This window comes from Amblyomma americanum, chromosome 1 (assembly GCF_052857255.1).
Source record: "Amblyomma americanum isolate KBUSLIRL-KWMA chromosome 1, ASM5285725v1, whole genome shotgun sequence".
Lineage (NCBI taxonomy): Eukaryota > Metazoa > Arthropoda > Arachnida > Ixodida > Ixodidae > Amblyomma > Amblyomma americanum.
The window spans coordinates 104,351,317-104,423,131 of record NC_135497.1 but is presented as its reverse complement, the minus strand read 5'-3'; the positions used below and the strand labels follow the sequence as shown (position 1 = coordinate 104,423,131).

General features: G+C 50.5%; 1 protein-coding gene across 1 annotated transcript; it reads right to left on the bottom strand.

Annotated features, from left to right (window-relative positions):
- Positions 1–34,971: 34,971 nt before the first annotated feature.
- On the bottom strand, positions 34,972–45,400 carry LOC144113008 (uncharacterized). The gene is made up of 6 exons (XM_077645872.1): positions 45,281–45,400; positions 44,972–45,142; positions 44,757–44,914; positions 43,332–44,702; positions 35,349–35,571; positions 34,972–35,091 (listed from the first exon to the last, which is right to left on the bottom strand). Exons 1-6 carry the CDS (start codon positions 45,398–45,400, stop codon positions 34,972–34,974), a joined length of 2,163 nt encoding a protein of 720 aa, XP_077501998.1.
- Between the last annotated feature and the right edge of the window lie 26,415 nt (positions 45,401–71,815).

Genomic DNA, 71,815 nt, shown 5'->3' with positions numbered 1-71,815 from the left:
CTTCGGTGCTTTTGCATAGTATTTCTTCTACACTGGGCTCTTTCCTATCCCAACAAACCAGGCAGAGCCCTATTGTCACGTGTGTGAATTTAATCGCAATGACCACATGCCAGTGCCGGACACTTTCTTTTTGCATCAAACAAGGTGCAGTATTCGTCCTGCCGTATGTGTGTCTATTCAATCCCCGTTTTGTCGTGCTACTAAGTTTTTTTCAAGATGGAGCAATACCAACTGGCCCAAACTTCGGTGCTTTTGCATAGTATTTCTTTTACACTGGGCTCTTTCCTATCCCAACTAACCAGGTAGAGCCCTATTGTCACGTGTGTGAATTTAATCGCAATGACCACATGCCAGTGCCGGACACTTTCTTTTTGCATCAAACAAGGTGCAGCATTCGTCCTGCCGTATGTGTGTCTATTCAATCCCCGTTTTGTGGTGCTACTACGTTTGTTTCAAGATGGAGCAATACCAACTGGCCCAAGCTTCGGTGCTTTTGCATAGTATTTCTTCTACACTGGGCTCTTTCCTTTCCCAACAAACCAGGCAGAGCCCTATTGTCACGTGTGTGAATTTAATCGCAATGACCACATGCCAGTGCCGGACACTTTCTTTTTGCATCAAACAAGGTGCAGCATTCGTCCTGCCGTATGTGTGTCTATTCAATCCCCGTTTTGTCATGCTGCTACGTTTTTTCAAGATGGAGCAATACCAACTGGTCCAAACTTCGGTGCTTTTGCATAGTATTTCATCTGCACTGGGCTCTTTCCTATCACAACACACCAGGCCGAGTCCTATTGTCGCGTGTGTGAATTTAATCGCAATGACCACATGCCAGTGCCGGACACTTTCTTTTTGCATCAAACAAGGTGCAGCATTCGTCCTGCCGTATGTGTGTCTATTCAATCCCCGCTTTGTCGTGCTACTAAGTTTTTTCAAGATGGAGCAATACCAACTCGCCCAAACTTCGGTGCTTTTGCATAGCATTTCTTCTACACTGGGCTCTTTCCTATCCCAACAAACCAGGCAGAGCCCTACTGTCACGTGTGTGAATTTAATCGCAATGACCACATGCCAGTGCCGGACACTTTCTTTTTGCATCAAACAAGGTGCAGCATTCGTCCTGCCGTACGTGTGTCTATTCAATCCCCGTTTTGTCGTGCTACTACGTTTTTTTCAAGATGGAGCAATACCAACTGGCCCAAACTTCGGTGCTTTTGCATAGTATTTCTTCTACACTGGGCTCTTTCCTATCCCAATAAACCAGGCAGAGCCCTATTGTCACGTGTGTGAATTTAATCGCAATGACCACATGCCAGTGCCGGACACTTTCTTTTTGCATCAAACAAGGTGCAGCATTCGTCCTGCCGTATGTGTGTCTATTCAATCCCCGTTTTGTCGTGCTACTGCGTTTTTTTCAAGATGGAGCAATACCAACTGGCCTAAACTTCGGTGCTTTTGCATAGTTTTTCTTCTACACTGGGCTCCTTCCTATCCCAACACACCAGGCAGAGCCCTATTGTCACGTGTGTGACTTTAATCACAGGGACCACATGCCAGTGTCGGACACTTCTTTTTGCTTCAAACAAGGTGCAGCATTCGTCCTGTCGTATGTGTGTCTATTTAATCCCCTTTTTGTCGTGCTGCTACGTTTTTTCAAGATGGAGCAATACCAACAGGCCCAAACTTATGTGCTTTTGCATAGTATTTCTTCTACACTGGGCTCTTTCCTATCCCAACACACCAGGCCGAGTCCTATTGTCACGTGTGAATTTAATCGCAATGACCACATGCCAGTGCCGGACACTTTCTTTTTGCATCAAACAAGGTGCAGCATTCGTCCTGCCGTATGTGTGTCTATTCAATCCCCGTTTTGTCGTGCTACTATGAGAAATACCAACTGGCCCAGTCTTCGGTGCTTTTGCATAGTATTTCTTCTACACTGGGCTCTTTCCTATCCCAACACACCAGGCCGAGTCCTATTGACACGTGTGTGAACTTAATCACAGGGACCACATCTTAGTGCCGGACGCTTTCTTTTTGCATCAAACAAGGTGCAGCATTCGTCCTGCCGTATGTGTGTCTATTCAATCCCCGTTTTGTCGTGCTACTGCGTTTTTTTCAAGATGGAGCAATACCAACTGGCCCAAACTTCGGTGCTTTTGCATAGTTTTTCTTCTACACTGGGCTCTTTCCTATCCCAACAAACCAGGCAGAGCCCTATTGTCACGTGTGTGAGTTTAATCGCAATGACCACATGCCAGTGCCGGACACTTTCTTTTTGCATCAAACAAGGTGCAGCATTCATCCTGCCATATGTGTGTCTATTCAATCCCCGTTTTGTCGTGCTACTACGTTTGTTTCAAGATGGAGCAATACCAACTGGCCCAAGCTTCGGTGCTTTTGCATAGTATTTCTTCTACACTGGGCTCTTTCCTTTCCCAACAAACCAGGCAGAGCCCTATTGTCACGTCTGTGAATTTAATCGCAATGACCACATGCCAGTGCCGGACACTTTCTTTTTGCATCAAACAAGGTGCAGCATTCGTCCTGCCGTATGTGTGTCTATTCAATCCCCGTTTTGTCATGCTGCTACGTTTTTTCAAGATGGAGCAATACCAACTGGCCCAAACTTCGGTGCTTTTGCATAGTATTTCATCTGCACTGGGCTCTTTCCTATCCCAACACACCAGGCCGAGTCCTATTGTCGCGTGTGTGAATTTAATCGCAATGACCACATGCCAGTGCCGGACACTTTCTTTTTGCATCAAACATGGTGCAGCATTCGTCCTGCCGTATGTGTGTCTATTCAATCCCCGTTTTGTCGTGCTACTAAGTTTTTTCAAGATGGAGCAATACCAACTCGCCCAAACTTCGGTGCTTTTGCATAGCATTTCTTCTACACTGGGCTCTTTCCTATCCCAACAAACCAGGCAGAGCCCTACTGTCACGTGTGTGAATTTAATCGCAATGACCACATGCCAGTGCCGGACACTTTCTTTTTGCATCAAACAAGGTGCAGCATTCGTCCTGCCGTATGTGTGTCTATTCAATCCCCGTTTTGTCATGCTGCTACGTTTTTTCAAGATGGAGCAATACCAACTGGCCCAAACTTCGGTGCTTTTGCATAGTATTTCATCTGCACTGGGCTCTTTCCTATCCCAACACACCAGGCCGAGTCCTATTGTCACGTGTGAATTTAATCGCAATGACCACATGCCAGTGCCGGACACTTTCTTTTTGCATCAAACAAGGTGCAGCATTCGTCCTGCCGTATGTGTGTCTATTCAATCCCCGTTTTGTCGTGCTACTATGAGAAATACCAACTGGCCCAGTCTTCGGTGCTTTTGCATAGTATTTCTTCTACACTGGGCTCTTTCCTATCCCAACACACCAGGCCGAGTCCTATTGACACGTGTGTGAACTTAATCACAGGGACCACATCTTAGTGCCGGACGCTTTCTTTTTGCATCAAACAAGGTGCAGCATTCGTCCTGCCGTATGTGTGTCTATTCAATCCCCGTTTTGTCGTGCTACTGCGTTTTTTTCAAGATGGAGCAATACCAACTGGCCCAAACTTCGGTGCTTTTGCATAGTTTTTCTTCTACACTGGGCTCTTTCCTATCCCAACAAACCAGGCAGAGCCCTATTGTCACGTGTGTGAGTTTAATCGCAATGACCACATGCCAGTGCCGGACACTTTCTTTTTGCATCAAACAAGGTGCAGCATTCATCCTGCCATATGTGTGTCTATTCAATCCCCGTTTTGTCGTGCTACTACGTTTGTTTCAAGATGGAGCAATACCAACTGGCCCAAGCTTCGGTGCTTTTGCATAGTATTTCTTCTACACTGGGCTCTTTCCTTTCCCAACAAACCAGGCAGAGCCCTATTGTCACGTGTGTGAATTTAATCGCAATGACCACATGCCAGTGCCGGACACTTTCTTTTTGCATCAAACAAGGTGCAGCATTCGTCCTGCCGTATGTGTGTCTATTCAATCCCCGTTTTGTCATGCTGCTACGTTTTTTCAAGATGGAGCAATACCAACTGGCCCAAACTTCGGTGCTTTTGCATAGTATTTCATCTGCACTGGGCTCTTTCCTATCCCAACACACCAGGCCGAGTCCTATTGTCGCGTGTGTGAATTTAATCGCAATGACCACATGCCAGTGCCGGACACTTTCTTTTTGCATCAAACATGGTGCAGCATTCGTCCTGCCGTATGTGTGTCTATTCAATCCCCGTTTTGTCGTGCTACTAAGTTTTTTCAAGATGGAGCAATACCAACTCGCCCAAACTTCGGTGCTTTTGCATAGCATTTCTTCTACACTGGGCTCTTTCCTATCCCAACAAACCAGGCAGAGCCCTACTGTCACGTGTGTGAATTTAATCGCAATGACCACATGCCAGTGCCGGACACTTTCTTTTTGCATCAAACAAGGTGCAGCATTCGTCCTGCCGTATGTGTGTCTATTCAATCCCCGTTTTGTCGTGCTACTACGTTTTTTTCAAGATGGAGCAATACCAACTGGCCCAAACTTCGGTGCTTTTGCATAGTATTTCTTCTACACTGGGCTCTTTCCTATCCCAACACACCAGGCCGAGTCCTATTGACACGTGTGTGAACTTAATCACAGGGACCACATCTTAGTGCCGGACGCTTTCTTTTTGCATCAAACAAGGTGCAGCATTCGTCCTGCCGTATGTGTGTCTATTCAATCCCCGTTTTGTCATGCTGCTACGTTTTTTCAAGATGGAGCAATACCAACTGGCCCAAACTTCGGTGCTTTTGCATAGTATTTCATCTGCACTGGGCTCTTTCCTATCCCAACACACCAGGCCGAGTCCTATTGTCGCGTGTGTGAATTTAATCGCAATGACCACATGCCAGTGCCGGACACTTTCTTTTTGCATCAAACATGGTGCAGCATTCGTCCTGCCGTATGTGTGTCTATTCAATCCCCGTTTTGTCGTGCTACTAAGTTTTTTCAAGATGGAGCAATACCAACTCGCCCAAACTTCGGTGCTTTTGCATAGCATTTCTTCTACACTGGGCTCTTTCCTATCCCAACAAACCAGGCAGAGCCCTACTGTCACGTGTGTGAATTTAATCGCAATGACCACATGCCAGTGCCGGACACTTTCTTTTTGCATCAAACAAGGTGCAGCATTCGTCCTGCCGTATGTGTGTCTATTCAATCCCCGTTTTGTCGTGCTACTACGTTTTTTTCAAGATGAAGCAATACCAACTGGCCCAAACTTCGGTGCTTTTGCATAGTATTTCTTCTACACTGGGCTCTTTCCTATCCCAACAAACCAGGCAGAGCCCTATTGTCACGTGTGTGAATTTAATCGCAATGACCACATGCCAGTGCCGGACACTTTCTTTTTGCATCAAACAAGGTGCAGCATTCGTCCTGTCGTATGTGTGTCTATTTAATCCCCTTTTTGTCGTGCTGCTACGTTTTTTCAAGATGGAGCAATACCAACAGGCCCAAACTTATGTGCTTTTGCATAGTATTTCTTCTACACTGGGCTCTTTCCTATCCCAACAAACCAGGCAGAGCCCTATTGTCACGTGTGTGAGTTTAATCGCAATGACCACATGCCAGTGCCGGACACTTTCTTTTTGCATCAAACAAGGTGCTGTATTCGTCCTGCCGTATGTGTGTCTATTCAATCCCCGTTTTGTCGTGCTACTAAGTTTTTTTCAAGATGGAGCAATACCAACTGGCCCAAACTTCGGTGCTTTTGCATAGTATTTCTTCTACACTGGGCTCTTTCCTATCCCAACAAACCAGGCAGAGCCCTATTGTCACGTGTGTGAATTTAATCGCAATGACCACATGCCAGTGCCGGACACTTTCTTTTTGCATCAAACAAGGTGCAGTATTCGTCCTGCCGTATGTGTGTCTATTCAATCCCCGTTTTGTCGTGCTACTAAGTTTTTTTCAAGATGGAGCAATACCAACTGGCCCAAACTTCGGTGCTTTTGCATAGTATTTCTTTTACACTGGGCTCTTTCCTATCCCAACTAACCAGGTAGAGCCCTATTGTCACGTGTGTGAATTTAATCGCAATGACCACATGCCAGTGCCGGACACTTTCTTTTTGCATCAAACAAGGTGCAGCATTCGTCCTGCCGTATGTGTGTCTATTCAATCCCCGTTTTGTCGTGCTACTACGTTTGTTTCAAGATGGAGCAATACCAACTGGCCCAAGCTTCGGTGCTTTTGCATAGTATTTCTTCTACACTGGGCTCTTTCCTTTCCCAACAAACCAGGCAGAGCCCTATTGTCACGTGTGTGAATTTAATCGCAATGACCACATGCCAGTGCCGGACACTTTCTTTTTGCATCAAACAAGGTGCAGCATTCGTCCTGCCGTATGTGTGTCTATTCAATCCCCGTTTTGTCATGCTGCTACGTTTTTTCAAGATAGAGCAATACCAACTGGCCCAAACTTCGGTGCTTTTGCATAGTATTTCATCTGCACTGGGCTCTTTCCTATCACAACACACCAGGCCGAGTCCTATTGTCGCGTGTGTGAATTTAATCGCAATGACCACATGCCAGTGCCGGACACTTTCTTTTTGCATCAAACAAGGTGCAGCATTCGTCCTGCCGTATGTGTGTCTATTCAATCCCCGTTTTGTCGTGCTACTAAGTTTTTTCAAGATGGAGCAATACCAACTCGCCCAAACTTCGGTGCTTTTGCATAGCATTTCTTCTACACTGGGCTCTTTCCTATCCCAACAAACCAGGCAGAGCCCTACTGTCACGTGTGTGAATTTAATCGCAATGACCACATGCCAGTGCCGGACACTTTCTTTTTGCATCAAACAAGGTGCAGCATTCGTCCTGCCGTACGTGTGTCTATTCAATCCCCGTTTTGTCGTGCTACTACGTTTTTTTCAAGATGGAGCAATACCAACTGGCCCAAACTTCGGTGCTTTTGCATAGTATTTCTTCTACACTGGGCTCTTTCCTATCCCAATAAACCAGGCAGAGCCCTATTGTCACGTGTGTGAATTTAATCGCAATGACCACATGCCAGTGCCGGACACTTTCTTTTTGCATCAAACAAGGTGCAGCATTCGTCCTGCCGTATGTGTGTCTATTCAATCCCCGTTTTGTCGTGCTACTGCGTTTTTTTCAAGATGGAGCAATACCAACTGGCCCAACCTTCGGTGCTTTTGCATAGTTTTTCTTCTACACTGGGCTCCTTCCTATCCCAACACACCAGGCAGAGCCCTATTGTCACGTGTGTGAATTTAATCACAGGGACCACATGCCAGTGTCGGACTCTTCTTTTTGCTTCAAACAAGGTGCAGCATTCGTCCTGTCGTATGTGTGTCTATTTAATCCCCTTTTTGTCGTGCTGCTACGTTTTTTCAAGATGGAGCAATACCAACAGGCCCAAACTTATGTGCTTTTGCATAGTATTTCTTCTACACTGGGCTCTTTCCTATCCCAACACACCCGGCCGAGTCCTATTGTCACGTGTGAATTTAATCGCAATGACCACATGCCAGTGCCGGACACTTTCTTTTTGCATCAAACAAGGTGCAGCATTCGTCCTGCCGTATGTGTGTCTATTCAATCCCCGTTTTGTCGTGCTACTATGAGAAATACCAACTGGCCCAGTCTTCGGTGCTTTTGCATAGTATTTCTTCTACACTGGGCTCTTTCCTATCCCAACACACCAGGCCGAGTCCTATTGACACGTGTGTGAACTTAATCACAGGGACCACATCTTAGTGCCGGACGCTTTCTTTTTGCATCAAACAAGGTGCAGCATTCGTCCTGCCGTATATGTGTCTATTCAATCCCCGTTTTGTCGTGCTACTGCGTTTTTTTCAAGATGGAGCAATACCAACTGGCCCAAACTTCGGTGCTTTTGCATAGTTTTTCTTCTACACTGGGCTCTTTCCTATCCCAACAAACCAGGCAGAGCCCTATTGTCACGTGTGTGAATTTAATCGCAATGACCACATGCCAGTGCCGGACACTTTCTTTTTGCATCAAACAAGGTGCAGCATTCGTCCTGCCGTATGTGTGTCTATTCAATCCCCGTTTTGTCGTGCTACTACGTTTGTTTCAAGATGGAGCAATACCAACTGGCCCAAGCTTCGGTGCTTTTGCATAGTATTTCTTCTACACTGGGCTCTTTCCTTTCCCAACAAACCAGGCAGAGCCCTATTGTCACGTGTGTGAATTTAATCGCAATGACCACATGCCAGTGCCGGACACTTTCTTTTTGCATCAAACAAGGTGCAGCATTCGTCCTGCCGTATGTGTGTCTATTCAATCCCCGTTTTGTCATGCTGCTACGTTTTTTCAAGATGGAGCAATACCAACTGGCCCAAACTTCGGTGCTTTTGCATAGTATTTCATCTGCACTGGGCTCTTTCCTATCCCAACACACCAGGCCGAGTCCTATTGTCGCGTGTGTGAATTTAATCGCAATGACCACATGCCAGTGCCGGACACTTTCTTTTTGCATCAAACAAGGTGCAGCATTCGTCCTGCCGTATGTGTGTCTATTCAATCCCCGTTTTGTCGTGCTACTAAGTTTTTTCAAGATGGAGCAATACCAACTCGCCCAAACTTCGGTGCTTTTGCATAGCATTTCTTCTACACTGGGCTCTTTCCTATCCCAACAAACCAGGCAGAGCCCTACTGTCACGTGTGTGAATTTAATCGCAATGACCACATGCCAGTGCCGGACACTTTCTTTTTGCATCAAACAAGGTGCAGCATTCGTCCTGCCGTATGTGTGTCTATTCAATCCCCGTTTTGTCGTGCTACTACGTTTTTTTCAAGATGGAGCAATACCAACTGGCCCAAACTTCGGTGCTTTTGCATAGTATTTCTTCTACACTGGGCTCTTTCCTATCCCAACAAACCAGGCAGAGCCCTATTGTCACGTGTGTGAATTTAATCGCAATGACCACATGCCAGTGCCGGACACTTTCTTTTTGCATCAAACAAGGTGCAGCATTCGTCCTGCCGTATGTGTGTCTATTCAATCCCCGTTTTGTCGTGCTACTGCGTTTTTTTCAAGATGGAGCAATACCAACTGGCCCAAACTTCGGTGCTTTTGCATAGTTTTTCTTCTACACTGGGCTCTTTCCTATCCCAACAAACCAGGCAGAGCCCTATTGTCACGTGTGTGAGTTTAATCGCAATGACCACATGCCAGTGCCGGACACTTTCTTTTTGCATCAAACAAGGTGCTGTATTCGTCCTGCCGTATGTGTGTCTATTCAATCCCCGTTTTGTCGTGCTACTAAGTTTTTTTCAAGATGGAGCAATACCAACTGGCCCAAACTTCGGTGCTTTTGCATAGTATTTCTTCTACACTGGGCTCTTTCCTATCCCAACAAACCAGGCAGAGCCCTATTGTCACGTGTGTGAATTTAATCGCAATGACCACATGCCAGTGCCGAACACTTTCTTTTTGCATCAAACAAGGTGCAGCATTCGTCCTGCCGTATGTGTGTCTATTCAATCTCCGTTTTGTCGTGCTACTACGTTTTTTCAAGATGGAGCAATTCCAACTGGCCCAAACTGCGGTGCTTTTGCATAGTATTTCTTCTACACTGGGCTCTTTCCTATCCCAACAAACCAGGCAGAGCCCTATTGTCACGTGTGTGAATTTAATCGCAATGACCACATGCCAGTGCCGGACACTTTCTTTTTGCATCAAACAAGGTGCAGCATTCGTCGTGTTGTATGTGTGTCTATTCAATCCCCGTTTTGTCGTGCTACTACGTTTTTTTCAAGATGGAGAAATACCAACTGGCCCAGTCTTCGGTGCTTTTGCATAGTATTTCTTCTACACTGGGCTCTTTCCTATCCCAACAAACCAGGCAGAGCCCTACTGTCACGTGTGTGAATTTAATCGCAATGACCACATGCCAGTGCCGGACACTTTCTTTTTGCATCAAACAAGGTGCAGCATTCGTCCTGCCGTATGTGTGTCTATTCAATCCCCGTTTTGTCGTGCTACTACGTTTTTTTCAAGATGGAGCAATACCAACTGGCCCAAACTTCGGTGCTTTTGCATAGTATTTCTTCTACACTGGGCTCTTTCCTATCCCAACAAACCAGGCAGAGCCCTATTGTCACGTGTGTGAATTTAATCGCAATGACCACATGCCAGTGCCGGACACTTTCTTTTTGCATCAAACAAGGTGCAGCATTCGTCCTGCCGTATGTGTGTCTATTCAATCCCCGTTTTGTCGTGCTACTGCGTTTTTTTCAAGATGGAGCAATACCAACTGGCCCAAACTTCGGTGCTTTTGCATAGTTTTTCTTCTACACTGGGCTCTTTCCTATCCCAACAAACCAGGCAGAGCCCTATTGTCACGTGTGTGAGTTTAATCGCAATGACCACATGCCAGTGCCGGACACTTTCTTTTTGCATCAAACAAGGTGCTGTATTCGTCCTGCCGTATGTGTGTCTATTCAATCCCCGTTTTGTCGTGCTACTAAGTTTTTTTCAAGATGGAGCAATACCAACTGGCCCAAACTTCGGTGCTTTTGCATAGTATTTCTTCTACACTGGGCTCTTTCCTATCCCAACAAACCAGGCAGAGCCCTATTGTCACGTGTGTGAATTTAATCGCAATGACCACATGCCAGTGCCGAACACTTTCTTTTTGCATCAAACAAGGTGCAGCATTCGTCCTGCCGTATGTGTGTCTATTCAATCTCCGTTTTGTCGTGCTACTACGTTTTTTCAAGATGGAGCAATTCCAACTGGCCCAAACTGCGGTGCTTTTGCATAGTATTTCTTCTACACTGGGCTCTTTCCTATCCCAACAAACCAGGCAGAGCCCTATTGTCACGTGTGTGAATTTAATCGCAATGACCACATGCCAGTGCCGGACACTTTCTTTTTGCATCAAACAAGGTGCAGCATTCGTCGTGTTGTATGTGTGTCTATTCAATCCCCGTTTTGTCGTGCTACTACGTTTTTTTCAAGATGGAGAAATACCAACTGGCCCAGTCTTCGGTGCTTTTGCATAGTATTTCTTCTACACTGGGCTCTTTCCTATCCCGACAAACCAGGCAGAGCCCTATTGTCACGTGTGTGAATTTAATCGCAATGACCACATGCCAGTGCCGGACACTTTCTTTTTGCATCAAACAAGGTGCAGCATTCGTCCTGCCGTATGTGTGTCTATTCAATCCCCGTTTTGTCGTGCTACTAAGTTTTTTTCAAGATGGAGCAATACCAACTCGCCCAAACTTCGGTGCTTTTGCATAGCATTTCTTCTACACTGGGCTCTTTCCTATCCCAACAAACCAGGCAGAGCCCTATTGTCACGTGTGTGAATTTAATCGCAATGACCACATGCCAGTGCCGGACACTTTCTTTTTGCATCAAACATGGTGCAGCATTCGTCCTGCCGTATGTGTGTCTATTCAATCCCCGTTTTGTCGTGCTACTACGTTTTTTTCAAGATGGAGCAATACCAACTGGCCCAAACTTCGGTGCTTTTGCATAGTATTTCTTCTACACTGGGCTCTTTCCTATCCCAACAAACCAGGCAGAGCCCTATTGTCACGTGTGTGAATTTAATCGCAATGACCACATGCCAGTGCCGGACACTTTCTTTTTGCATCAAACAAGGTGCAGCATTCGTCCTGCCGTATGTGTGTCTATTCAATCCCCGTTTTGTCGTGCTACTACGTTTTTTTTCAAGATGGAGCAATACCAACTGGCCCAAACTTCGGTGCTTTTGCATAGTATTTCTTCTACACTGGGCTCTTTCCTATCCCAACACACCAGGCCGAGTCCTATTGACACGTGTGTGAACTTAATCACAGGGACCACATCTTAGTGCCGGACGCTTTCTTTTTGCATCAAACAAGGTGCAGCATTCGTCCTGCCGTATGTGTGTCTATTCAATCCCCGTTTTGTCGTGCTGCTACGTTTTTTCAAGATGGAGCAATACCAACTGTTCCAAACTTCGGTGCTTTTGCATAGTATTTCATCTGCACTGGGCTCTTTCCTATCCCAACACACCAGGCCGAGTCCTATTGTCGCGTGTGTGAATTTAATCGCAATGACCACATGCCAGTGTCGGACTCTTCTTTTTGCTTCAAACAAGGTGCAGCATTCGTCCTGTCGTATGTGTGTCTATTTAATCCCCGTTTTGTCGTGCTGCTACGTTTTTTCAAGATGGAGCAATACCAACTGGCCCAAACTTCGGTGCTTTTGCATAGCATTTCTTCAACACTGGGCTCTTTCCTATCCCAACACACCAGGCCGAGTCCTATTGTCACGTGCGTGAATTTAATCGCAATGACCACATGCCAGTGCCGGACTCTTCTTTTTGCTTCAAACAAGGTGCAGCATTCGTCCTGTCGTATGTGTGTCTATTTAATCCGCGTTTTGTCGTGCTGCTACGTTTTTTCAAGATGGAGCAATACCAACTGGCCCAAACTTCGGTGCTTTTGCATAGTATTTCATCTGCACTGGGCTCTTTCCTATCCCAACACACCAGGCCGAGTCCTATTGTCGCGTGTGTGAATTTAATCGCAATGACCACATGCCAGTGTCGGACTCTTCTTTTTGCTTCAAACAAGGTGCAGCATTCGTCCTGTCGTATGTGTGTCTATTTAATCCCCGTTTTGTCGTGCTGCTACGTTTTTTCAAGATGGAGCAATACCAACTGGCCCAAACTTCGGTGCTTTTGCATAGTATTTCTTCTACACTGGGCTCTTTCCTATCCCAACACACCAGGCCGAGTCCTATTGTCACGTGTGTGAATTTAATCGCAATGACCACATGCCAGTGCCGGACTCTTCTTTTTGCTGCAAACAAGGTGCAGCATTCGTCCTGTCGTATGTGTGTCTATTTAATCCCCGTTTTGTCGTGCTGCTACGTTTTTTCAAGATGGAGCAATACCAACTGGCCCAAACTTCGGTGCTTTTGCATAGTATTTCTTCTACACTGGGCTCTTTCCTATCCCAACACACCAGGCCGAGTCCTTTTGTCACGTGTGTGAATTTAATCGCAATGACCACATGCCAGTGCCGGACTCTTCTTTTTGCTTCAAACAAGGTGCAGCATTCGTCCTGTCGTATGTGTGTCTATTTCGTCCCCTTTTTGTCGTGCTGCTACGTTTTTTCAAGATGGAGCAATACCAACTGGCCCAAACTTCGTTGCTTTTGCATAGTAATAATTTAACAGAGAATACTTCCAAGCAAAGAATGCCAAAATATCTCCCTGAGCATACTCAACACACGTTTTATCTTCATCCAGCTAGGGAAGAAATATTCTTCTCATATCACTCTTCGAAACACAAATTGTTGCGACAATGACAACCGGAAGGTACCGCCATTCAATTGTCCACTAGATTTAATAACACCTGCAATACCGCACATATGCAATCTTTGTTATTATTCAGGACAGTACCCCAAAAATCATCTGACAGCCAAAGTAAGCACAATACATAAAAGTGGAGACAAGAATGATTTCCAGACTACAGGCTAATGTCAATATTGCCAATTTTTTCCAAGGCATCTAAAAGTTAATGTTTTCCAGGATAACAGCTTTTTGTGAGAAATATGCAATTATATTTATATTTATTGCGCAATACAGGTTTTGATCTGGAAGGTCCAGTACTCATGCGCTCCTTGGATTAATAGAGATAATCTTCAATAACTCTGAATACGTGTTTCTTACTTTAGGTATCTTCGTTGATTTATATGTGGCATTTTGAGACTAAACCGCGCACTTTGCTTGCAAAATTCAAACAATACATTTACGTGAACTAACCTATAATGAATTAGAAGCTACTTAAGACCGCGCAGCCATTGTGTAATGATTGATAAAAGACTCGAATTTTCTGCCAGTACTGGAGTTCGTTATTATAGGATTTTCGGCTAATTTCTTTTGAATTAGTAGAAAAATAATAATACTAGCGTCGCCCAAGCCGTAAATTTCCTAATTTATGCCGACGATACCAGACTCCTTTTTAGTGCCCCTACTATACGATACCTCGTCCATATAGTGACAACGCCACTCTTCAAAATCTCTCTGGAGTTAAGGCAATTCTTCAGTTATCAGTACAACAAAAGAAAACAAAGGCAGTGGTGTTTCGAACGAGAAATACTGTTGTAGGCGGAATTCCACAGTTGAACACTAACTGTACTAGCATATCATGCGCCCGTGGCACAAAAACGCTATGTATCATCATTAACCAATACATGTCACGGAACGAGCACATGGGCCAAATAAAGCAAAAACTTTCAAAAGGTTGCGGTGTATTATGCAAACCGGCGCTTGCTGCCTGATAAAAGCACGCTCTTAATTTACAACTCCCTTTCTTCTTGTCATTTAAATTATGCTCATCTTGCAGGGAGAGAAACAACACTAAATCAGATTAATCAATAACAGGTCCTGCAGAAAATAGTGCGCATTATAACGAACAGCCCCTATGACTCACCCACAGTGGGCTTATTCTACCGACTGATTACCATGCCAGCTGTACATGTGTATCTTATCGTTCATCAAGGAAGACAACTGCACAAAAAGTTCTGGACGAAACTGCAGAACGACCGCCAAACATAAAAAGAAAGCAGAACCGCTACACGCCATACCGGAAGATCCCGTTTAGCAGATCCAACAGTGGTCATAAGAGATTACGTCACGAGTTACCAGAGTTACTTAATAATCTAAAAACAGCAGACATCCACATTGACATAACAAGTTCTCGTTCTTGGAAATTGCAGTGCGCCAGATATGCTTCCACCAATGCGCCACAGTGAGCTCTTCCAGTCCTGTTTAAAATTTATTCAACTTTTCTAATTCTGTACACTACTGTACGCTGCTTTATACATTAACGGATGTATGATGCTGCTGTGTAATGCATTTTGTACACCTGCACGTGCAGAATCAGCATGCGCAACCTATTTTCCTGCGAACATTTTATACTGTCCTTATGTACCCATATAATTTACGTCTCTAAATATCTCCGTGTAGTACGCTTCCTTTCTTTTTTTTTGCCCCGAAGAGAAAATAATGTAAATGCTTATGAAAATATATGGGTTTGCTCCCACTGCCGGTTGTTTTGCTTCTGCTGCTGCCGGCAGAAATGTAACCGGAAGCGTGGTTGGCGTGGTCCCTCTCAAGCCAACAGCTTCGTCGGTTTTTAGATCGCTCTCTCAGCATCACCTTGATTGATGCAAATAAAAATGATTGATTCATTCTATTCCAGTAGGGTCCCCATTTCGCCCGCCATGGTTTCTGTAAAGGTGGTTTCGTGGCATTTAACGCCCCAAAGCAATTCAGGCTATGAAGGACACCGTAGTGGAGGTCCCCAGATAATTTCGACCACAGGGGGTTCTTTAACTTTTCACTGACATCTCACAGTACTCGGGCCTCAGCATTTGGCCTCCAATGAGATGGAACCGCCGCGGTCGGTATTGAAGTAGCTACATTCCAGTCAGCAGCAGATCACCATAACCACTAAGCGGCGGCTTGGTCTCTGCAATGAGTCACAGTCGACGTTACCAAGTGGATGAGGATAGAGGGAGACGCAAACGGCCTCTTTGAAAACGCTGTCCTCGTAGAAAAAGGTACGCGGGGAAACCCACGTGCAATGCCACTGATTGTGTGTAGGCTGTATACGCAATGAGCTCTGCACTCTCGAAGCGAACGCATGATACATTGAAGGGACTAATTACTGCCCCTTGACCGTTTAGTGTACACGGGCTCACAATGAAGATTTCCGTATTGCCATTTTGTTACTTTTTCCCCCATTCATAGCCGACCACACCAGCGTAACACAGCGCTTCGATATGCGCTGCTTATGTGCCCTTCGTGTTTTGTTTTGCGCTTTATGGAAGGAAAAGTGCTGCGATGCACTGCCGCCCATAGCACAGGCGCTTGCGAGTTGACGATAGAACTGAACCGATGCAATGTATTGTTGGAGCATATGCTTCAAAGAAGGGGCTTAAGACGCTATCCTTAGAAAGCCGCGAGTTCTGCGCGCGAGCATTATTCATAGCGAATATGGAGCAAAAAGAAAACTTCACTCGAAAAGTTCACCACTTCCCATCACAGTTTTTTTTTTAAGTCACCAAAAAACACGCGTTGGTGGGCCCGAAGATGAGACCGTTTCTAGAGCAGCGTATTGTAGACAACATTATATCGCATAACACGAAGTTCAAACCCGGAATTAAACTATACTTCTTAAGAGCTGCCAAATAATAGATCGAGTGTGCTGACGTTGCGAAGGCGGTTGGATGCCGGATGCGCGAAGGTGAAGCGTGTTTTAATTGCTACCGCCTATCTTGCTAACATCAAGATATGAAGTGTGTCAAGGATTATGCCACCTGAGTGGGCAGCAACAGATATGTCGATAAAAGAGAGCGCCCATGGTGATGCCTACATCGTTACAAGTCCACGACCATATTCGAATTCAGTACGCCAGGTGTTTTACTCGCGCCTAAGAGAAACCGAATCGCGTCACGCAAGTCTTCTGTGAGTTAAGAAAAAATAACAGAAACCTACAACTTTAGTTTGCGTGTTGTGCGCCGATTTAAAAAAAAAATACAGGCACCAGGCAGCAGTGACAGGAAGGCTTTAGTTTGAAGGTAAAAGATCATCGGAGTCTCCTGCAAGAGAACGACGGCGCAGCTACGACAGCACAAAAGACGCATGCGCCTACTGCCAACTGAAGTACAATTCTGGAGTACTCTTTTTTTTTTTTTTGTACAAAGCATGGGCCTTTTATGTGCTCGCATCCTTTGTATACTCAAACAGTTGATGGTATGCGCATGTGTCGTTCACTTCCTTGTGCTATCATAGTTGCGCCGCCGTTCTCTTGCATCGTGCACCAGGTCACCCAAGAATCTCTTATTCAGAGCATGATGCTACCACACTGGTTAGAACGACGCTTGCGTTCGAAGGCAATCGAAAATCACCGGCCAACGTTTCGATTTGCTCTGCTGTGATTGGTTTGGCGTTTGGCCTTCCGACTGCGGAGCACGCTGCTATTTCCTACGCCGGTCAAGCCCTCACTAAATTAATGTTCATAGAGCCTCATAAACAAAGAAGAGACCGTTAAAAATATAAACCATCTCCATCCCTACGTATTAGCATGTGGTGCCGCCTAGCGCAGAAAAATACAAACAATTTTTGGCGGTTTTTTTGTTAACTACTAGATGGCGCCACAAAACTTACAGGGCTAGGGTGCCTGGGTGAGCACTCGCTAGTAAACAGGGACTACGTCGGTAGGTTTTACCACGGCCAGTTGATCAAGCGGCCGTGGTTTTACGGCGGTAAGTTTTTTTTTTCTAGATCTTCTCGAGTGAAGTGGTAACGAGCCATCGAACCCACGATTTCTCGAAGTTGGCGCGGGACGAAGAAAAAAGAAACACCAGACATCTACGTTCATGTGACTCACCCATACCCAACAATTCTGGACAAAATCATTTTGGAGAGGGAAACCTTTTATGAACGCAATTTTTTCATGTAATCTAAGACTTCACTATAAAAATCAATACATCCACAGTTCCCCCGACGGCAGTCTTGCGTTTTTCTTCTAACGCTTTTGCTATCGTCAAAAGCGTTCCCCATTGGTTCTCTACGGCAGTCTTAACTGCTCGATACGATCCATGGAAACACTTTCTAAAAGAAAGATTTTGTTAAATATCAGAGAAATGGACCTTTACCTTTAATATTTGCACAACAGAATCTTACAATTTTCCAATTTTCAAAATTTTTGTCCGAGAATGATCGATATGGCTGCGCGTCCATCTAAAGGGCACACGCCTCTTGCTTACAGTTGGCAGCAATATCAATGAATCAGGGAAGGCATACTCCGGCGCAATATCTTCTGAGCTGCTTCTGTAGTTACTGTTTCAGTACTGGCATGAGGGCTGCAAAGCACCGCTTGATTCGATTTTGCATCTGTCTGCGCCTTCATTCCAAGAACTGTGGATTCGTTCTTTATGGCACTTGCGCAATGAGGCGAGCCAAACGACAGCATTTGCACGTACGCTTTCGACCACGATATGATCAAATGACATATATGAATGTATCAATCTCTTGCTTTATCGAGCTTTTCACTATGTTCCACTTCCAAGGCTGAGCATGCCATACTTATGTTTTAAGCGTTTAGCATAAATAAAGTTAACGCTAGTCTCAATCGCATTCAATATTAATGCTACACATGTGGACGAGGAAGAGCAGAAACAGAAGTGCGCTGTCGGATGTGGTGTGCAGGGTTAAATGTCCCGAAGCTTAATTTCGACCACCCAAAGTTCTTTTACAGTTCATGGGCATTTTTGCATCTCACCTCCATCTAAATGAAGCCGCCGCAGCTGGGCTTCGATCCTATGCCTTTGGGCTCAGCAGCCGAAAGGCAAAGCCACTGGCACACAGCGCCCGAGAAGAAATGTGTGTGTGTGTGTGTGTGTGTGTGTGTGTGTGTGTGTGTGTGTGTGTGTGTGTGTGTGTGTGTGTGTGTGTGTGTGTGTGTGTGTGTGTGTGTGTGTGTGTGTGTGTGTGTGTGTGTGTGTGTGTGTGTGTGTGTGTGTGTGCGCGCGCGTGTGTGCGCGTGTGTGCGCGTGTGTGTGTGTGTGTGTGCGTGTGCGTGTGCGTGTGCGTGCGTGCGTGTGTGTGTGTGTGTGTGTGTGTGTGTGTGTGTGTGTGTGTGTGTGTGTGTGTGTGTGTGTGTGTGTGTGTGTGTGTGTGTGTGTGTGTGTTCCGGTGTTGGCGGTGTTACGGATGGAGAACGCCAACATGCCAAGAATGTTCAAGCGACTGGGAGTCATTAATCGACAGTTGCTTCAAGGAGCCGTCGGCGTGGCTGCAGCGCCACGAATGCAGGTGGCGGCGTCAACGAGGGACCCCCCTCCTTGTTTACGGGGTGAAATGGTCATCCGCTGCCTGGGAACGTTTCTCGGGAGCATTGTTCCCATTAGTTCACGACGCCGGACTCACCCAGCACACAACGACGGCGTTTTCCCCTAAGGGTCGGCGGGGGCGGCGGGCGGCGCGGGGATGCAAGTGAGCCGCGGCAGACGCGGCCAACGACGCCAACGACGCCGGAATGCTGGTGCTTCGGAAACGACTTCGTCTTACCCTAAGAGTCTTCCCTTACGTGGAACCGTCTGCACAAGTGCAGCGGCGGCCTTTCGTTCCCACGGAGCGCTGTGCAGTGCTGGTGACGGATGCCAATTGGGCCCCCATTCGGGCTTTCCATCACTGCTGCAGGCACAGCACGGACCATAACTTGGCAGAAGTGGCGAGAGTGTGTTGTTGGGGACGTCCTGGTAGGCGGATCCTAAAGACTGGACACGTGATCGACATCGCAATGATTGGACGCATTTTTAATGAACTAAGTTCCCCAACTAGGGACCTGGGGACAGGGATCCCTATTTAAGCAGCAATCTGGCATGTGATCGACCAGCTCCTGATTCAGTCATGAACTCTGTTAAAATGTAAATAAACCCATTTCAGTCTCTCCACCACCTCGAAACACATCTCGTCTCTTCGTCACCCCGTAGCAGCAGACTCCCGATCCGGAACCCGTGGACCTCTCGGCCTGGCGAGAGACGGCCCAGGCGAACAAGTGGCCCGCATCTAATAACTGGTGGCAGCGGTGGGATCGAAGCGCAATCTCCCAACACTGGTGTCCTGCTATGGGGTTGGAGTCCCACGTTCTAAACATCGGCGAGCATCACCATCACTCGGAACGAAAACATCTTCGACGGAAGTCCGTCTGGTTATGTTCTTGAGATAGTTAAAAGAAAACAGACGCCAACCAATATTTTTAACTTTACCCAACGTTTCTGGACCAACTCGGTCCCTTCTTCAGGGGTGACTATAAAGTGTGCCAGCAGCAGCGGGTGGGTGCATTCGTTCTCCCTTTGTTATAGCACTTGGCGCAGTCCACCAACCAGGGCCGGATTAAGAAAAATGGGGGCCCTGGGCTAATGCGCATGCAGGCCACCTTTCCCTATGCTGACCCCCCCCCCCCCCCGTCGTCTGCTACGCTATGGAAATATGCCATATTTCATTTTAATTCCACCAAATTAAAAGGAACGAAGTGCGATCAACGGGATTATTATTATTGTTATTATTTTAAGGAAAACAACAAAACTTGCTTGAAACGCGTGCTGTTGTAAACACCAACACATATGTTCACTTTGTGATTAATCTGCATTCTGTTTTCAGCAAAAGCTAGGCTTTAAGGAAAAGTTTAGTGCACTCAAGACGAACAAGAACGTAGAAAAAACAACACAGCTCAGATGTCAATCCTTCTGAAGCTAGGCTTTGTTTGCATCACTAAGTTTAATCCCGTGAGGAGACGCATGGTTGTATTTAAAACATTCTTTATTAAAATTCAAACATCAGACTGCAGAAATCGTTATACGTGTTACTTTATAAATATGCAATAGATATATACAATACTTGAGGCAATACAAACAGCATAAAAATGCACTAGAATACAAATGAATGTTACCAACTGTAGTTACAAAACATTTTTTGGACATATTTTCGTTGCAGTTACGACAAGCAAGGACGACATCAAATAAACGTGGCGCTATCAAAAACAACAAAAATACAGTTCTTTATAAGCACACTAAATATCACAAGAAGAACAAACGCGAGACGAACAACGAAGATTTGCATATCTTAAATTACACTGCTCAGCGTTTCATTGGCAACGTGGAGGCTGGGAGGCGACACAACGAACTTATTGGGCCTATTCATGCATGTACAGCGCAAACAATCCTCTTTTAAAATGGTATCTTTCGCGCCTTCGCTTTGGCGAAATCAGATATAGTCTGTTCGAAGGATAGATCGCGGAGGAGGTCACTTTCAATGGACATGATAGCAAGCGAGTTCACATTGTCGTCAAGGGGGCTCGAACGAAGGCGATTTTTTATCAGCGACAACTTGGAAAACGATCGTTCGGTCTCACAGTTTGCCACGGGTATGCTTAAGTACATACGCAAAGCAATATAAAGGCTCGGAAGCGCATCAAAAAGCTTTCTTTCGTGCGGCAACTTCATTATTCCCAGGGGAATCGTGTCCTGGCCCACAAAGTTGGGCAGAAAACTGAACAATTTCAGCGGAAAATGCTGGCTCCAAATCATTTTTGTAGGTTTTCACCAATTCCTCAGCCTGCTTTGCCAGAGAGGCCTCGCTCCGAACTTCTGTCAGCAATTTTAACAATCCGAACCCTTCGCAGAGTACAGTGTAGGCAGCCTTTCGCACTCGCAAAGTAGAGCCTAGACTGTCAAGTACAATATTGTAGGTCTGTCTCTACGATAAACTTTTTTGTACCTTGTAGCGCACTATCGCTTTTTCCGTTCGGGTGCTTGCTCAAAACGATGCGTTTGCCCTCATCCTGATAACATTATTTGGTACTTAGCGTGCGTGCTCTCTCTTCGAAGGTATCAATGAGGGGTCGCAAAGAATTAACAAAGCCTTCTAGAGAGCTCAGCAGGTCTACAGCAGTTGAAATGTCTAAGCCTGGTTTCTGAAGTGCTACGCTCGTTTTGTCAAAGCGCTCCAAGATTTCACTCCAGAAAATCGCCATGAATGTAGTCTCCAGTTTTGTCATTTTCTTGCAGGGAGTGCGCTTCGTTCCTAGTGTCACCGTTTTCTTCCTCGTTCTTTGATATAGCTTCAGGGCAACACAAGACTGCATTGAAAATTTTCAGAATGGCCTTACATGATTCAGCGTGTCTTGACCACCTGGTCTCAGAGAGACTTTTCAAAACAAGCTGCTGGCCAGTTCCGCCCATGCTGTCCAAAAGATATCTCCATCGCTTAGGTGAGACAGCAAAGAACACATACAGTCTCCGAATTACAGTGAAAAATTTGACTGCCTCAAGGCAACTGTCAACGCTACACGCGCCAACTAAGTTCAGTGAATGACCAGCACACGGGACGTAGACTGCCAATTCGCTCAGGTGTTTGATTTAAGCGTACAGTCCTTTGTATTTTCCTGACATATTACTCGCATTACCATAAGCTTGACCCCTACAATCATCATTTGAGATGCCATTGGTCGTCTCCCCAAATGATCAGGCTAAAGGCATGCTGTTACATTGGGCGGGGGGCCCCGTCTGCTCATAATGGTTTTCTCGCTTCATACATGTCGCTTGAAGTTCCGTTGCCCATGGTTCTATATACTAAGCAGGTTAGAATAAATGGGCCCTCTTCTCCTACTGTCCGAGGTGAGGCCCTGGGCTGGAGCCCCCCCCCCTCCTAAATCCAGCGCTGCCACTAATGTACGCGGAGGGCAGCGTTCCTGGAGTCCTATTCATCGCCGCCTTTGTGAACCGGATGTGACATGACTCCACATATCGCCTCTTGAACAGGTTTTCTCCACGGCCAAGACGCTCACCTCCTCGAAGGCTGGCTATCCGGTGGTCAGCGCGCTCGCAGTGTTCGACGAGGGGGCTGGATTCTGAATTCATAAGCCGGATGTCATTTTTGTGTTGCCTTATTCTTTGGTGGAGTTTTTTGCTTCGCCAATGTATGAAGCCGGACACTTTGAGCATGGGATTTTGCAAACAACACCTGGTTGTTTACGAAAGACCTCGTCCCCAGAGAAAAACAACCAGATGTCGTTTACAAAACCGCGTGCTCAGAGTGTCCGGCTTCATACATCGGCGAAGCAAAAAACCTCCACCAAAGAATAAGGCAACACAAAAATGACATCCGGCTTATGAATTCAGAATCCAACCCCCTCGCCGAACACTGCGAGCGCGCCGACCACCGGATAGCCTTCGAGGAGGTGAGCGTCTTGGCCGTGGAGCCAAATCTGTTCAAGAGGCGTCTGCGGAGTCATGGCACATTCTGCTCACAAAGGCGGCGATGAATAGGACTCCAGGAACGCTCCCCTCCGCCTAAGTTAGTGGACTGCGCCACGTGCTAACAAAGGGAGAGCGAAGGCAGCAACCCGCTGCTGCTGGCACACTTTAGACACCTTTGAAGAAGGGACCGAGTTGGTCCGGAAACGTTGGGTAAAGTTAAAAATATTGGTTGGTGTCAGTTTTCTCTCAACTCTCACCGTCACTCGCACCAGGTCGCATATATATGCAAGCGGCAAGCGACGCGACGTACGCCAGAAGACGTGTATTCGCTCGGTGCCTTCGTCCGGCTTAGCAAACAGTCCTGTAATGTGTCAACTTGTTCTGCTCGCAGTTAAAGCAAGTTAGCACCAGAATTTGTGCCGGTAGCAATTCTGCACCCACCTGTGAAGCCCAGCGGTAGTTTGTAAGGATCGGGCGACCAAACTCGGCACAAAACGCATCTCAACCTGCACAGCACTCGTCACTAATACGCAATAAATGTCATTCTAACTGTTTAACCGACAAATAGAAAGTTCATCTTTAAAATTTTCAGATTCTACCTTACAGCCATGACAAACGCAAGAGTATGCCGAATTTATTTGAGGATTACGGTTATTAACGGCGATGAGTAGGGCGACGCTCCTGCCGAGGTGAGGGTGTACTCCGCCACAGTACAGTGGGACACTGGGGATGAGCAACCTCAAAGCCGCAAGCGTGTACGAGCCGCTTTACGGCAAACATCGACATTTTTTAGGGGAAGGCAAGGGAAGTGCCCTGCTCGCAGCTTGGTCTTTCGCATGGAAGTTCGCGAACATGGAGTTCATACATCCGCTGGTTCGAGCTTAGCGCGAGTTTAACGCCCCCTCCCCATGCAAGTCATCACCACACACCGCATGTATTTCGAGCCCCGATGAGTCACGCACTCAACTTCGACTGGAGCACAACGGCTCGCAAGGAAGCAAGCCTCTAAGTTGACAAAACGGACTTCAGCGCACGGCAGAAAAGCACATGAGCCTCATATATGTTGGCCTGGAAATAGCCAGGCGTAACCTGCAGTTCGAAGACAGCAATCAAACGATGCACGACAAACGGTGCAACCGGAAGACATGTTGTTTCTCATGCGCGTAGCAGAACAAGCAGATCACTGCATGGAGCTCTCGAGGTATACGCGATCCGAACGACTTGGAAAAACATTGGCCAGATCCGCCCGATGTTCTTGGGGAAAAAATGCTTCGGGTCCGCTAACTAGATTTTCCTGGTCTAGAAACGGTGGTGAGTGCAGGCCCTGCCAGGAGAAAAGGCAGAAACAAGTTATTGGTTGAATAGGATGCCTTTCGCGCGTCAAAAAGCCAGACGTAAGTAACTGATATAAGGGATATTGATGACTGGGCGAAGAAACTTGGTCAGGACGTCATGAGTGCTACGAAGGAGATAACAGAGGACTCTACACTAGAGGCAGCGGATAGCTGCCTGCTCTATATTTGGGAAGCCAAGCTGAGCATGGAAAAACGGCCCCGGAGGCAAAGATGGTACCATAATCTCATGAGAAGGATCGCTAGGCTCAATAAAGAGATAGGACATCACGTGCTCAAACTAAGCAGGGAGAACTGGGAGTCCACCTGCGATAGGATGGAAGGAAAATATAGGCCTATCTAGGATGTGGAATCTAGTCCGCTACCTGCTGGATCTAGAGGGCTGCAAAACAGCGCAGCGACAGAACCTTCAGAAAATTCAACACTTGTACAAAGTACGAAGGAGGATCTAATGAAAGAAATACAGGGGAGATACATAAGAGACACTAGCAAAGTACCCCTCTCTAACTATAAAGGCGCACGCAATTCCAAGCTAGACGAGCCCGTTAACGAAGCAAAGTACAGGTGGAGGTCGCCAAGGTTAAAACCAAATCAGCCGCATGGCCTGGATGGCATTAGCAATAAAATGTTTCGCAATCTTGACGCTAACTTCATAACTGCATTAACCACCTTTATGCAGAGGTGGATTCTCGAGCTAAAACACCAAATCCTAGATGAGGAAACGGAGGATGGACAGGCAATCTTAGGGCTCGACCTAGCGAAGGCCATTGATAACGTCACACATAAAGCCGTCTTGGAGAACCTTCAGGACTTGGGAGTAGGCGAACCTACAACTATATACGTTAGGTACTTTTTGTCCGGTCGAGAAGAACGTATCCAAATTAAAGAATTCAAATCAAAATACATTAAATTAGGCAGCAACGGGACACCGCAGGGCTCTGTGCTCTCACCCTTCCTTTTTAACGTGGCTAGAAATTGAAGGCTATTGAAGGACTAAACCACAGCATGTACGCTGGTGACAGCACTGTGTGGACAGCTAGGGGCAGCGATGCCCAAATAGAGGATATCCTTCAAGGGCCATTCAGGAAGTTGAAGGTTATGTTGGACCAAGGGGACTTAAATGTTCACCGCAGAATCTGAATTGCTTCTATACCAGCCCAAAGGCAGGGCCAGTAAGGAGGATCCGCAAACCTTCCTCAAAGCCGGGGGGGGGGGGGGGGGATCCCCAATCCAAAAAGTGGACTAAATCAGAGTTCCAGGACTCTTTATTTGGGCCAACAGTTTCAACGGCGAAACAGTAAGCAAACTGGACGGCTGCGCGCAGCACACCATGTCGCTGATCCGCAGAATTGCCAACAGGAGGTTCGGGATGAGAGAAGCGAATCTAGTTAGGCTCGTTCTGGCCTTTGTAGTAAGCAGAATAGCTAATGTTGCTCCCTTGCTCAGTCTTAAGGCCTCCGAGAAAAAGAATATTGAGAGAATCATACGTAAAAAGCATAGAGCGGGCGCTGGGGCTTCCCATTCGCACTTCCATTGAGAAGCTCTTAGATTTAGGACTCTTGAGGAGATTATTGAAGCAGTCAGGATCTCGCGGTATAAAAGACTCGCGGGAAGTCCTACAGGCAGGAAAATCCTAGCTAGGTTAGGCATTAACTGTGAAGGACCGCAAGGAATCAAAGTCGACCTGCCGAGAAGCGTGTGGGATTGACTCATAATCTCACCACTATCTAAAAACAAGCACCCCATCCATGACAATGAACGCAGAGAAAACTGAGCCGAGGCTCTTGAAAGATGCGGAAGGTTTGCAGACGCGTTTTCAACTGCTTTATCAATGATCACAACTTAGTTTAGCCAGAAATCCACTAAATTGAAAGTTTTCGTGAAGAAGAGCCTTCAAACCTCGTGCAACCCCCCCCCCCCCCCCCCTTTCCGAATCTCTACGGCCGACAAACGAGATGGAGAAACCGCGGTGCGATCGCTGAGATAACGGGGCTTGTTTTCTTTCGTCGTCGTCGCAGACGATGTGAATATTGGCCCGGTATTGCACTGCCTCCGGGATCGGCCCACTAAAAAAACAAAAAACAAAATTTCGCCCATGAAAGAAAAAAAATTACCGCAGCAGAAATCCACTAGGAGCCAAAGGGGCCACGCATCAGGTGGTCCGTGTGATCACTGAACCACCGCGGAAGCAAGGAAATGGCATTTCTTCGCGACGCTTGTTCATGGTATCGCGTTGACGGTGGTTTGTAACGGTTACAGAAGTTGCCAGCGCCCTTACAAGCAGCGGAAAAGCCCCCGTAACAGTTTAACTGCTCTAATCAGGTGATGACAGTATGTGAGCTCACGGCTCAACGCTAGTAAACGAAGCTGCACGAGGACGAGAAGCCTCCCGGTCTGCACGCTGTGTTTAAGATCGTGGAGCAAAACCTCATAGCGCACAACAGCACTACTATGTCCAACTATGCTGTCTCACCGCTTTCACGGCTCCTGCACTTTGTCAATTTCGTATTGAGACTGGCTAAAACACGTACTCAATAGCCAGATAGCTTTGGCATACACCTCGAAGACAGTGCCCATTTTCGATTGTAACCGAATTTCAAGACCCGAATTCGCTGGGAAAAGCAACAAGCCTCGTGAAAGGCGAGGGTTTCGGCACAAAATTCGCTGGAAGCCGTGGACAGGCGAAACCTACCCGCCGTAATGTACGGGATGAGGAAAAAGTTACAAAGGCAGCAGAGTGGGAGGTGTAAGGACCATCCGTGAAGATGTAAAGACCGGGAAAGGATGACTGGATAGGGAAAGCGGATAGAAGGAGACGGTGGCAGGAGAACGCATAAACCATAAATGGGTGATCTGTCCATGGGTCGAAACGGGGCAAAATGCCAGAAGGAAGGTAGGTTTGAGCAACGAAGGTAACGGGGTCGATTTGTGCTAAAAGGTGGTACTCGGCACACAGCCAGTCTAGCTCTAAAGGGAGAAGAAGGGCCCCAGGAAGAACATTCAGCGCAGAGGTCAGTGTGGTGCGAAATGCACCGGTCAACGCAAGAGGAGGGCCATAATAGGACCACCATGCGGGAGCGGTGAAAGTAAGAGAAGGTTGAATAACTTGGAAATAGAGGATGCGTAGAGAAGAGCGGGGCAGAGAACGGTGATAGGAACGAAAGGGGAAAAGGCGGGTCGTAAGAGTTTCGGCCCTATCACGAAGAAAGAAGACATGGGCAATGAAGGAAAGGTGGAGGTCAAAAACACCTAAAATACGAAGTTGGGGTTTAAAGAGAAGGGGCAACCGGAGAACTGCAAGGTGGGATTGCGCATCTCGATGCCGTCTACGTCCATTGGAGAACAACATGTAGAACGTTTTGTGCCAGGAGATTTTGACATGGGATATGGTAACCCCTGCGCCGCCTGCGCGAGGAGGTTAGTGCACGGTGTTTCAAGTTCACGACTTCTGAGGGCCGGAGCAAGGACGATTTTGTCATCTCGCACAACGACGCCGTGTGGCATTTGGCAGTCCAGCTGTCCAGTAATAATTATATTCTCAAGAGAGGTGAAATTGGGGATCCCTGTGAGCCACCGAATGTTGGGTTGGCTGACACGGTCTCGCCTGTGCGTGTGCGGTAGATAAAAGAGCGCTGGAAAAGAAAGGTGCGTAGCAGGTGGCAAAGGTTGGAAGGGAGTGAACGGCGTCGGAAGTAGTGAAGGACAAGTAGATGCCAAATGCTGTCGAATGCGTCCTGAAAATCTATCGATATGAGGACAACCGGCATGCAGGTCGCTCGAAAAGTTTCCAAAGCCTTGCGCAAGAAGACGAGCGCCAGCTCAGCACTGCGGACGTGTGTAAATCCGAATTGGTTGGGATGTAGGTGGCCCCTGGAGTGCAGGAAATGATACAGACGACAGAGAAGGATGGGCTCCAATAATTTGCCGCGGACAGAGTTCGTCCCGGTAGGACGAAAGGAAGTAGGAAGAGAGGAATGACGTCCGGGCTTTGGAAAGACAACCATCCGCCCCCGTCGTCAAAAAAGGTAGAAAGTGACTGAGACGTAGTGGGGCGTTGAAAATGAAAAGGAAGAGTTGATGCTGGGCACGCCAGAGGCCAGTAACTATAGGGAGGTGTCATGTCGTCCACACCGGGAGCGATGCGCGGACCCATCGCGGCGACAATTAAGCGACTGTGTCTTGTTACGCGTGGACGGAAAGTCGGAAGAGGTGGTATATGTGTAAGGGTTGGTTACTGAGGTGCGAATAGATGCGTGGAGTGGAAAGTTGATCGTGGAATCATCGACAGCACCCTGCGTGCACAGCAGGGGCTCCGCAGGCTCGCGCATGGAAGCAGTTTGTAAGCCAGCACCCGCATCAAGAGGTGGGGAAAATACAGGTGCTCGGAGCTTGCCGAAAGCGCGCTGGAACGTAGCCCCCAAAAGATTTTTGCGGGCGGCGTCACAACAGATCTCATGTAACACGCATGCCTTATCCTCCCTGACCTTTCTGCGGTAAGCGGCGACAGATGCTTGGTACGCGTTGAGGTAGATAGGGCGCATGACAGGGCCGTGGCAACATTGAAAACTACGTCGAGAAGCACGGACGCGGTGTCGCTCGACCGCGAGCTCAGGTGACCGCCACGGGTTTGGGTTCGGGGCGGCCACAAGAGGGCGCTTGTGGCGCTCAATTAACGCTGAACGCGGTAGTGGAGACGAGTAACAACAATTTAGAATGCGTCAGGAGAACGCAGATCAGCGCCAGCAACCGTTGGGAATGTTATGCAGGATGTGTTCAAGCAAACGACCCCGGGAGGCCACGGGAGGCGACGCTGGGCCGGTACGGGAGAGCCAATGGAAACCCTGATGAACGAGCGTTCGAACATGGATTTGGCTTCCGATACGGTGCAGGAGCACCCATAGCCAAGGGGGGGTGGGGGGGGGGGGCGTTGAGGTGAATATGATGTCAATCCAGGACTCAGATTATCGGGCTCCGTAAGTGGGAGGCGAAACTGGATAATTCAAGATGGCAAGATGGTGGTCCATGCGTACTGGGCAAGCGCGGATCTGGTAGAGTCTGGGGGTTGGGGGCCCCACTCCCTGCCCTATCTCTTCCTCTCCCGAGTAGAGGAGAACAAAGTCAACTGCCTCATCCGTCAGGCGTACAAGACGGCCCTCAACCTCCCTCAGCACACGTCGAATGAACGCCTTCTTAAGATGGGCGTACACAACACCCTCGCCGAGCTCACCGAGGCCCATCGATCTGCCCAACTTGATCGGCTCTCCTCCACCCTAGCCGGCCGTCACATTCTTGACGCCATTGGCCTACACCTCCCTGGCTATTATACCCACACCTTCTCCCTCCCACACCGCACACGGGACCTCATCACCATTCACCCCCTCCCCAAGAACATGCATCCCGAGCATCACGCGGCTCGTCGCGCTGCTCGGGGTGCAGCCCTACGCAAACACTATGGCGCGCAGCCGGAGAGCGTCTACGTCGACGCAGCCTCTTACACCTCCTCTTCCGCCTTTGCCCTGGCGGTAGTGTCCAATTCGTACACCCCTATTACGGCAGGCACTGTCATTGCCTCCACTCCTGTGGAAGCGGAGGAGGCAGCCGTAGCCTTAGCCATCGCTACTACATCGGCGACCTACATTTTCAGCGACTCAAAGACCGCGGTCCGTAACCTTGCGAAAGGCCGCACCTCCGAACCCGCTTTCCGGCTTCTAAGCCGGTCTCGCGCCCCTACCCGACCTATTCAGCTTCTCTGGGTCCCGGCCTACGCCGGCCACCCAGGTAACGAGGCGGCTCATTCTTTAGCTCGAGGTTTCGTCAGCCGAGCAGGAGCCGCCGACGCCTGGGGAGACTCTCGAGATCGAATGATCGCGTATCTCGAGATCACTCTACACTACCGTGAGCAACGGCTAACGTATCCCCCTCCGCACAAGTCTCTCACTAAATTGCAGCAGGTGACGTGGCGACAGCTACAATCCCGCACCTTCCTCTCCCCTGCCCACTTAGCCCTGGTTCACCCGGGACTGTTCACGCCAGTATGCACCCTCTGCGGCGCTCCGAAAGCGGATTTTGCACACATTCTTTATTCTTGCTCTGAGCTCCTTCCACCAGCCGATTGGCAACTCACAGACCTCGACCGATGGGAGGCTACGGTGACCAGTTCTGTCCCGGCTGCCCAACGGCAGCTAGTGGACTGGGCTTTGGAAGTCGCTGAGAAGCACCACCTTCCGGCCACGACACGCATCCAAGAGCAATCCCATCACTAGGATGTAACAATTAAGGCTTGCTCTACTTTATAAAGTTTTTCACCACCACCACAGCTCGTGCTTGGCGTTAAAGTCGCCGGCCAGGAAGGAGGACTGGTCGGGCGGCTGCCAACAGAAACACCTAATCGAGCTCGTCCAAAGACAGCTCGAACAAGACATGTGGGGGTGCATAAACTAATACGAGAACAAACGAAGCGGTTTGGAAGGTGTAGAGCACAGCGACCACAGAGGAAGAGAGGGAAGATTTCAAAAAGGGGGGGGGGGGCTCTCGCCAAATCCAGAGCGCGCGTGTGAGAAGGCGCGGCGCGACCTCACTAGGAAGACCGGAGACGACACTGCGAACCAGGTACCACCGCCAGAGAAAAGGAGGAAAAAGAAATGACTGGAACAGGCAGCCGTCGCACGCCGAGTGGTCAAGGTTAAGCTGGAGGAAGTTCAAATTAGGCATAGCTAAAGAAAAGGAGGTGGAAGGGGTAAAGGAAGCATGAAAAGGACCACACAAAGGCGACATTTGCGGGGCAGGGGAAAGTTAGAGAACTGAGATAAGGATCTTCAGGCGCAAGGAACCCCAACCGGTAAGAGACGTAAACCGGCCAATATCTAACGTGATTGATAGCGCCGATGTATTTGCGAAGAAGGTTTGGGGGGGGGGGGGGGGAAAGACGTTACAGAGCAGAAAAAGACAACCGGAGTGGCAAAAAAACGGCACCGATGAAAGAGTAGTGAAGCAGAGGCGGGAAGGCAGGCTGTTGGCTATGGAGTCCCCAAACAGCGAAAAAAACGAAAATTGAGCTTTAATTGGCTTTTAATATATGATATGAAGTGTCAGAAAAATCGGAAACTGTAGGCCCAATTCACAGCGCGAACGTGAGTTCACCGCCCTCGACGGCTAGCCAGATGTCCCCGCTACCAATGATCAACTGCGTCGCTGATTTCGCTGTATTTGTAAGCCTGCCAATTTTGAGTGGTTGGGCATCAAAAAAAAATATGGCTGGCAGTTTAGCATTGCGAAGCACAAAATATTATCCGAAAGCAGTTTCTTGCAGAACATATTACTTCTCCCCCTATCCTCTATTCCTGTCCCCTCACCTCTTTCATTTCATTTCTCCATTCTGCCTGCTGTCCTTTATTTCCGCTGCCCCAGCTCAGGTGCTTCAGTATCGATGGCAGATGCCGGGGCTAGCAAAAATCTTTTCCTTCCTTTTTATTATTATTTTTAATAAAACCACTACCACCACCAGGTGAATAATAATTGGTTTTTTTGGGGAAAGGAAATGGCGCAGTATCTGTCTCATATATCGTTGGACACCTGAACCACGCCGTAAGGGAAGGGATAAAGGATGGAGTGAAAGAAGAAAGGAAGAAGAGGTGCCGTAGTGGAGGGCTCCGGAATAATTTCGAAAAACTTTTCCTTCCTCTTTACTATTATTTTTAAACCACTACCGCCACCAGGTGAATAATAATTGGTTTTTGGGGAAAGGAAATGCCGCAGTATCTGTCTCATATATATCGTTGGACACCTGAACCACGCCGTAAGGGAAGGGATAAAGGAGGGAGTGAAAGAAGAAAGGAAGAAGAGGTGCCGTAGTGGAGGGCTCCGGAATAATTTCGACCACCTGGAGATCTTTAACGTGCATTGATATCGCACAGCACACGGGCGCCTTTTGCGTTTCGCCTCCATTGAAAAGCAGCCGCCGCGGTCGGGTTCGAACCCGGGAACTCCGGATCAGTAGCCGAGCGCTCTAACCTCTGAGCCACCGCGGCGGGTACTGAGTTTTTCAGATACACGGTTTTGTACATGCATTATAAACAATAAAATTCATGTACAAAGGACTACCTAAACATTAGAGAGGGCGGGATTGAACCCTGACCCTCCGACAGCCGAAGGATCCGGTTCAATGCCGGCTGCAGCGGCTGCGTTTCGATGGAAGCGAAACGCAAAAGGCGCCGTGTGTTCCGTCCATGGTATGTCAACGCACATTAAAGGACCAGGTGGTCCAAATCAACCCATAGCCCTCCCTTACGGCGCTTTTCCTCCTTTCAGAGCTGCCTTCCTCTCCACGACAGCCGCAACACTTTCCTGGCTTGCCTCGCTCTGCGTTGGTTTCCTCTCGGACACCAATACGACGTACGGGATGGCCTATGCACCTCTTCTGCCTCACTTTTGGGGTGCCTCGATAAGCAAACGAGACTAAGACTTTGATAGGGGAGACGGAATATGAAGTGACTTTGAAGACGGGCTGCTGGTCTGTTCGACGTAGGGGCAAAATTCAAGCCCGAACTTTACGCAAAACCGCCACATCTACGCGCGTTTAAAATGATGGCATGACAGTAGCAGTGTTTGATACAGTCGACCTCCCAATTAGCGCTCAGCGCGTGCTTTATTCTAGGTTCCGTTCCGTTTTCGTCGGGCTACACAATTATATGATATGAAGTGTCAGAAAAATCGGAAACTGTAGGCTCAGTTCACTGCGCGAACGTCAATTCACCGCCCTCGACGGCTAGCCAGATGTCCCCGCTACCAATGTTCAACTGCGTCGCTGATTTCGCTGTATTTGTAAGCCTGCCAATTTTGAGTGGTTGGGCATCAAAAAAAAAATATATGGCTGGCAGTTTAGCATTGCTAAGCACAAAATATGGCGCGAAAGCAGTTTCTTGCAGGTGGAACACTACCGCTACGTATACCTGAAAGCGCGATTGAGGTGGCCACTGACCTAGGGAGTCGGTTATGCGCCCTCAAAAGCATTCCTGTGCTGCGCAAAGGAAAGGCTCATAACTGCCTCAATTTGTAAGTGAACGCCACCGCCTACTTACTCACCGAGCGACTGAGGTGTCACTGACCCAGTGAGCCCGTTACACTTGCTACTCAGAGGCTTCGCAACACCACTGAAACCCGGGCAGTGCGGCTACACTGAACGCTTAATAATAATAATAATAATAATTGGTTTTTTGAGGAAAGGAAATGGCGCAGTATCTGCCTCATATATCATTGGACACCTGAACCACGCCGTAAGGGAAGGAATACAGGAGGGAGTGAAAGAAGAAAGGAAGAAGTGCCGTAGTAGAGGGCTCCGGAATTATTTCGGCCACCTGGGGATCTGTAACGTGCACTGACATCGCACAGCACACGGGCGCCTTTTGCGTTTCGCCTCCATCGAAACGCGGCCGCCGCGGTCGGTTTCGAGCCCGGGTACTCCGGATCAGTAGCCGAGCGCCCTATAATCACTGACTCCCCGCGGCGGGTTTGATAGTGAAGAGGTAGCGCACCCGGCCGTAGTTGCAGCATCAATTTTCCCCTGACTACTGTGTTCTATAAGGCCGTGCCCTGAGTTCAAACGCCATATAACGGCAATTTTTTCTAGCTCTCTTTTGAAAATGTCTGCAGCATCACGTATTCTATATATATAAAATTGAGCAATTAGGAAGTGGAAATAAAGTCAATAAAGAAACGGCCAGAAGAAAAGCGCAGATACGCAAAGAAATGCAATCAAACGGTGGATAGGGGAGGAGGGTGTAAAGTGGCATGGGGTCGAAATAAAAGAGATAAAAGAGCACTAAAATGGTCATCATACAGCAAAGGGAAGAAATGGAAGAGAAAAAAAACAATAGAAAGGCAGCTGCAACGCGTTGGTGGAAGCGGAAAGGGCAGGAGGGCGAACGGCCCCCAACCGAGATAAAGGGGAGCGAGAGACAAAAAGCGAAAGAAGGCAGGAAGTTTAAAATTTAAGATTAAGTAAACGACGGTGTCTCAAGGGCGTGGTCCGCGGGATTCGATCCTGCAAGATCGTGCAGGAGAAGTGCCAGCGGGGTGATTAGGTGGGCGGCCGGCCGTCTTGTATGGGGCGCATTTGGTGTTGGGGTCAGGTATCGGACGGGCGCACTGCACGAAAGGGTGCGATCCCGTGCACCGAGTACAGCAAGTCTTGAAGGAGTCCGTCGCGTAAGATCGTGGCCGTATTGAGCACAAAATGAGCACAGGGGAGTATGCAGGTCCTCGTGGGCCTAGACTGACGTCCAGCCCGCGGTGACGCGACAGACTTCGTCAAGTCGGGAGAAGGCTGCGTAAAAGAATCAAAGTTATGGCGTCAAGCAAGAGTGAGGGAATTAATCCGCTTGAGTGCAGCCACCAGGTCCTCGGGACGGACGCCTGAGTCGACCCTGGAAAGCGGGACGTGTGGGTTGCTCTTTTGAGGTTTCCTGACGTTGAGGGAAGTCTGGTTGGCCTCGTTGTGGCAGATGGCAGCCCGCAGCCGGTCGTGGTCTACAGTGTCCCTGGAGGCGACCACCAGGGCGCGACGAATGGGTCGGAGGGTGAGGGCTCCGATGCCCTCGGACACGATGTTCGACTTTATCAACGCCGCAACTTCGTAGCCCATGTTGCCGGTTGCCCTAAATAAAAACATCTGATGGGGCAGTTCGGCCGGAGGGGAGACCTCAGGTACGGGACGCTCTGAAAGGCCTGGGGTAGAGACTGGGCAGCCGGGACCAGCGAAAATAGGTAGTAGAAAGCCGAGAGCTCCCCGAAAGGCGGCCGCGAAGCTTCGGGAAGCATTTTACGTGGCCCACAGGAGGTGAAGTTCCGCGTCGGCCTCGGTGCTCTGGGAGGACAATTCTGCAACACTGACGGCCAGGAGGTTCAGCTCGCTGTCTTGGTCTGATAATAACCGGACATGCTACCAGTCCACGAGTGCAAAAAATGTGGGCAGCGTCCACAGTTATAGAAAAGAGCGTGGCCCGGAGCCCGGACAAGATCTTGTGTTTGGGGTCCATGACGGTCTCGTGCACCAGGTCCCTGGCCTGTCTGGCCGTCGCGTTCGTCCCGTGGTCGAGATCTCAGGGTACAATGAGGGACGGGGATCAACAGGCCTTGAAGAGAGGCCCGGAATATCCGTAAGGATGGACAGGTCGTGCCCCCATGGGGAGCGAGTACCGAAGTTAGGGGCGGCACGGGCTCCAGGCACTCATCCGGGAAGATGGTATCGCCCGAGCCGTTGTCCGTGAGGTCGCTCTCGAAGTCGGATGAGACCACATGGTCCGCGCGCAACGCTGACAGCCGGCTAGTCGGTTGCGGTTCATCTGCGACAAAGCGCTCTGCCATGGCCAAGCCGGCAGCTGCCAGGCCTAAACAGGCGGCTGCCTGGGAACAAAACCAGCTGAAATTTGAAAAGCGGTGGTGGACATCCGAAAGGGAGGTCTAGCGGAGAGTTTCTGACAGTTTACAGGGGCCCTCGGAGCAAAAAACGTTTGCCAGCAGGGTCTGGCGACGCGCACACGAAGAAAGAGACAGGAGCAAAACGCGGTGCGACCTGCCACAGCGAACAGCAAGCTGTCCTTTTACAGAATTCACCCCTGAAAAGCCGAACACCAGGCCGGGGGAAAGCTTATACCGGCTGCAAAATCGGTGGGCAGCCGGCTGCACTGGCGAGCCACCCCAGCTAGCACCTCTCGCATGTGAGGAGGAGGCTCAAACCACTAGGCCGCTGGTGCTGTCCAAGTTGAGAAAGTGGTGGGATATGATGGCGGAGAGACAGGGGTAATTAACGCTCTGTGATGGCACAGAGCGAGGCAGCAGGAGGGTAGAAGTGACTATGAGAGACGCCCCAGTGCTGGGCTGCAGATCAGTTAGACTCCCTGAGATTATTTAACGCGCGCCACATCGCACAGCGCAGGCCGTTTTTGCATTTCGACACCATCGGAATGCGGCCGCCGAAGCCATGGTTCGATCTCACGAGCTTGGAATCTCCAGCCGAACGTCAAAGTCAATCAGGAACCGCGGCGTTTCCGCTGGGACAGGAGTGTACCGTTCGGATGCCGTATATGTATTCTGAATGTGACTGTGGGGCGTGAAGGGGGGGGGGGTAACTGAGTCATGGCGTGCCGAAGCTGTAGGCAATGCTTAGTGATAATGCATGTGCAGAGACGTGCCTCGACGCTCGTAGGTGGTCCAAACCAGGTTATTGCCAGAACCTGGTTGTGACATTCGTGGACAAGCTGATGAGGCAGTTCATTAAAGGTAATCACTGCTTGACTGCATATCGACACCTGAACGACTCAGGCAGGGCGTAGAACAGATTTAGAAAACATTTTTTTATGCGTGTAACCTGCCATATACAGACAGTTTGTGTAAAAAAGCAAAAATATAGAATTTCATGCGTACAGAAACAGCATCGCTTCGAAAAAAGCGCAAAGCTCACAATTACCGAACTGATTATAGAAAAACCTGACGTGCACCAGATTTTAGCACAAAAACATCGCCGAATGTTTACCCGCCTGAATTCAAGAAAAAACAAACCTGAAAATGTATAAGGTCTACAGGCTATTACGCTTTACTTTTTGCAGTAGGATGGAGAGAACGGGAGGCAACGGCTTCCGCAAATATGCACTCTCATGATCTAGTTAGCAAACCACACACGCCAGGAAGCCATCGCTTTGTGCTGGTAGCTTGTAAGAATATGTAATGCGGAAAGAAAAGACGCAGTAACTTCCTCACTCTCGCTGGCCACCTCAACCGCGCCGTGAGAGAAAGAATAAAGGAGGGAGCAAAGAAGGAAGACCACCTGTTTCGCCGCTATCTAAGCGCAGCCGGCAATTGATCCTGAGACATAAATATTGCTCAGCATGCAGTCAAACTCGATAACCATTGAACCACTGCGACCGCTGCAAGCAGCTTCCATCCCTCACTGTGTGGTAGGCACCTGTGCTTAATTACCCGCGTACCCATTTATTACTCCTTTCATCCCTTGCTTCACTGCACGGTTAAGGCGCCTAGCAGCATTACCACGCCTTCCCATTCTCCATAACTTCTTCTTTCTCCTTTATATTCCGTCGGGCGCGTGAGGCCAGCAAGAGCCTCACGCGCAGTGAGCAATCCAGACTCCTCGTGCACTCGCACGAGAGTCCATTGTTTGTTTCTTCGCCTGGCAGAATCCGGCATAGGAAGGGCTTCGGGTAAACCAGATGTCTCCAATTTACGACACAATGAAAACAATAGATGCCGATTACAGCACTAAAACGTGTACAAGAATGACAACATGCATAATCATTGGTTGCTGTTCGGTCACTTGGCTGATTAGTTGGTAAGCATCGTGGAACAAAACTCTCATCTTCCCTTAGCTGACGACGACGAAGAACGCCACGCGACAAACGGGGCACCACGCGCGATTCCATTCCAATGCCACAGCTTGCGATCGTCGCTGCGTGTAGAACTCGTCATTTACCGTTGGTACCCCCGTGCGCCAAGGGAACGTAGACACATTTCAAGAGGACGGCGGTCTTGAAGCCCCGACCAGCACAAGGCAACATCTGCCACTCACTGTCAACGGCGCCACAGCAAACGAGCCCAGGCAAAATGGGTTGCCTTGCATACTGCTGTCGAATTGAAATCGAGGATGGCATCGCCGAGCCTGTGCTCTCGTCGAGCGCCAATCTTATGCCGCCGCATCAGCCTGTCGCTGACCTCACACCGGAATTCAACCCGCCACCAGTGGAGCCACACAGCAGATTCAGCGAAGGACAAGGTGAAGGCAGCTACTCGCGACTTAGGTGCTGCTAGTTCGTGTCGTTGTGAACTCGTCGACATGCCTTGGCCAAGTCGCAATGGCCGAGCATCGCGGACACGTGAAGAGGCGGCTCACTACCGCGAGACACTGGCCGCCGACCACCAGGCAGCGAGGCGCCTGAGACAGCTAATCGTGTTGCTCGTAAGGTGCAGTGTATATAGGTTGTATATAGTAGGAAACAATCTGATTTGTTGATCTCCTGAACGTGTACCCAATGTAAAGGTTGTGCCAAAGCGAAATAAAAAAAATAAAACAAAAATTAACCTGTCTTTCATGGCAATCGGGTCATGTAACGAATGCTGCAGGAAATGCCGACAAGCTTCGGGCATGTGGTGTTCCCTGCCGCAACTTTCGGCCCGAATGCATCGCATGACACAGCGAAATAATATCGGGCACTTTGGTGAAAAACGATAATTGGAGAAGCCCGCCACACACCATCTCTGCTTCATCCACAGTTTTAGACTGCTAGCTGTCTCACTTCCCCCGGTTTCGCGTGATCGTCGCTGCCGCGGTTGTCCCATCCGCAGCACGCCCTCCTCTCCGCCTCGCTTTTCTCAGACAGGGGGGAGGAAGGATTGTAGGTGGAAGTCGGAGAAGACCAGCAGGAAGGAATTAAATTAGGTTAAAATGGTTTTGAGGAAAAGGAAACATCGCAGTATGTGTCTCACATATCGGCGGACACCTGAACCGCGTTGTAAGGGAAGGGATAAAGGAGGGAGCGAAAGAAGACAAGCCGTAGTGGATGGCTGCGGAATAATTTCGACCGCCTGGGGATCTTTAACGTGCTCTGACAACGCACAGCCCCCGGCCACGTTTCCATCGAGGCGAAACGCAAAGGAAAAAAAATGAAAACTGGTTTTTGGGGAAAGGAAATGGTGCAGTCCCACATTTCGACGGACATCGGAGTTCCCGGGTTCAAACCCGACCGCGGCGGCTGCATTTTTATGGAGGAAAAACGCTAAGGCGCCCGTGTGCTGTGCGATGTCAGTGCACGTTAAAGATCCCCTGGTGGTCAAAATTATTCCGGAGCCCTCCACTACGGCACCTCCCTCTTTCTTTCTTCTTTCACTCCCTCCTTTATCCCTTCCCTTACGGCGCGGTTCAGGTGTCCAACGATATATGAGACAGATACTGCGCCATTTCCTTTCCCCCAAAAACCAATTATTACCTGCATCGCGCAGTAAGGGAAGGCATAAAGGAGGGAGTAAGAGAAGAAAGAGGGGCGGTAGTGGAGGTCTCCGGAATAATTTCGACCACCTTGAGATCTTAAACGAGCACTGACAACGCACAGCACTCGGCCGCGGCGGCTGCATTTCGATGGAGGCGAAACGCAAAGGAAGAAAATTTAAAGTTGGTTTTTGGAGAAAGGAAATGGCGCGGTATCTGTCTCACATATAGGCAGACACCTGAACCGCCCCGTAAGGGAAGGGATAAAGGAGGGAGCAAAAGAAGAAAGGAAGAAAGAGTTGCCGTAGTGGAGGGCTCCGGAATAACTTCGACCACCTGGGGATCTTTAACGTGCCCTGACATCGCACAGCAAACGGGCGCTTTAGCGTTTCGCAAGGCGCCCGTGTGCTGTGCGATGTCAGTGCACGTTAAAGACGGGCGACGTTGGGTGCCCAATGGAACAGGGTACCCGCCGGTGATAAAAAGGTACAAGCTTTCCCGCTGGCCTGGTGCTTAACTCCTTTGCGGAAAAATGCTTGAAAATATATATCTTTCACCAAACCTTGCGAAAAATACCCTGTGGCGCCATTTCACCAAAGCCGCCCTTGCGCCATTAAAATGCATCCTCATCATCAGCAAAGAGAGGCGCCAAGGAAAGAGGACGCAAAGCGGCGCGCGGGGAGAGAGTTCGCACGCGCATGCAAACGTTCCAGCCAGTCTCGGTCATATCTGGTGCTGTGATTCCATTGCGTCCTATTGATAAGCAGCTGTGAGCGCGCGCCCGCAAAGCTCAGTGAAGCGTCTTACATAGTCCTCAGGAGGCGAAGTTCCGCCTCGGCGTCGGTGCTCCGGGAGGACTGTTCTGCAACCCTGGCGGTCAGGATGTCCAGCTCGCGTTCTTGGGCGAGTATACTTGGTCTCATAAGGACCGCACACGTTTACTGCCCACGACTGCACATGAAAAAATGAGAGCCGCCTCGGCGTAGAGATCCGTGGTTACGGAAAAGAGCGTGGCCCGGAGCCAGGACGAGACATTGCGTCTGGGTTCCATGGCAGACTCGTGCACCAGGTCCTTGGTGTGTCTGGCCGTCGCGTCCGTTCTGAGGTCGAGATCTACATGGTCCAAGGAAGGGCGGGGATCAGCCGGCCTCGGAGAGATGCCCGGGATGTCCTTGAGTTTGGACAGATCAGAGCCCCATGGGGAGTGAGTACTGGAGTTTCGGTCGGCACATTCGCTAGGCGTTCATCCGGGCTGACGTTATCGCCCGAGCCGTTGTCCATGAGGTCGCTCTCGGAGTCGGAGGAGACCGCGTGGTCTGCGCGCAACGCCGTCCCCGGGTAGCCAGTTGTGGTTCGTCTGCGGCGGCGCGCTCGGCCATGGCCGAGCCGGCAGCTGCCAGGCCTAAATAGGCGGATGCTTGGCAACTAAAACCGCTAAAATTTAGAAAATGGTGGTAAACCTCGCAAACAGAGGTCACCCGGAGCTGAGAGGAAACGGAGGTGAGAGTTTACAGGGCCCCTCCGAGCAAAGAAGCTTTCCAGAATGGTCCAGCGACGCGGACAGGACGAAAAAGACAGGAGCGAAACGCAGTGCGACCTGCCACAGGGAACAGCCGGCTGCCCTTTTCTCAAAACTTCGCCCCTGAAAAACCGAACACCAGGACGGGAGAAAGCTTGTGCCGACTTGAAAACCGGTGGGCACCTGCAGGGTGCTCTGGCGACCGACGCCAGCACCTCTCGCATGTGAGGAGGAGGCTGAAACCACTAGGCCCCTGCTGCTGTCCAGGTTGAGAGAGTGGTGTGATTTTATGGCAGCGAGACAGAGGGGGAGGTAATTAACGCTCCAGGATTACACAAAGCCAGGCAGGAGGGTAGCGGTGGCTATGAGGGACGCCCCAGTGCCGAGCTGCGGATTAATCTAGACCACGTCGGATTATTTAACGCGCGCCACATCACACAGCCTTGGCCATCTTTGCATTTAGACCCCACTGAAATGCGGCCGCCGCAGCGGGGATTCGCTGTCGGCACTTGGAATTTCCAGCCGAACGCCAGTCATTCAGCCACCGCGGCGTGGCCGCTGGGAGAGGAGTGTGCGTTCCGGATGCCGTAGACGTACTGCTTAGCGGCGGTAAGGAACGTGTTGGTTTGAACGTGACTTTTGGACAGGGAGGGGGGTTAGGGGGGGGAGGGTGGAGGTAACCGAGTCATGGCGTGCCGGAGCTGTAGCAGTGGGGCAGTAATTCTCTCCCAACACGGTGGACACCCGAAATGCGCCGCAAGGGAAGGGAGGAAGGAGGGAGCGAAAGAAGAAAGAAAAAGGTGCCGTAGTGTAGAGCTCCGAGGCATCGACAGGATGCGGGCGTCTTTGCCTTCCGCTTCCATCGAAACGTGGTCGCCGATGCCGCTTTCGAACCCAGTAACTCCGGCTCAGTAGCAGAGCTCTCTAACCACTGAGTCAGCACGGCGGGTTCGCATAGAGTTTCTGAAATGGCTTGCCATTCTGCCACCGGCGGAGTAATACGTGACAATACGCGGAAGGATCTACGAAAGTGTGCGTTTTGCTCACCACAAAAGCGCGGCGGCGTCCCATAGCTCACACGAAAGCCTTTAGATCCATGGATGTCGCGGGATTGCAAAACTGTGGAGTGGGGAAGACATAGGACCTTCGAGAAAGGGGAACCGTGACCGCAAACGCACCAAGGGGAAAGAAGCGAGGCGTGCGCATCGGATCAGGCTGTGTGGCGAATTACCAATTACCCCCTGAACAGCTTTCAGGCCTGCGCCCAAAATTTCGACGTCACATCCGGCAGGCTGACACTTGCAGAAGCCGCATCGCCGGCAACATGATTTTAGTCCCTGCTGTTCTTCCTTTCGCGCTCCCTGCGCCGCGCGGTCCGGTTGGTTGCAGCGGCGTGATCGTGTTTGTCGTCTCTCGTCGTTATTTTTCTGAAATTTTGTTTCCGTGTTCCATGTGCAGTGGATACTAAAATGCTGAACACGTGTTGTGTGCCGGGGTGCACCGGCAAGTACGATACGGGCAGGAAGATACAAGTGTTTTCTTTCCCAAAAGACGACGACACTTTCAAGAAGTGGTTACACGCAATTCCAAGGATGGCATTATGTGCCATCTTTTGATAGGCTTACAACAACAACAACATTCCAAGGAAGGAGTTCGTGCCCACTTCGTACACTAAGGTAAGTAATGTTTATGGTACTGTTATGTGCTCCTGGTTGCTTTTACTTAATCAGCACGTTTATTGTGATACTTCCGAAGCCCAGATAGATTGATTGTGGCCACATTTCTTTGCAACAAACACGCTTATAGACAAACGGGCTAGCATTAGGCTATCTTAATAAGTGAATTCTGAGATGTTTACGAAACGTTTATACGTTTTTGCAGGTTTGCGCCAATCATTTCGACGCTTCATGCATCGAGAAGACTACATCGTACACGGATCCAAGAACAGGAAATGTTCTTACAGTTCGATTGCCAGTACCGCGGTTGCGCCGTGGATCGGTGTCTACCGTATTTCCCAACTGCTCTTCGTATCTTTCAGCACCAGACAACAGCAAGAGAGAAGCACCTGATGCTAAGAGGAGCCGATTAGAAGCTTCCCAACTCGCCCGTGCGGTCAAAGGATCACTGGCGCCATATGAAGCGGAGCAGGATAGATACCAATTTTCGTCACTCGAAGAACTAAAGGCTAACCTGCAATTGGCCTCAGTGTCAGTGCAGGGGACTGTGATTCATAAAGAAAAGTGTACGATGTTTTTGAACATCACCAACGAGCGTGAACCTTGGTTGAAGGCGTCATTGACAGTGTTCGAAAAACTCTAAGTCTCAGCCTGCGACCAAGGATCCGCGATCAAGAATCTTGGTAGCGCTGTTGTACCAGACTAGGTTTGCAAAGTAAGCTCCTTGTTGGAAATTTTGAACAACCTGTGCATGCTGTCTGACGAGTCTGGCGAGCGTTGTAGTTCTCGCCACCTTTCGCTGGCAGTAAATTCCTTTCTAGACAAATTGGAAGCAAGCATTAATGAAAACAAGAAAGGGGCTGTGAAAGTTTTAGTAAAATTTAAAAAATTTTTAATTATGGGTCGGGCACGCCAGCAGGAGGCGGCCGAGCAACCCTATGTCCCCACAGGAGGGGCAGGCAGGAGAGTGGGCCCTGCCACACGTGTACAACCTGGAGGGCGTCCACGTGCAACCGATGCGGAGGCGCAGGGGGAGGGCTCGGTCCCGCCCGGGCAGCTGGTCCGAGAGCTGGCGGAAGGGCTTGTAGGCCGCAATCCTTCTGTCGGGGTGAAGTGCCCGTACCATCTGCGTGATGAGGGGGCGGGCAAAGTCATGTTGAGTCACTGCAAAGGATACCGGGGACCCATCGGTGTGGGCAGACTTGGCCAGAGCGTCGGCCAGGTCGTTGCCTTCAATGCCGGAGTGGTCCGGCACCCAATGCAGGGAAATCTGGTGGCCAGCAGCCTCCAGGGTCTGCAGGCGGGCACTTAGCAGGGAGGTAGTTGCCACGTTGTCAAGAGGCCTGGGCAGCAGCTGGAGGGCTGGCAGGGAGTCACAGAGGACCACGACTGGACCATGTGGAATGGTCGCAATCAGGTCCGCTGCCAGGTGGAGTCCGGCCAGCTCAGCCGCAAAGGAACTGCCTGGGAAGGGCAGCCTGCACGTCCTTGTCGCGTTCAGCTGCGGAGCCACGAGTGCCGCTGCCCCCTGTCCTGTGGCTGGTAGCACCGAGCTATCGGTGAAGAGAAGGGTGGACCCCTTAATCTCATCCAGGAAGGCAGCAGCGGATTGATTGAGGGCCGCAGCTGGTGTGTGGCGCTTCGACGTGCTTCCGAAGTCCAGGGAGACCTGCAGGGGAGGAAGCGTAGGTGGTGGAGGGAGGGCAGGATGGCTGGCAGGAGGGCCCAAGGACTCCATGTAGGCAGCGGAGAGCATGCCCATCCTGGAGTGGGGGCGTCCGGAGAGGCGTGCACGGAGGGCTCTGCCGTCAGGAACATGGTGGAGCCGGTCCGTGTGTGTGAGGCCTCTCTGTAAGAGTAGGAGATTTAATGGGAGCACCCCCTCCTCGGCTAGGGTGACTGCGACCTGGGAGCTCTGTGGAACTCCCAGGAGACGGCAGATCCATTTCCGTCGAGATGTCTCGAGGCGGCGAAGCCGGGTGGTCCTTAGAGTCACCAGAGGAAGGGCATAGAGCACCGCTGATGTCCCAGCTGCCTCAAACAGGCGGATGGCCCAGGTAGAGGAACAGCTGTTCCCGCGTGCCAGGAGGCGTTCGGCTGCTCGGCCTACGTGGTCCAGGTGGAGCAGGTGGGGCTTGTCCGCTAGGATACAAGTGAGGCGATGGTCGATGGTGAGACCAAGGTATCTCACTTTCTGCCTCCAGGGAAGGTCGGTGCCGTCAATACGGAAGGTACGGATTCGCGACGTGGCCCGTGCACCCCGCTGATGGACGAAGAGTGCCTCTGACTTGGTGGCAGAGAGCACCAGGCCCCTGGACGCCAGGAAGCACTGCACCTCGACGAGGGCTCGCTGGAGGGCCTGCCTGGCAGAGGCGATGTGCCTCCCAGAGGCCCGGACCCAGAGGGCGACGTCTTACGCATACACGGAGCAGAAGACCCTGTGGCAAAGACCCTGCTGGATGGCGGACGGGAGGCCGGCCATGACCAGGTTGAAGAGGAAGGGGCTGAGAACTGAGCCCTGAGGGACCCCGGTGGTGATGGGCCGCGGAGAGCTCACGGTGCCCCCAACTCGAACCTGCATGGAGCGGTTGGAAAGAAATGCGGTTACGAATTGACGCAACCGCCCGATTACTCCGAGTTCGTCCAGGGCCTGCTCGATGGTGGAGTGGGGCAGGCCGTCGAAGGCTGCCTGGACATCCAGGAGGATCAAGAGGGCGACGTCCCCTTGCTGCTTGGCCTCTTCCTGGCAGGAGACCACGTCAGCGATGGAAGCTGCCGTGCAGCAGTGCCTGCGGGAGCCCGTCTGTCACTCAGAGAGGAAGCCACAGGCGCTGGCCATCCAGGAGAGGCGTTGAAGGGCCACGAATTCCATGGATTTGCAGGCCACCGAGGTCAGCGAGACAGGCCGGTAGGAGAAAAGAGCCCTGGGGGGTTCCCTCGCCTTCCGGATCGGGACCACGATGGCCGTGGACCAGCTCTCTGGCAAGATCCCGCTGTCCCAGATGCTGTTGATGGCGTCCAGGAGGCGGGCCTGCTCATGGGCGTCCAGGTTTCGCAGCATCTGCAAAGTGAGCCCATCTGCCCCAGGAGCGCTCTTCCTCTTAGAGCGGTGGAAGGCTCGGTGGAGCTCGTGGGAGGTGATGGGGGATTTGGCGAGGTCGCGCCCTGTTTTCCTCCGGACGCCGTCGCCCCAGCAGCAGCATCAGCAGCAGGCCGGAGGAGGGCTCGATGGGGTTCCTGCGAAGGAGCTAGCCTCTTCCCGATAGAGGGCACCATGTCGCCACTGGCAGCTGAGTCGTGGTGGGCAGGCCCTCCTCTCTCGAATGTGGAGGAAGAGGGAACAGAGACGGTGGGGGATTCGTGCTTCCCGCTTGGCCACCGCAATGTCGCTATTGGTCTCCTCGTCGCTCTCCTCCTCAGACCACCTCCCCCCTTCATAGCAACAGCCACCAACACCTACGAGGCCCTGGCCGAGCAGCTGGCTGACCACTTCTCTGTGGCGAGCCTCGCAGGTCCCATCCTTGCAATGTGTCCCCCTGGCCATCCCTCTCCCGGACCCCCTCTTCCGGCTGACCTATCCAGTTCTTTCGCAGCTTTGTATGATGATGCGCCCATCACCCTCCACGAGCTCCACCGAGCCCTCCACCGCTCTAAGCGGAAGAGCGCTCATGGGGCAGATGGGCTCACTTTGCAGATGCTTCGAAACCTGGACGCCCATGAGCAGGCCCGCCTCCTGGACGCCTTCAACAGCATCTGGGACAGCGGGATCTTGCCAGAGAGCTGGTCCACGGCCACCGTGGTCCCGATCCGGAAGGCGAGGAAACCCCCCAGGGCTCTTTCCTCCTACCGGCCTGTCTCGCTGACCTCGATGGCCTGCAAATCCATGGAGTTCGTGGCCCTTCAACGCCTCTCCCGGATGGCCAGCGCCTGTGGCTTCCTCTCTGAGTGACAGACGGGCTTCCGCAGGCACTGCTGCACGGCAGATTCCATCGCTGACGTGGTCTCCTGCCTGGAGGAGGCCAAGCAGTAAGGGGACGTCGCCCTCTTGATCCTCCTGGATGTCCAGGCAGCCTTCGACAGCCTGCCCCACTCCACCATCGAGCAGTTCTCAGCCCCTTCCTCTTCAACCTGGTCATGGCCGGCCTCCCGTCTGCCATCCAGCAGGGTCTTTGCTATAGGGTCTACTGCTCCGTGTATGCGTACGACGTCGCCCTCTGGGTCCGGGCCTCTCGGAGGCACATCGCCTCTGAAAGGCAGGCCCTCCAGCGAGCCCTCGACGATGTGCAGTGCTTCCTGGCGTCCAGGGGCCTGGTGCGGCTGGACGTCGCGGGCTGGACGTCAGTCTAGGCCCACGAGGACCTGCATGTTCCCCTGTGCTGATTTTGTGCTCAATACGGCCACGATCTTACGCGACAGACTCCTTCAAGACGTGCTGTACTCGGTGCGCGGGATCGCACCCTTTTGTGCAGTGCGCCCGTCCGATACCTGACCCCAACACCAAATGCGCCCCATACAAGACGGCCGGCCGCCCACCTAATCGCCCAGCTGGCACTTCTCCTGCACGATCTTGCAGGATCGAACCCCGCGGACCACGCCCTTGAGACACCGTCGTTTACTTAATCTTAAATTTTAAACTTCCTGCCTTCTTTCGCTTTTTGTCTCTCGCTCCCCTTTATCTCGGTTGGCGCCCCTTCGCCCTCCTGCCCTTTCCGCTTCCACCAACGCATTGCAGCTGCCTTTCTATTGTTTTTTTTCTCTTCTATTTCTTCCCCTTGCTGTGTAATGACCATTTTACTGCTCTTTTATCTCTTTTATGGCGACCCCATGCCACTTTACACCCTCTTCCCCTATCCACCGTTTGATTGCATTTCTTTGCGTATATGCGCTTTCCTTCTGGCCGTTTCTTTATTGACATTTTTTTACACTTCCCAATTGCACAACTTTATATATTCCTGACCAATGAAAGCTCAATTTTCGGTTTTTTCGCTGTTTGGGGACTCTATGGCCAACAGTCTGCCTTCCCGCCTGTGCTTCACTACTCTTTCATCGGTGCCGTTTTCTGCCACTCCGGCTGTCTTTTTCTGCTCTGTAACGTCTTTTTCCCACCAAACCCTCTTCGCAAATACATCGGCGCTATCAATAACGTTAGATATTGGCCGGTTTACGTCTCTTACTGGTTGGGGTTCCTTGCGCCTGAAGATCCTTATCTCAGTTCTCTAATCTTCCACTGCCCAGCAAATGTCGCCTTTGTGTGGTCCCCTTCATGCTTCCTTTACCCCTTCCACCTCCTTTCCTTTACCTATGTCTAATTTGAACTTCCTCCAGCTTAACCTTGACCACTCTGCGTGCGACGGCTGCCTGTTCGAGTCATATCTTTATCCTCCTTTTCTCTGGCGAAGGTACCTCGTTCGCAGTGTCGTCTCCGGAGTTCCTAGTGAGATCGCGCCGCGCCTTATCACACGCGCGCTCTGAATTTGGCGAGACCCCCCCCCCCCTTGAAATCTTCCCTCTCTTCCTCTGTGGTTACTGTGCTCTGCACCTTCCAAACAGCTTCGTTTCTTCTCGTATCAGTTTATGCACCCCCACATGTCTTGTTCGAGCTGTCTTTGGACCAGCTCGATTAGGTGTTTCTGTTGGCAGCCGCCCGACCAGTCCTCCTTCCTGGCCGGCGACTTTAAGGCCAAACACGAGCTGTGCCCCCCCCCCCTCCCCACTGTACCAGATCCGCGCTTACCCAGTACGCATGGACCACCATCTTGCCATCTTGAATTATCCAGTTTCGCCTCCCACTTACGGAGCCCGATAATGTGAGTCCTGGATTGACATCATATTCACCTCAACGCCCCTCCCCCCCCCGCCCCCCCCCCCCCCCCCTCGGCTATGGGTGCTCCTGCACCGTATCGGAAGCCAAATCCATGTTCGAATGCTCGTTCATCAGGTTTTCCATTGGCTCTCCCGTACCGGCCCAGCGTCGCCTCCCGTGGCCTCCCGGGGTCGTTTGCTTGAACACCTCCTGCATAACATTCCCAACGGTTGCTGGCGCTGCTCTGCGTTCTCCTGACGCATTCTAAATTGTTGTTACTCGTCTCCACGACCGCGTTCAGCGTTAATTGAGCGCCACAAGCGCCCTGTTATGGCCGCTCCGAACCCAAACCCGTGGCGGTCGCCTGAGCTCGCGGTCGAGCGACACCGCGTCCGTGCTTCTCGACGTAGTTTTCAAAGTTGCCACGACCCTGTCATGCGCCCTATCTACCTCAACGCGTACCAAGCATCTGTCGCCGCTTACCGCAGAAGGGTCTGGGAGGATAAGGCATGCGTGTTACATGAGATCTCTTGTGACGCCGCCCGCAAAAATCTTTTGGTGGCAGCGTTCCAGCGCGCTTTCGGCAAGCTAGGAGCACCTGTATTTTCCCCACCTCTTGATCCGGGTGCTGGCCTACAAACTGCTTCCATGCGCGAGCCTGCGGAGCCCCTGCTGCGCACGCAGGTCGCTGTCGATGATTCCACGATCAACTTTCCACTCCACGCATCTATTCGCACCTCAGTAACCACCCTTACACATCTACCACCTCTTCCGACTTTCCGTCCACGCGTAACAAGATCCAGTCGCTTAATTGTCGCCGCGATGGGCCCGCGCATCGCTCCCGGTGTGGACGACATGACACCTCCCTATAGTTACTGGCCTCTGGCGTGCCCAGCATCAACTCTTCCTTTTCATTTTCAACGCCCCACTACGTCTCAGTCACTTTCTACCTTTTTTGACGACTGGGGCGGATGGTTGTCTTTCCAAAGCACGGACGTCATCCCTCTCTTCCTACTTCCTATCGTCCTACCGGGACGAACTCTGTCCTCGGCAAATTTTTGGAGCCCATCCTTCTCTCGTCTGTATCATTTCCTGCGCTCCAGGGGCCGCCTACATCCCAACCAATTCGGATTTACACACGTCCGCAATGCTGAGCGGGCGCTCGTCTTCTTGCGCAAGGCTTTGGAAACTTTTCGAGTGACCTGCATGCCGGTTGTCCTCATATCGATAGATTTTCAGGGCGCATTTCGACAGCATTTGGCATCTGCTTGTCCTTCACTTCTTCCGACGCCGTTCACTCTCTTCCAATCTTTGCCACCTGCTACGTACCTTTCTTTTCCAGCGCTCTGTTATCTACCGGACACGCACAGGCGAGACCGTGTCAGCCAACCCAACACTCGGTAGCTCACTGGGATCCCCAATTTCACCTCTCTTGAGAATATAATCATTACTGGACAGCTGGACTGCTGTCCAACTTTCCCTTCATTCTCCCCTCTACCTCTACCACGTCCCGGCCCATTGCGGCGTCTGGAGCAATGAGCTCGCGGACAAGGCCGCGTTGCTTGCGTGCCCGCCGTTCTGGGCTCTCGCCCCTGTCCCTACGCAACAAGATGCGCGTGATACTCCGTAAGATGTGGCTTCGGACTGGTCCACCAATGACAGTGACACTTCATAGCACTCATTCCTACCCTCGCTTCCCTTGCCTCATTTTCCTCCTCACCCTCTAGTACCTCTTTTACCTGGCCATGGCCACTTTCCTTCATATTTACATCGTTTCAACCTACTTCCCTCTAGTTCCTGTTCTTGCGATGCGGATGTCGGCGAAGTCTTCCATTACCTTATTATTATCCCACTGATAAGCACCACACATAAAAATATTACACATTCCCCTATGCACCCTGGTTTCGGTGACTGCTGGCTCCCTTCATATGTGTGTTAAAACGAGCCCAGCATTTCCCTTACCTTGTCTCTCTCTCTCTCTCTCTCTCTCTCTCTCTATATATATATATATATATATATATATATATATATATATATATATATATATATATATATATATATATATATATATATATATATATATATATAACACTTGTGACGGGAGCCAACAGTCACCGAAACCAAGGTGCATAGGGGAATGTGTAATTTTTTTGAATTTTTAGTACTGATCAATTTGATAATAATACTTCGAATAATATCTCGCTTAAAGAAAAATACATATAAAGCAGCAGGAACCTTCGTTCTCTTCATCGCTACTCCAAAAGTTAGGACTTCCGTGCATGCTTCAAGAGCGTCGGAAGAAGTCGAGGGCTGGCGGGCGTCATCAGAAAAATTTGCTGCCTCTTCACAATTCAGTCCCGTGCCGCCGCGATGGCTGAGTGGTTATGGCGCTCGACTGCCAAACCGAAAGACGCAAGTCCGAACCCGGCTGCGGCAATCGAATTTCGATGGAATCAAAATGCTAGAGGCCAATTTTCTGTGCGATATCAGTGCACACTTAAGAACTCCAGGTGGTCGATATTTCCGGAGCCCTTCACTACGGCGACCCTCATAGCCTGGGTCGCTTTGGGACGTCTAACCCTTCTAAAACAGAAGCAAACCATTCCGCCACACGATCAGGGCGATTTTATTTGCGTCGACTACTCGGTCATCTTGACTACTCGGTCGGGGCGAACACGTGTTGCCTTCCGGATGCTGGGCGATGTATACGCTGTAGGTCGCGAAGTCGCCGGTGCTTACCGGCTCAATAGGCGTCTTTGTCGTCCTCTCCCGGCAGCTTGTCGACGGGCTCGATATAGGCTGCCCACATCGGTGTGCTTGCGTCCATATTTGTAGATGACGAACTCCTGGAGGCGCAGGGTCCATGAAGCGATGCCGCCGGAGAGGTCCTTAAAATTGGCGAGCCAGCACAATGCGTGGTGACCACTGACCACCAGGAATGGTCGTCCTTACAGGCAGGCGCGGAATTTAGACGTAGCCGAGATGATGGCGGGGCACTGCATGCTTCTCGGTCGTAGTCAGCCTCCGTCTTCGACAGGGAACGGCTAGCATACGCGATTACTTTCTACAGTCTGTTTCTTTTCTGAATGAGGAGCTTAGGCCCACGCTGCCTGCGTCGGTATGCATTTCAGTCTCGGCGTTCTAATCAAAGTGTCCGAATCTCCGTGGGGGGCGGCGCCGCCACGCTGAAGGCTCGAAATGTTACCGTAATGTAGCTATCGCTACAAAAAAAATATCAGGAAGAAATTTGTATTCACAAAGAGAAAACGCACAAAAACACCAAAGTTTCTTCACACAAACAAAAGATAAAATTTCAGGTTATACGTTTTTTACAACAGGGACTGATGCAACACTGCAGCAAATTTCAGCTTTCCGTGTACAGTATTCGCTGAGGTAGGCAAGGACAGTAGTCTACCGACCATCGTGCCACCCCGCGGAACAGTTCCTTGCCGTGAAACAGAGGTTTGCTGCACATGTCTCACAGAAAACATCTGTATTTCGTTCGAGCTTTATTTCTTCATAGCACAATTTACAGTTTCGGTATTTTTCCATTTTGGGGGCTTGCGCTGCAGCCCTTGAGGTTTGTCATCTCTTCTGGAGTGACCTCTCCCCTAGATCCGTCGTTTTCGCTGAAGTACGGTTTCTTCAAAATATGCATCCACACATACTTTTTCGTGTTCCTGAATATCTCACTGATGATTTCCGCGGGGAAAAATAGGAGGAAGAAATCGACGGCTCTGAAGAAGCGCCGTGCGGCGCTACGGCGCGCAGCGCCGAGGTCGACTCCTGGCTGTCTTCTAGCCGAAAACACGACTCTCTGCGCTGCCGGCGGCACGCAATCCCGCCCGAAATACGTTGACAACCTGCAGGTAAGAGTTGTGACCTTCAGAACACTCTGATCTCTTCCGATCAGCGCGCAGCAAAAGCGGAACTTACCGGAGCATGGCTGTTGACGTTCACGGTCGGTTTGACGCAGTTTCACTGTCCGTACTAAATTCTGACGAATAATAATAATATTTGGTTTGTTTGAGGAAAGGAAATGGCGCGGTATCTGTCTCATATATATCTTTGGACACCTGAACCGCGCCGTAAGGGAAGAGATAAAGGAGTGAAAGAATAAAGGAAGAAAGAGGTGACGTGGTGGAGGGCTCCGGAATAATTTCGACCCCCTGGGGATCTTTAACGTGCACTGAGATCGCACAACACACGGGCGCCTTAGCGAACCAAGGTCGTCTTCTGTCATCACTGCTGCTGTTCTCGTGCAAAAACGAGCTCTCAGATGCATCAATTTACTTGGAAACGCGCCGTTTCCGAGCAGGTGCGGCGCGCGACGTCGACGCCATGATGTAAACGACGAGCGCCAGTGACGTGACTCCGAAGGAGCTTTAAAAATGGTCGCGTGACGGAAAAAACAAAACCCAAAGAAAAACTGAAACATAGGGTCCTTTTTATTCACTGGATGGCGCTGGCTATCCAAAAGCTCATCCAAAGCGGGAAAATATGAATTTGAAACCATCGACAGCGGCTATCGATGGGAATAGGTGCGGGCAGGAAAATGTTAATGACTCTTTGGAGCTGAGTTAAAATATATTTTAAGCGTTTGTTGCATCCAATATTACACCGTGGGTGACGGGGGCGAGGGGGGCGGTGACCGCCCCCGTTCCGGAGTCCCTGATGACACTTGACCTGGATATGACGCTCACTTCTTGATCGATCGGACAATCAGAACAACGTGGTGTTTCAGTGTTGTCGTAGAAGGTATGACATTGTCCGTCGAAGTCGTGATGAGATTCGACCGAAGGTTGATGATCGCTCGATGTTCAATCGGGAAGTCCATAGCCAAAATCAAGCCGCGGGAACACTGCTTCCGGATCACGAAGCTCGTAGGATAAGTACGTGCAATTACTCTTGTTCTCGAAGTGCATCGCCTCGGCGGCGCAATAAGGTGGCCACCCGCGGTGCAGATTTTCGAACCATCCCATGTGGTGTTTGCTTTCTTGAGCTGAGCGGTGAAAGGTCCACTGATGACCGAGTAGTCGACGCAAATAAAATCGCCCTGATCGTGTGGCGGAATGGTTTGCTTCTGTTTTAGAAGGGTTAGACGTCCCAAAGCGACCCAGGCTATGAGGGACGCCGTAGTGAAGGGCTACGGAAATATCGACCACCTGGAGTTCTTTAGTGTGCACTGACATCGCACAGCAGATTGGCCTCTAGCATTTTGATTCCATCGAAATTCGATTGCCGCAGCCGGGTTCGGACTTGCGTCTTTCGGGTCGGCAGTCGAGCGCCATAACCACTCAGCCATCGCGGCGGCACGGGACTGAATTGTGAAGAGGCAGCAAATTTTTCTGATGACGCCCGCCAGCCCTCGACTTCTTCCGACGCTCTTGAAGCATGCACGGAAGTCCTAACTTTTGGAGTAGCGATGAAGAGAACGAAGGTTCCTCTAACCTTCCAGTTTTGGAACGCCGGAGGTGCACAACAGAGGCCTGACTGTGCGCACTAGAAGTGAACTGCTTGGGCTCTAAGCTTTTATCAAAGGCAGTACATCACCTGCGCCTACCGAAAAATGAGTCTGATAAGCTCTACCCGACATTTAAGTGCTCAGCGGTATCACATACAGGGCCCTTCGTTGTCGAGTAAAATCCAGTCACGCCACAATTCTTGGTAGCCCGAACATATTTCTTAAAAATCTGGTTAAGCCTGATTTTAAAAAAAACTGTGTGATAAAACCTCAAGAGTTGACTGATAAGAAATCATCTGAAGCTCTGCACAAGTAAAACGAAGTTAGTACGCTCATTGCTGGAACATTCTGACGTCATTTTAGACCCGCACACCCAAGCATGCATATATATATATATATATATATATATATATATATATATATATATATATATATATATATATATATATATATATATATATATATATATATATATATATATTAGCAGACAAAGTTAAGGAAATGAGGGGCTCGTTTGATAAGCTTATGAAGGGAGCCAACTTCTCTGGTGCTTTATATGTATTTTTCTTTAAGCGAGATATTATTCGAAGTATTATTATCAAATTGATCAGTACTAAAAATTAAAAAAGATTACACATTCCCCTATGCACCTTGGTTTCGGTGACTGTTGGCTCCCGTCACAACTGTTTTTATATATATATATATATATATATATATATATATATATATATATATATATATATATATATATATATATATATATATATATATATATATATATATATATAGAGAGAGAGAGAGAGAGAGAGAGAGAGAGAGAGAGAGACAAGGTAAGGGAATGCGGGGCTCGTTTTGACACACATATGAAGGGAGCCAGCAGTCACCGTAACCAGGGTGCATAGGGGAATGTGTAATATTTTTATGTGTGGTGCTTATCAGTGGGATAATAATAAGGTAATGGAAGACTTCGCCGACATCCGCATCGCAAGAACAGGAACTAGAGGGAAGTAGGTTGAAACGATGTAAATATGAAGGAAAGTGGCCATGGCCAGGTAAAAGAGGTACTAGAGGGTGAGGAGGAAAATGAGGCAAGGGAAGCGAGGGTAGGAATGAGCGCTATGAAGTGTCACTGTCATTGGTGGACCAGTCCGAAGCCACATCTTACGGAGTATCACGCGCATCTTGTTGCGTAGGGACAGGGGCGAGAGCCCAGAACGGCGGGCACGCAAGCAACGCGGCCTTGTCCGCGAGCTCATTGCTCCAGACGCCGCAATGGGCCGGGACGTGGTAGAGGTAGAGGGGAGAATGAAGGGAAAGTTGGACAGCAGTCCAGCTGTCCAGTAATGATTATATTCTCAAGAGAGGTGAAATTGGGGATCCCAGTGAGCTACCGAGTGTTGGGTTGGCTGACACGGTCTCGCCTGTGCGTGTCCGGTAGATAACAGAGCGCTGGAAAAGAAAGGTACGTAGCAGGTGGCAAAGATTGGAAGAGAGTGAACGGCGTCGGAAGAAGTGAAGGACAAGCAGATGCCAAATGCTGTCGAAATGCGCCCTGAAAATCTATCGATATGAGGACAACCGGCATGCAGGTCACTCGAAAAGTTTCCAAAGCCTTGCGCAAGAAGACGAGCGCCCGCTCAGCATTGCGGACGTGTGTAAATCCGAATTGGTTGGGATGTAGGTGGCCCCTGGAGCGCAGGAAATGATACAGACGAGAGAAGGATGGGCTCCAAAAATTTGCCGAGGACAGAGTTCGTCCCGGTAGGACGATAGGAAGTAGGAAGAGAGGGATGACGTCCGGGCTTTGGAAAGACAACCATCCGCCCCAGTCGTCAAAAAAGGTAGAAAGTGACTGAGACGTAGTGGGGCGTTGAAAATGAAAAGGAAGAGTTGATGCTGGGCACGCCAGAGGCCAGTAACTATAGGGAGGTGTCATGTCGTCCACACCGGGAGCGATGCGCGGACCCATCGCGGCGACAATTAAGCGACTGGATCTTGTTACGCGTGGACGGAAAGTCGGAAGAGGCGGTAGATGTGTAAGGGTTGGTTACTGAGGTGCGAATAGATGCGTGGAGTGGAAAGTTGATCGTGGAATCATCGACAGCGACCTGCGTGCGCAGCAGGGGCTCCGCAGGCTCGCGCACGGAAGCAGTTTGTAGGCCAGCACCCGGATCAAGAGGTGGGGAAAATACAGGTGCTCCTAGCTTGCCGAAAGCGCGCTGGAACGCTGCCACCAAAAGATTTTTGCGGGCGGCGTCACAAGAGATCTCATGTAACACGCATGCCTTATCCTCCCAGACCCTTCTGCGGTAAGCGGCGACAGATGCTTGGTACGCGTTGAGGTAGATAGGGCGCATGACAGGGTCGTGGCAACTTTGAAAACTACGTCGAGAAGCACGGACGCGGTGTCGCTCGACCGCGAGCTCAGGCGACCGCCACGGGTTTGGGTTCGGGGCGGCCACAAGAGGGCGCTTGTGGCGCTCAATTAACGCTGAACGCGGTCGTGGAGACGAGTAACAACAATTTAGAATGCGTCAGGAGAACGACGCAGATCAACGCCAGCAACCGTTTGCAATGTTATGCAGGAGGAGTTCAAGCAAACGACCCCGGGAGGCCACGGGAGGCTACGCTGGGCCGGTACGGGAGAGCCAATGGAAAACCTGATGAACGAGCATTCGAACATGGATTTGGCTTCCGATACGGTGCAGGAGCACCCATAGCCGAGGGGGGGGGGGGAGGGGCGTTGAGGTGAATATGATGTCAATCCAGGAGTCAGATTATCGGGCTCCGTAAGTGGCAGGCGAAACTGGATAATTCAAGATGGCAAGATGGTGGTCCATGCGTTCTGGGTAAGCGCGGATCTGGTAGAGTGGGGGGGGGGGGGCACAGCTCGTGCTTGGCGTTAAAGTCGCCGGCCAGGAAGGAGGACTGGTCGGGCGGCTGCCAACAGAAACACCTAATCGAGCTGGTCCAAAGACAGCTCGAACAAGACATGTGGGGGTGCATAAACTGATACGAGAACAAACGAAGCTGTTTGGAAGGTGCAGAGCACAGTAACCACAGAGGAAGAGAGGGAAGATTTCAAGGGGGGGGGTCTCGCCAAATTCAGAGCGCGCGTGTGATAAGGCGCGGCGCGATCTCACTAGGAACTCCGGAGACGACACTGCGAACGAGGTACCTTCGCCAGAGAAAAAGAGGATAAAGATATGACTAGAACAGGCAGCCGTCGCACGCAGAGTGGTCAAGGTTAAGCTGGAGGAAGTTCAAATTAGACATAGCTAAAGAAAAGGAGGTGGAAGGGGTAAAGGAAGCATGAAGAGGACCACACAAAGGCGACATTTGCTGGGCAGTGGAAGATTAGAGAACTGAGATAAGGATCTTCAGGCGCAAGGAACCCCAACCGGTAAGAGACGTAAACCGGCCAATATCTAACGTTACTGATAGCGCCGATGTATTTGCGAAGAGGGTTTGGGGGGAAAAAGACGTTACAGAGCAGAAAAAGACAGCCGGAGTGGCAGAAAACGGCACCGATGAAAGAGTAGTGAAGCAGAGGCGGGAAGGCAGACTGTTGGCCATAGAGTCCCCAAACAGCGAAAAAACCGAAAATTGAGCTTTAATTGGTCAGGAATATATAAAGTTGTGCAATTGGGAAGTGTAAAAAAATGTCAATAAAGAAACGGCCAGAAGGAAAGCGCATATACGCAAAGAAATGCAATCAAACGGTGGATAGGGGAAGAGGGTGTAAAGTGGCATGGGGCCGACATAAAAGAGGTAAAAGAGCAGTAAAATGGTCATCATACAGGAAGGGGAAGAAATAGAAGAGAAAAAAACAATAGAAAGGCAGCTGCAATGCGTTGGTGGAAGCGGAAAGGGCAGGAGGGCGAACGGGCGCCAACCGAGATAAAGGGGAGCGAGAGACAAAAAGCGAAAGAAAGCAGGAAGTTTAAAATTTAAGATTAAGTAAACGACGGTGTCTCAAGGGCGTGGTCCGCGGAGTTCGATCCTGCAAGATCGTGCAGGAGAAGTGCCAGCGGGGTGATTAGGTGGGCGGCCGGCCGTCTTGTATGGGGCGCATTTGGTGTTGGGGTCAGGTATCGGACGGGCGCACTGCACGAAAGGGTGCGATCCCGCGCACCGAGTACAGCACGTCTTGAAGGAGTCTGTCGCGTAAGATCGTGGCCGTATTGAGCACAAAATCAGCACAGGGGAACATGCAGGTCCTCGTGGGCCTAGACTGACGTCCAGCCCGCGGAGACGCGACAGACTTCGTGAAGTCGGGAGAAGGCTGCGTAAAGGAGAAAAGTTGTGCGTCAAGCAAGAGTGAGGGAATTAATCCGCTTGAGTGCAGCCACCAGGTCCTCGGGACGGATGCCTGAGTCGACCCTGGAAAGCGGGACGTGTGGGTTGCTCTTTTGAGGTTTCCTGACGTTGAGGGAAGTCTGGTTGGCCTCGTTGTGGCAGATGGCAGCCCGCAGCCGGTCGAGGTCTACAGTGTCCCTGGAGGCGACCACCAAGGCGCGACGAGTGGGTCGGAGGGTGAGGACTCCGATGCCCTCGGACACGATGTTTGACTTTGTCAACGCCGCAACATCGTAGCCCATGTTGTCGGTTGCCCTAAATAAAAACATCTGATGGGGCAGTTCGGCCGGAGGGGTGACCTCAGGTACGGGACGCTCTGAAATGCCTGGGTTGAGACTGGGCAGCCGGGACCAGCGAAAATAGGTAGTAGAAAGCCGAGAACTCCCCGAAAGGCGGCCCCGAAGCTTCGGGAAGCATTTTACGTGGCCCTCAGGAAGTGAAGTTCCGCGTCGGCCTCGGTGCTCTGGGAGGACAATTATGCAACCCTGACGGCCAGGAGTTTCAGCTCGCTGTCTTGGTCTGATAAGGACCGGACATGCTACCAGTCCACGAGTGCAAAAAATGTGGGCAGCGTCCACAGTTACAGAAAAGAGCGTGGCCCGGAGCCCGGACGAAACCTTGTGTTTGGGGTCCATGACGGTTTCGTGCACCAGGTCCCTGTCCTGTCTGGCCGTCGCGTCCGTTCCGAGGTCGAGATCTCAGGGTACAATGAGGGACGGGGATCAGCAGGCCTTGAAGAGAGGCCCGGAATATCCGTAAGGATGGACAGGTTGGACCCCCATGGGGAGCGAGTACCGAAGTTAGGGGCGGCACGTGCGCCAGGCACTCATCCAGCAAGATGGTATCGCCCGAGCCGTTGTCCGTGAGGTCGCTCTCGGAGTCGGATGAGACCACATGGTCCACGCGCAACGCTGACGGCCGAGTAGTCGGTTGCGGTTCATCTGCGACAAAGCGCTCGGCCATGGCCAAGCCGGCAGCTGTCAGGCCTAAACAGGCGGCTGCCTGGGAACAAAACCAGCTAAAATTTTAAAAGCGGTGGTGGACCTCCGAAAGGGAGGTCTAGCGGAGAGTTTCTGACAGTTTACAGGGGCCCTCGGAGCAAAGAAAGTTTGCCAGCAGGGTCTGGCGACGCGCACACGAAGAAAGAGACAGGAGCGAAACGCGGTGCGACCTGCCACATTTAACGGCCGGCTGTCATTTTAGCCAGAATTCGCCCATGAAAAGCCGAACAGCAGGCCGGGGGAAAGCTTATACCGACTGCAAAATCGGTGGGCACCAGGCTGCACTGGCGAGCCACCCCAGCTAGCACCTCTCACATGTGAGGAGGAGGCTCAAACCACTAGGCCGCTGGTGCTGTCCAAGTTGAGCAAGTGGTGGGATATGATGGCGGAGAGACAGGGGTAATTAACGCTCTGTGATGGCACAGAGCGAGGCAGCAGGAGGGTAGAAGTGACTATGAGAGACGCCCCAGTGCTGTGCTGCAGATCAGTTAGACTCCCTGAGATTATTTAACGCGCGCCACATCGCACAGCGCAGGCCGTTTTTGCATTTAGACACCATCGGAATGCGGCCGCCGAAGCCAGGGTTCGATCTCGCGACCTTGGAATCTCCAGCCGACCGCCAAAGTCAATCAGCAACCGCGGCGTTTCCGCTGGGGCAGGAGAGTACCGTTCGGATGCCGTATATATATTCTGAATGTGACTGTGGGACGTGAAGGGGGGGGGGGGGGGTAACTGAGTCATGGCGTGCCGAAGCTGTAGGCAATGCTTAGTGATAATGCATGTACAGAGCTGTGCCTCGACGCTCGAAGGTGGTCCCAACCAGGTTATTGCCAGAACCTGCAGTTGTGGCATTCGTGGACAAGCTGATGAGGCAGTTCATTAAAGGTAATCACTGCATGACTGCATATCGACACATGAATGACTCAGGCAGGGCGTAGAACTAACAGATTTAGAATACATTTTTTTAGGCGTGTAACCTGCCATATACAGACTGTGTAAAAAAAGGCAAAAATATAAAATTCTATGCGCTACAGAAACCGCATCGCTTCGGAAAACCCGCAAAGCCCAGAATTACCGAACTGATTATGAAAAACCTCACGTGCGCCCGATTTTAGCACAAGAACATCGCCGAATGTAGCTGGTAGCTTGTAAGAATGCGCTGGTAGCTTGTAAGAATATGTAATGCGGAAAGAAAAGACGCAGTAACTGCCTCACTCTCGCTGGCCACCTCAACCGCGCCGTGAGAGAAAGAATAAAGGAGGGAGCAAAGAAGGAAGACAACCTTTTGCGTTTCGACGCCATCTAAGCGCGGCCGGCAATTGATCCTGCGACCTAAATATTGCTCAGCATGCAGTCAAACTCAATAACCACTGAACCACTGCGACCGCTGTACGCAGCTTCCATCCCTCACTGTGTGGTAGGCACCTGTGCTTAATTCCCCGCGTAGCCATTTATTACTCATTTCATTCCTTGCTTCACTGCACGGTTAAGGCGCCTAGCAGCATTACCACGCCTTCCCATTCTCCATAACCTCTTCTTTCTCCTTTATATTCCGTCGGGCGCGTGAGGCCAGCAAGAGCCTCACGCGCAGTGAGCAATCCAGACTCCTCGTGCACTTGCACGAGAGTCCATTGTTTGTTTCTTCGCCTGGCAGAATCCGGCATAGGAAGTGCTTCGGGTAAACCAGATGTCACCAATTTACGCAACATTGAAAACAATAGAAGCCGATAACAGCACTAAAACGTGTACAAGAATGACAACATGCATATTCATTGGTTGCTGTTCGGTCACTTGGCTGATTAGTTGGTAAGCATCGTGGAACAAAACTCTTATCTTCCCTTAGCTGACGACGACGAAGAAAAACGCCACGCGGCAATAGGGGCGCGAGAAGAAGAAGAAGAAGAATAGGGGCGCCACGCGCGATTCCATTCGAATGTCGGAGCTTGCAATCGTCGCAGCGTCGTAGAACTCGTCATTTACCGTTGGTACCCTGTCCACCAAGGGAGCGTAGACACATTTCAAGAGGACGGCGGTCTTGAAGCCCCGACCAGCATAAGGTAACATCTGCCACTCACTGTCTACCAAGTCACCGCAAACGAGCCCAGGCAAAATGGGTTGCCTTGCATCCTGCTGTCAGATTGAAATCGAGGATGGCATCGCCGAGCCTGTGCTCTCGTCGCGCGCCAATCTTATGCCGCCGTATCAGTCTGTCGCTGACCTTATACTGGAATTCAACCCGCCACCAGTGGAGCCACACAGCAGCCTGAACGAAGGACAAGGTGAACGCAGCCACTCGCGACTTAGGTGCTGCTAGTTCGTGTCGTTGTGAACTCGTCGACATGCCTTGGCCAAGTCGCAACGGCCGAGCATCACGGACACGTGAAGAGGCGGCTCACTACCGCGAGACACTGGCCGCCGACCACCAGGCAGCGGGGCGCCGGAGTCGGAAAATCCTGATGCTCTTACGGTGCAGTGCATTTAGGTTGTGTATAGTCGGAAGCAATCTGATTTGTTGATCTTCTGAACGTGTACGTAATCTAAAGGTTGTGCCAAAGCAAAATAAAAGAATATGAAACATAAATTAACCTCTCTTTCGCGGCAATCGGGTCATGTAAAGAATGCTGCAGGAAATGCAGACAAGCCTCTGGCATGTGGTGTTCCCTGCCGCAACTTTCGGCACGAATGCATCGCATGACACAGAGAAATAATATCGGGCACTTTGGTGAAAAACGATAATTGGAGAAGCCCGCCACACACCATCTCTGCTTCATCCACAGTTTTAGACTGCTAGCTGTCTCACTTCCCCCGGTTTCGCGTGATCGTCGCTGCCGCGGTTGTCCCATCCGCAGCACGCCCTCCTCTCCGCCTCGCTTTTCTCAGACAGGGGGGAGGAAGGATTGTAGGTGGAAGCCGGAGAAGACCAGCAGGAAGGAATTAAATTATATTAAGATATACTGTCTGGGGGAGAGACGCTGAGCGGACGCTGAGCGGACGTGTTCCGCATGAGCTCCCGCCTTGAGACCGTTTTTCGGTGGAACGCGCTGTGCCTTGGTCTTGCTTTTTGTGGAATCGTCTGCAGGAAGTTGCCCTGTACCTGTGGACACCATATTTTGGCAAGTGTTCCCCCTTTTAGGGGTTTCCTTCACGATTTGTACTCGACCACGGTGCGGCAAAATTAGGCCTAATCTATAGGCCGAACCGACGCCTACGGCGCCGGGCTCCAGGGCCGTGCCTTGTGGTAGTGGGCCTTTGCGAGGCTAAAGATGATGGAGTACTCCGTTGAGGGAGAATCTATAACGCCCGAAGAATTCGAGGCGGGAGAATGGGCCTGGGTTTTGAAGGCGCAAGATCGCTTCAAGAAGACTGTGTACGGGGACCACACCGAGAGTAGGCCTACCGAGAAACAGGCGGGCAGCGACGGGCGCCAGACGCACGAAGCAGCCCAAGTCAAGCGGGGGAAAGCGCCGGTGTGGAAGAAACGGGGACCGTTTCTTCAGATGCCAGCCAAGGATTTCAAGGTTGTGTGCCGGCCCAAGAATTGGGACTTGAGCATAGTGACGCCGAGGGAGCTCGGATATGCCCTGAGAGCGGCAGCGAAGCTGACGAACGCGACTGCGGTGGAAGAAGACCTGGTGCGGGTCAATGAGAGAAACAACACGATGACGGTGAGCACGCCGTGTATGAATCGTAGTGGGGCATATGCGAATGTCAAGACGCTCAAGCTGGGCGGTCGTGACCTTGCGGTTTCGGCGTACGTGGCGGCGCCGGAGAATTCTGTGCGCGGAGTAATTTACAATGCGTACAACGGATGCCCACTGGCAGAAATTCGCGCAGGATTCTTGAAGAGGAATGAAGACATGGAAATTTTGGATGCCAGACCTTTGGGCAAGTCAAAGGCGATTCAGATCACGTTCGGGGGGAAGCGCGTTCCCCGGCAAGTCATCTATTGGAACTGTCTGTACGCTGTGATCCCATATAGAGAGTTAGTCGAGACCTGCTATAACTGCAGACGAGTGGGACATCGGGCGGACGTTTGCTATCGTCCGAAGACTAATTTGTGTCGCCGCTGCGGGAAAGAACATCCTGCACCACCGGAGGGAGAGTCGCTGACCTGCACGCCGGACTGCATCGTGTGTCATGGGGCGCACAGCACGGGAAGTCGGAACTGCAAGTCTCGCCTAGCCCGTCAGCAGCCGACGGGTCTGCAGCAGAGCAACGAGGACAAGAGCCAAACGGGCAAGGAGGGGCGGCGTTCGAGGCCCAGGAAGCGGTCATTTAGCGGTGCGAGAGGCGATAGCAAGAGCAGGGACCGGTCAGCTTCCCGCCACTGCCCGGACCCGAGCCTGGCAAAGGAGGAGGGCAAGGTTCCGGTCATGGAAGAAGCCCAAGTGCCACGAGGAAAAAGGTGAGCTGGCCCAACGCGGGCTCCCAAAATGAGACTGCTCGAGAGAAGGAGCTACAAAGGCAGGTGCTGCAGCAAGCCGAAACTATCAAAAAGATGGAAGCTAGGATAGCAGAGATGGAACGCGCGCTTAAAACCGGCAGAGTAGACAGGGTACAGACGCCGTTGGCCCAAGCCCCACAGCAAGCGGCGCAGGCGAACGCTTCTCGCGTGGACGATAACACAGCTATGGAAGTGGAGAAAGTGGAGAATCGGGGGACGGTCAAAAGGCCACCTCCGGCAGATGAGGGAGCTCGTGCAAAGAGAGTAGCAGAAACTTCGGCGGCGGACACGCCGCAGCCAGTATTTACAGTCACTTGTCTTAAGAGAGACATGCTTACCCTTGCGGAGAGAGTAGGAAAACTGGAAGAAAGACAGGATAGGCTGGATCGCCGGGTCGACAGGATAGAAGCTAGACTAGGCAACATTGAGGAGCGTCTTGACGCCTTCACCAATGACATGCGGGGTTTCCAGACCCAGGTAATGGACATGTTTAAACAGCTAAATGCTATGCTAGAGGTTAGATTGCCTCCCGTAGTCGGCCAAGAACCGATGTTAGTGAACCTAGGGCTTCACCATGGCCCCTCGCCAGCAAATTGAGGTTTGGCAGTGGAACTGCAGGGGCTTCCGTCGCAAGCGGGGGAACCTGCAGTTGCACATACAAAAATCTGGATAGTAAGCCGGACATTATAGCTTTGCAGGAGGCTAGCGGCTCGGTGAAATTACCAGGTAAGACATTTACACCACCAGAGATTGATCGAGGGGGCGTATTGAGCGTCTTCACGGCCGTGTTAGTCCATCGCAACACCACAGTGATTCCGCATACCATAGATAGCAGCAGGGAGGACTACGTCCTGCTGGAGATTTTGCCCAAAAGAAAGGACGATAAGAGTCTATTTGTTCTTAATGTATACTCTTCTCCAAAAGATAAGGGGGTGGGCCTGCCAGACCTTCTGATAAAGACGCAACGGCTAGCGGCTAGGTCTCAACTCATCGTGGTGGGAGATTTCAATGCGCCTCATCCGGAAGGGGGCTACATCCGAGCCAGCCCGAAGGGAAATAAGCTTTGGCAGGTTGCCCAGGACCTGCGATGGACGATCTTAAACAACCCGCTAGATCATACCAGGATAGGCAACAGCGTAAGCATAGACACCTCTCCAGACCTCACATTTGTGAATGGTATCAGGGATGCACAGTGGGTAAACACGGGACAGCCACTGGGAAATGATCACTATATCCTTTCCACGACATTTAGCGCTGCTAAGCACAAAGACACGGTGAAAGGAACTCGAGTGACGGACTGGGACCGATTTCGGCAATACAGGAATGACATAGTGAACGGGGAAATCGAGGACTTAGGAGCCTGGATTGACACGCTCAAGCAGGCCGTGAAGAGTACCACAGAAGAGGTTCCGACGGAGGGGGAGGGCTTTACGGCTGACTATAGATTGTTACACATGTGGGAAGCACATCCGAGTCTCCTTCGGAGGTGGAGGAAACAAAGGCATAATGGTGTCCTCCGTAGGAAAATGGCCAAGCTAGAACGACAAATCGAAGCCTACACATTGGAGTTGCAGTGTCAACAGTGGGGGCAGATTTGTGACCGGATGAATGGGCAATTCGTCTCACATATAGGCAGATACCTGAACCGCGCCGTAAGGGAAGGGATAAAGGAGGGAGTGAAAGAAGAAAGAGGTGCCGTAGTGGAGGGCTCCGGAATAACTTCGACCACCTGGGGATCTTTAACGTGCCCTGACATCGCACAGCAAACGGGCGCCTTTAGCGTTTTTAAAGGCGCCCGTTTGCTGTGCGATGTCAGTGCACGTTAAAGACGGGGGACGTTGGGTGCCCTGTTGAGCAGGGTACCCACCGGTGATACAAGGGTACAAGCTTTCCCTCTGGCCTGGTGCAGGAGTAGTAGCCCTGAAAATAATTTTAGGTATGTAAGCACCAAATTTTTCATACAACAGTAGTAGTTAGCACTCATGTTCTAGAGGTTATCCACCTGAAGACAGTCTGGCATCTGGTTAAGCAACTGATGAAATCTAATAAATTAAAGGTGGTTGCTGCATTTTACAAAGCTTGTTGCTGGGCAAATTGTTTCCATTCTGAAGGAAACATGTTAAAACTGTACACTGACAGCATCAGCACTCATCTTGTTCATTTTTTTTCTTACTCGTGTCTTACTAAAGTATTGGCGCTAACATTTTTTCCTCAGATGGCAGTGGTGCTGTGGTGTAGTCTGGTGCAACACAATTCTGATCGCCTCTGTGGTGAGACCTGCATTTATCTCATGATTGGAATCACATTACTTGAGTTGCTGCTTTGTTCTAGATTGCAGGTATACATGGAGGACAGTGTTGCTTCTCATGCAACGCATACAAATCACTTCACTTTGTGCTTCTTTGTGCAAAGTTTATGGTCAAACAAAGTGATACTCTCATGCGAAAAATTGGAAGCAAACTTGCTTGTTGCATGAGCACAATGCAAAAAACTGGTTTCTTCATTTGCATCATATATAATATACATGCAACAGACACTGTGCAGCCACATAGCTAGCTAAAGAAAAATTGCTTTTGAAGGAGCATTTTTAGTTTTCTTGGCAGTTGTCTAGTGCTATGGCAAGACAACCAAAAATGTGGTCATGTACCTTAATAGATCTGTCTTGCTGATAAACCCATGTTCATGTGCTGTTAGCTGAGCATCGAACAACTGAGCCCAAGAAAGAGATAGCGAATAACTAGTCCCTTCCCGTAATATACTGCGCTTCACGCAAGTAAGCGACTCCGTCGGTTTCATTATAATCTCTGCACACTAAACACACTGCATTTCACGTCTCCACAGCACAAGGCGCAGTCGAAGAAAACTGTCGAACTAACGGCACCGCGCGCCGTACTGCACGCCTTTTTTTTGCTATTTTGCGGCCGCTGTTCCGAAAATTCTTTCACGGCATACCTGAGGTTCGTGTCTCACACTAGAGGATTAATCACAACACCATACAACGCCGATCTTTCTATATCTGTTGGCTCGTTGAAGAAGCTTCCCAGACAATCATCGGGTTGCAGGTTGAAATTTAGTCGTTCTTGGTGACTTAAATGAGAAAAAAAATGGTGGGGGAGGGGCTAGTGTTATGGGTGCGGTATTTGGCTACCCTGTTCGTTTTTACATCGTCGTCAGAATCCAAAAATTCTGATCCTTATCTTTACATCCTACGTGGTTAAATGCCCTTCACACACGATGCCCACCAACAGGCTCCGAGGTTCAGTCCCAGTGCGGCGACACCCGCCTTCCGCCAATGTTCCTTCTCCGATGGCCGCAAATTAGCATCGGACACGCACCCTAGCCAGTCAGGTGACACCATCACACCGCTGGCCCTCATCTGCGCATTCTCCAATTCTTGGAAGTGTTCGTCTTGCCGTCGCTGCTGTCATCAACTCCGCCGGTACCGTTGCCGTCTCCGCCAAGGTCGGCCGCGAACCTTTGTGTATTCGGTCATTTCAGCTGCTATAGGTGGCGCGGCGGCAGTGCGACATGGCGGATGAGGCGGTGATGGCACCGATGCCATAGGCGTCGAGCGTAACAAGAGGCATTCGCCGTAGCTTTCTTGAGTTACACCCGACTTATAACTTTGCCTTGACAATGTTTCGTATGGTGTCTAAAAGTCTCAAAAACGAATTTGTCTTCTCAATGACGTGTCCATGAGTCTGCATGACCACACTGGACGCACGTGGCGACTATAAATGAAGTTCAGGAGACCATGCTGGCGGGCAAGCTGGTTCTGCGTTATGTGAAGGAGTCAGCGCTGGTGAATGCCTTACGTACGTGTCTTCTCTTCTGTCCCTCATCTAGTTTACGCGCTGACTTCTTCACATCACGGCCCTGAATAGGTAGGTAGGTAGGTTAATGCTATGAGGTATTCTGGGGAGGGGGATACTGGTACCGACGTATGTTGGCCCTTTGGGCATCACTCTTGGGGACCAGGGGAGGCGGAAGGGGATGGGGGAGGGAACTGTCACCATCGTCACTGCACTGCTTGTAATCCAGGGGCGTGGCGGCAGCTGGTCCTCCGAAGTAGGGAGGCGGCAGGCCCGTCACAGCAGCAGCATAGGCACCAGGGTAGGGTAGATGAACGGCCGCGCGCTGGGAGTGGCGCGCGGGCGTCGGGGCCTTGCTGGATGCAAGCAGCACGGCCTCCAACCAGCCGCACGGCTTGCCAGAGGCTCAGCGAGGACTGCAGGGCAGCCGAGGCTGTCAGCAGAGGGCACCACGTTGGCTGAACCACGCGGCGGCAGGTGGGAACCGCTGTAGACTGCTACGGGATAGCAGCGCGGCGGAGAACGCTGTGTACCGCCGGTTCCAACGCCGCGCAGGGGGCTGTTTGGACAGCAGGGGCACCAGGCAGCTGGCGCAGCAGGCAGAAAGGCCTACTTCTTGGAGTAGGCCTGGGGAAGCCTATAGCGCTGGGGAAGCCTATAGTAGGGGCGGAAGGGCGCCGGACGGCGCTGAGCGCGCGCAGGGCTCCTCGAGCTCGACCAAAGGGCGGGTAGGAGGGTGTGGCGGGCGCGGCAAGGGCTGGGGCGTGACGGTGTCGTCAAGAGGCGCGAACACATCGCGGGAGGAGAAGCTGGGGACATCCGTTCTGCTCGGAGGTCCAGACGGAACAGAATGCTCTTAGCGGCGTGGGAAATCAAGTGTTTTTGAAAAGATCCTCATACATTCCTCCACGGGAACGAAAATGGCTGGAATGGGCCGCAGGTACAGATTTGCCACGCGGAAAGGAATGGGATGCAAGGGAACGGTGACCATTATATTTCGCGGTGTCGCGAAACATATTGGAAGGGTCGCTCGCTCCACTCGAGACCGGTCGTGGAAGTGTAAACAAACCGGCTTCCTACGCGGGGTGCGTTGCTGCAGCCGTCGGGCGTTCAGCGCGACGCATTTGGCGATACCTACGAAATGTGTGGCATACGGCAGCAATGCCCAATATGTAAAGGGAAGTAAACTCGGATTTTTTCGCTTTCCGAGCGCTTCCCGGGACAGCCTTCGACGCGAAGCGTGGATAAAAGCAGTTCGCCGGCTCGACGATCGTGCCGCCCTTGGGCACCGTGAAGCACGTCAAGACTCTGCGGGAATCACTTTGTGACAGCTACGGACGAGGTACTGTGTTTAAATGCGTGTGCAGTCTATCACGAAGTGTTTTATTCATGGGCAGGAAGGCCTCGAATGTCACCGCGGCACCCAGACTTCGTTCCGGCGCTTTTTGCTTTCTCAAGCCAGAAGGCCAAATGGGCAAGTGCAGTGGGCCGCTTTCAACGCGCGGTGGAGCGGACAACGAAAAAGAAGCTACGAGAGCATTCACGCATGGTGCTACAATTTTGTCGTAATCTCCTAAGGAAATTTCCTTGTTTATGCCACTACATCTTGGCCAATACCCCCATGTGGGTATGTGCCATGTATTAAGAGGCAGAAGAAGAAGAAGGTGCGTTATGCGTGCGTTTGAATCATATCCATGATGAAGAGCTCTGCGTGGTATCGCCGGAATCGATCAATATGCGCCTCTCGCGCTCGTGTTTATGGACGCGCATGCTTGTTTAACCTATGCAGCGGGGTGCTGTGGGAAAATACAGTGAAATGCTAGCAGAGCTGCTTTGTTGCGAGTACGCTTGTGCTTTTACACCTCGTGTAGCTATTCTGCAGCGCTTGAGCACAACGATTGCTTGTGAAAACTGTTGTCCCCAGTCGTTTTCTGTACTACGGCGTGCACGATGTAGTATCCACCTTTCATGAATGGCAGGCATATACAGCGGAAAATGCCAACCTCACTGATCGGGGATATTTCATTGAACATTATGTTCCGAATGTAGCCTTCATCTCTGAAGCGGCGGCCCTTGCTAGCTGGTGTTCGCATCGCATGCCGGATGATCGGAGATACTGAAGAATTTGCTCTTCGGTGGGCACTACAGCCTGCCTCGGACTTCGCACCAAGCCATCAATCAACTCTAGAAATCCTCCAGGTACCAGGTGCTGCCCAGGACACGCCATCGTTGACAGATTCCAACAAAACGTGCTCCGCAGCGGCACTCAGTCCGGCCGTGGCCGGGTTGGGCGCGCAGTACCCTACCAGTGAGCTTCCAGCGTTGTACGCGAGGTGGCAGCACAGGAAAATGAAAAAGGCGGGTTGTGGCGGGCGCTCGCTTCTCCCAAGTGACTCTACGCCAGTGCCTTTTTTTTTCTCCCGCGTGGAAAAAAAAAAATAACAGTGGCAGCGGCGGGGTCTGAAGGAGATGCCGAAGGTGCGGTGAAAGTCGTCTGTCGTGTGCTTGCGTTGCTTGGGTTGGCTATTATCGCAGAAAAAACAATGCGATCTCGCAAGAGGTGGAAAAAGTTTGAAGTTAGTTGAATAAATTTGCTTAACTCCACAGTTTTTACAGCGAAACACCACGCGTACAGCACCAAAACATATTTATACGAATATAGCAAGCTACTATTAAAGCGCTGCGCGAACTGCAGTCACATTATTCTGGCCAATATGAACGAAATCGAAAATATGTAGGGGGTAATGAACTCTGTTGTCAGTACAGGAATGGTTTTCCGGGGCTTGCTAGATTGGTCTTTATACCAACTTTCGAGAATTAGGCTAGCAAAACAGATTGGAGAATATCATACCAGTATCGGCTAATACACATGCAAATTTTTAGATTTTTCTCGATAGCATAACTCAATGAGTGTCTGAAAGAGATAAATCCGTCATACTAGTAACATACATTACCGGATCGTTTTGATGACATTACTGTCTGTTTTAATGCACTTTATTCTGATATGAATCTGTGTACAACCATGTCTGTTGCAAATGCTTGTATTTTACAGTTGTGTATTTACTGTATGTGCTCAAACATAGCCAATGTTTTGTTGAGTAATTGGTTGGTTGGTTTCTAGGGGAAAGGAAATGGCGCAGTACCTGTCTCATATATCGTTGGACACCTGAACCGCGCCGTAAGGGAAAGGATAAGGGAGGGAGTGAAAGAGGAACGGAAGAAGGAGGTGCCGTAGTGGAGGGCTCCGGAATAATTTCGACCACCTGGGAATCTTTAACGTGCACTGACATCGCACAGCACACGGGCGCCTTAGCGTTTTTCTTCCATAAAAACGCAGCCGCCGCGGTCGGGTTCGAACGCGGGAACTCCGGATCAGTATTTGAGTAAAGGGATGAATTTTTGCCCAACGTTTCTCTCTCTCTCTCTCTCCATGTAAATAGAACAGCTGTCCAGCTAAATGTAACCACGTTTTTAACAATTGAAGGAGTGTCCTACTGGTGTTCTGTGAGATGTCAGTGCACGTTAAAGATCCCATGTGGTCGAAATTATTCCGGAGCCCTCCACTACGGCACCTCTTTCTTCCTTTCTTCTTTCACTCGCTCCTTTATCCCTTCCCTTATGGCGCGGTGTCCAACGTCGCGTGTCCAACGATATATGAGACAGATACAGCGCCATTTCCTTTCCCCCAAAACCAATTATTATTATTATTATTATTATTATTATTATTATTATTATTATTATTATTATTATTATTATTATTATTATTATTAAGGAGTGTCCTAGGCGCGTAAAATGGGTTCAGTACTGCTGAGGGTCGTGTGGCCTACTCTGCAGTATCCATTCAAGGCAAAACTTGAGTTTCTGACCGGTGTGCGTATATGACATTGAAGTGACCTTCGCACTTGGCTCATTTGATAGCAACAGACTGAAGAAGTTGGCGCGGGAAAAACGAGGACAAGCGAGACAAACAAAGACGAGCGCTTGTCTCGCTTGTCCTTGTTCTTCCGCGCCCACTTCTTCAGCACCCGCCGCGGAGGCTCAGTGGTTAGGGCGCTCGACTACTGATCCGGAGATCCCGGGTTCGAACCCGACCGCGCCGGCTGCGTTTTTATGGAGGAAAAACGCTAAGGCACCCGTGTGCTGTGCGATGTCAGTGCACGTTAAAGATCCCCAGGTGGTCGAAATTATTCCGGAGCCCTCCACTACGGCACCTCTATCTTCTTTCACTCCCTCCTTTATCCCTTCCCTTACGGCGCGGTTCAGGTGTCCAACGATATATGAGACAGATACTGCGCCATTTCCTTTCCCCAAAAACCAATTATTATTATTATTATTATTATTATTATTATTATTATTATTATTATTATTATTATTATTATTATTATATTATTATCACTTCTTCAGTATGAACATCAACCAACTATTCCAACTTTCTGCTCTCAAAGCAACAGCGTTAAGTCAGATGACACGCATATTTTTACTATGGCCTAAGAGATGGTGTCTCCAAATTAAACCCGGGTCGTTTCCGAAATGTTGCCTATCCCACCCCCGAAATTTGACCTTCATTGATTTATATAATATAATTGGTTTTTG

What these genes read in the sequence shown, in the direction of transcription:
- LOC144113008 (XM_077645872.1), bottom strand. Translation starts at nt 45,400, where the DNA reads ATGCTGCGAAACCTGGACGCCCATGAGCAGGCCCGCCTCCTGGACGCC. An exon ending in AGGCCCTGGACGAACTCGGA is followed by an intron (nt 44,915 to 44,971) that starts GTAATCGGGCGG and finishes CGCTCCATGCAG; the next exon opens with GTTCGAGTTGGGGGCACCGT. An exon ending in GTCTTCTGCTCCGTGTATGC is followed by an intron (nt 44,703 to 44,756) that starts GTAAGACGTCGC and finishes CGCCTCTGCCAG; the next exon opens with GCAGGCCCTCCAGCGAGCCC.